At 40.1% G+C, this 71,796-nt stretch overlaps 5 protein-coding genes and 1 pseudogene across 8 annotated transcripts; 4 read left to right on the plus strand and 2 right to left on the minus strand.

Moving 5' to 3' along the window:
- The first annotated feature begins 25,106 nt into the window (after positions 1-25,106).
- On the plus strand, positions 25,107-28,341 carry LOC112184994. Of its 3 annotated transcripts, none has more exons than XM_040515533.1 (5): positions 25,107-25,369; positions 25,527-25,633; positions 25,793-26,006; positions 26,636-26,808; positions 27,733-28,341. In XM_040515533.1, the coding sequence occupies exons 1-4, from the start codon at positions 25,361-25,363 to the stop codon at positions 26,705-26,707; spliced, it is 402 nt and encodes a 133-aa protein (XP_040371467.1). In that variant the 5' UTR covers positions 25,107-25,360; the 3' UTR covers positions 26,708-26,808; positions 27,733-28,341. The 3 variants fall into 3 exon arrangements, with proteins under 3 accessions (XP_040371467.1, XP_040371466.1, XP_040371468.1); XM_040515532.1 differs by having other exon boundaries at positions 27,773-28,341; XM_040515534.1 differs by having other exon boundaries at positions 27,863-28,341.
- Positions 28,078-33,202, plus strand: LOC112184165. The gene is made up of 3 exons (XM_024322439.1): positions 28,078-28,179; positions 28,680-28,770; positions 32,643-33,202. The coding sequence occupies exons 1-3, from the start codon at positions 28,078-28,080 to the stop codon at positions 33,200-33,202; spliced, it is 753 nt and encodes a 250-aa protein (XP_024178207.1).
- A 2,834-nt stretch (positions 33,203-36,036) lies between these two features.
- On the plus strand, positions 36,037-36,780 carry LOC112184166 (cyclin-dependent kinase F-3). The gene has a single exon (XM_024322440.1). The coding sequence runs from the start codon at positions 36,037-36,039 to the stop codon at positions 36,778-36,780; it is 744 nt and encodes a 247-aa protein (XP_024178208.1).
- A 283-nt stretch (positions 36,781-37,063) lies between these two features.
- LOC112190205 lies at positions 37,064-42,448 on the minus strand. 2 transcript variants are annotated; one of them, XM_024329627.2, is made up of 9 exons: positions 42,219-42,444; positions 39,576-39,635; positions 39,420-39,459; positions 39,085-39,263; positions 38,924-38,962; positions 38,672-38,758; positions 38,436-38,496; positions 37,717-37,841; positions 37,064-37,301 (listed from the first exon to the last, which is right to left on the minus strand). In XM_024329627.2, the coding sequence occupies exons 1-9, from the start codon at positions 42,264-42,266 to the stop codon at positions 37,293-37,295; spliced, it is 648 nt and encodes a 215-aa protein (XP_024185395.1). In that variant the 5' UTR covers positions 42,267-42,444; the 3' UTR covers positions 37,064-37,292. The 2 variants fall into 2 exon arrangements, with proteins under 2 accessions (XP_024185395.1, XP_024185396.1); XM_024329628.2 differs by lacking the exon at positions 37,064-37,301 and adding an exon at positions 37,310-37,468 and having other exon boundaries at positions 37,710-37,841; positions 42,219-42,448.
- Positions 42,449-45,678: 3,230 nt separating this feature from the next.
- On the minus strand, positions 45,679-50,826 carry LOC112184167 (annotated as a pseudogene).
- Positions 50,827-54,338: 3,512 nt separating this feature from the next.
- LOC112184168 lies at positions 54,339-54,797 on the plus strand. Its single transcript, XM_024322441.1, has one exon. The coding sequence runs from the start codon at positions 54,339-54,341 to the stop codon at positions 54,795-54,797; it is 459 nt and encodes a 152-aa protein (XP_024178209.1).
- Positions 54,798-71,796: the final 16,999 nt, after the last annotated feature.

Raw genomic sequence — 71,796 nt, forward strand, 5'->3', positions numbered from 1 at the left:
GGTGCCCAAATCAATTTCTTTGTTTCATTTTTTTTTTGGGCAAGAGAGGTCTGTTGAAGGTGTATTAGGGGCTAATAGACGTCTTGAATTGATCAATCTCCTCTTTTTTTTTAATTAAAGTTTAATTTGTCTAATTTTAGCTAGATTAGTTCCCATTCAGGCTACCGAAAGTTTTAATTGGGGGGCAATAAACCTTTCCAGTGACCTATGAGATCTCCAACAACCTCTTTGGGGACCTCTAGCTAGATTTTCAGAGAAGTTCGGTAGACCGCTGCCAGTGATGGGACTCCGGCGAAGTTTCCTATAGCTTCTCTCTCTCTCTCTCTCTCTCTCTCTCTCTCTCTGTGTAATAAAGGATTGAGGATAAAATAGTCTCAAAAATAAAAACAAAAAAATTAATGGGGTATTAAGAAAGACCTCCTTAGAGTATTTTGGGTAAGAGGGAATTAAAAAAACTTAATGTGGGTAAGTGGAAAAAAAATCCCTAGAATTGAGGAAAATGGAAAAAAAACTTTATTATAAAATCTAGTTTTATTAAAACCAAGTGACATCGAAAAGGTTATTGAAGGGTGTTCTCTCAAGTGTATTTGAATCCAAACCAGTACCCTAGATAATTAAAGGCACTGTACATACATGTACATTTGCAAACATAATTAGCTATAATGGGCCACGCTCATTGTACCGCCGAAAGTACTAATTCCAACTAAAGGAATGACACGCAGACACACCGCCAGGCAGGCTACAGCCTCAGCGTCGGACCATCTCCAGATCACCGTCGACGCGCCGCCACGCGCCACGCCAAGATGGCATCAGAGGCTTCTGAAACTGGGAACTGAAGCATATCAGTCCCACATCGAAAACAAAGAGAAGATCAACCTCTTCCTCACCTATAAAAGGTTCTCTCCTCTCTCCTCATTGATTACGCATTCAATACTCATCTACTGTTATTCTGTCAACACAAGTACATTGACTAACTTAGGCATCGGAGAGCAGAAGACCGCCCGGCGCGGTCTCCCTCTGACGTCCGCTGTATTTCACTTGACAGGTAACGGGAGCTTCGAGAACAACACAAGTACCGATCCGCCCACCGGATCAACGTTAGCTAGGGTCCAGCTACCGTTGAACTTTCAGATATCAACATTGGCGCCGTCTGTGGGAACCCTTGAACGGAAGGTCATCCCGCTACAATCACCATGACTAACGATAGCGGGGGAAACGCTGAGAAGCAGGCAGAATAGCCCGCCATCCCCCAACCCTCCGACCCCGCGATCGGCGTTAACCGCGCACTATCCAGGCAGCAGCCGCCCATCAGGCCAAGATCTCGTCACCATGTACGAGCTGGCACTGGCGGATCTTCACAAGGCAAACAGAGAACGTGAGGAGGAGCGCAGGGAAAAGGCTGAAGCCCAAAGGCAGGTGGCTACGCTAATGACACGTTTTGAGGAACTAAAGAAGACGCTGGCGGCCGCCGACCGCCCAGCACAGAGCGAGCAGTCACATAGAACCAGGCGTAGTCGACCCAGCACCGGAACATTGGTACCAGGGCCGGTCGTACAGATGCAGGTACCGCTGAACCCACCTGAGTTGTTGGGAATGGGACCTCCGCCCATACCTCAGCTAATGTTAGAGCAGGTGGCGGAATCACTCCCGCACACCGACCGCCCAGAAACCAGGGTGAGGACAGAAGGTAATCCGCCTGTGACGAGGTGCAGGCCAACCCAGCGGATCATTCAGACCAATTCCGCCGACGAGGCAACCGCCCAGCTATTGGAAAGGATGCACCAACTGGAGCAGAGATTGATCCGGGCGGAGTCGGGCGTCCCAGCGCCAACTCGGAATCCGCTCTTCACTTCCAAACCCGGGCCCTTTTCCGCTGCAATTCTGCAGGCTGTCAGACCAGCATATGCAAAAACCCCAAAGATGCCGCACTACGGCGGAATGTCCGATCCCTTCGTCCACATGGACACCTTCAAGAAGGTCACCAACAACAAGGGTTTCGACGACGCCACCTTGTGCCATTTGTTCAACGAAACGTTGGATGGCGAGGCAATGAACTGGTTCTTTGAGTGTCCGCCAGGTTCTGTCGGTTCATTCCATGCACTATCACACGCTTTCCTCTCCCGTTTCATCTTATTGTCCGCCGAGCATCACAACACAAGTCAGCTGTTCAGCGTCAAGCAGGGGGAGGACGAATCACTGAAGGCCTTCGTCACAAGGTGGCGGGCGGCAGCGTCTCAGTACCGCGACCTAGACAAAACTATGGCATCAGCGGCCTTCAGGAAGGGACTTCTCAAAGGACCGTTCCTCTATCACCTCAACTACAATCATCCCAATGCGACGTATGACCACGTCATGAGTGAGGCGGTTATTCACGCCCAGGCGGAATTCATCACATATGGAGAAACCCCACCACCACCAGCAACGCCAACAAAGTCAACACAACCATCCTCCAGTCACCAGGAAACCGCTAACAAAACCCCCCCGGCACCGCCAACTGACAAGAAAAGGGAGTGGCAGCAGGGCCACCACCAGAACAAGCGGCAGAAGGACCAGCATTACAACAGGGGAAACCGCCCAACCCATGGAGATAACCGCAACAAGCAGGCGGAGTCCTCGCAGTGGTATGCAGTTTTCACGGTCTTAACGGCCTCGTATGAAGATATCTATAATCAGTGCAAGGATCAGATTCCACCGCCACCCCCTCCAAAGTACCCAAAAACGGGTAAACCCAGGAACACCGGCAAGTGGTGCAAGTACCACGAGGACAGCGGCCACAATACCAATAGCTGCAATGCTCTCAAAACAGCCGTTGAGACCTTGTACCGTGACGGCAAGATGGAACTATTCAGGGTGCGCCAACCACCACCAGTAATTGCCAACGTCGAGACCTTGGGCCGCATCAACACCATCGATGGCGGTGCTCCAATCACCAACATGTCCCACAGGGCAAGAAAGCGCTATGCACGCGCTAATCATCCGAAGGAAGTCTGCAACATCCGCTACGAAAGATCCGCCAAACTCCCAAGATCAGGTTGGGAACCTATTACCTTCTCAGAGGAGGAGGAACGCGGAGTGCATTTACCCCATGATGACCCATTCTTGGTCGATGCCATTCTTGGCAAATTCTCAGTGGGGAGAATCTTAGTGGATAGCTGATCCGCTGTCAACGTTATCTTCAGCGAAACAAAAAACTACTCCAGATCACGAGCCACTGCTCAGCTTTTCCGGTGACGTCACACAACCGCTAGGGTCGGATTACATGCGCTTGGTTATTGGCACTAGTCCGTGCATGGAGGAGGTGCATACGGAGTTCATTATCGTCGACTGTGTCAGTTCATACAACGCCATCATTGGTCGACCAGCGCTTAACAAGCTCAAGTGCATCATTGCCGGGTACATGCTTCTCATGAAGATCCCCACACCCAACGGCACGGGCTGTGTGAGGGGAAGCCAGCAGCTGGCACGAGAATGTTATTCAATGACTATAACGCGGTCAACGCGCCGCCATGAAATTCTGACAGTGGGTAATGAGGCACCGCCACCAAACATCTTTGAGGATCCTAGGGATGAGGAGGAGAAATATGTAAGGAAGGAGCCGGTCAACCCGGGCACGTCGTTAAAGGTTGTCTGCATCTCAGACGAACACCCTGAGCGGACAGTCCGCATAGGCGCCCAACTAGATCCAGAGGTGGAGGCAGAACTCACTCAATTCCTGCGTGACAACGCCGCCGTCTTTGCATGGTCCTACGCGGACATGCCAGGTATCTCCCCTGAAATTATCACTCATAAGCTGACCATCAAACCCTCCTTTTACCCTATCAAGCAGAAGCGGAGGGCCTTTGATGAGGAAAAGTACCGGGCAATCGGAGAGGAGGTCGCCAAACTACGGGACATTGGGTTCATCCGCCAAGTCATCTATCCCCAGTGGATCTCAAATTTGGTAATGGTAAAAAAGCCCAGCGGCAAGTGGCGGATGTGCGTCGACTTCAAAAATCTCAACAAGGCATGCCCAAAGGATAGTTTCCCGCTACCTCGTATCGATCAGTTAGTCGATTCAACTGCCGGACACGAGCTCCTCAGCATGATGGACGCTTTCTCCGGATACAATCAGATCAGGATGCACCCCAGTGACCAAGAATGCACCACCTTCACCACCGATAAAGGCCTCTACTGCTACAATGTCATGCCTTTCGGTCTGAAGAACGCCGGTGCAACTTACCAGCGGTTGATGAACGCCATGTTCGCTAAGCATCTGGGCAAAATCATCGAGGTCTACGTGGACGACATGCTAGTTAAAAGCATAAAGGCCAGTGGGCATGTGGCAAACCTCAGGATCATAGTAACCATCCTTCTGGCCTATGATATGCGCCTCAACCCAGAAAAATGTTTCTTTGCAGTCACCGCTAGCAAATTTCTCGGTTACATCGTCAGCGAGCGAGGTATTGAGGCTAACCCGGATAAGGTACATGCCATCCTTAACCTGGCAAACCCCGAGTATAAGGTGGACGTCCAGTGCCTCCAGGGCAAGTTAACCGCCCTTTCTCGATTCATCTCTCGACTCACTGATAGGTGTGCCCTATTCTTCAAACTACTCAAAACAACTCACAAGAAGATCATTGACTGGAACCCAGAGTGTCAGGCGGCGTTCCAAGGCCTAAAGGAATACCTGGCGGCAGTCCCTCTCCTTTCTGTCCCTGTGCAAGGAGAAACACTGTTCATCTATCTAGCGGTTTCGGCAACGGCGATAAGTTGCGCCATTGTCCGGCGGGAAGGCCAGGATGAGCTCCCAGTATTCTACGCCGGCAGAGGCATGAACGGAGCAAAAACAAGATATTCACCGTTGGAGCAGCTAGCCCTCGCACTTATCGTTGCCGCTAGACGCCTCCGGCAGTACTTCCAGGCTCACACGATCCATGTGTTAACCTATCAACCGCTGAGGCAAGTGATGCAGAACCATGAACACTCGGGGCGCCTCAGTAAGTGGGCCATTGAGCTCAGCGAATTCGACATAGAGTACAAGCCAAGAACCGCCATGAAGGGCCAGGCAGTGGAGGACTTCATCGCTGAACTTACTGAGCATCAGCCGGAACCCGGTACTCAAACAGAGCCCGGAACAGAAATAGTAAACGGTGAGGAGGCAACTCCCCTACAGTCAGATTGGAACCTGCACGTGGACGGCTCCGCTTGCGCCAAGGCCAGCGGCGCCGGAGTCATCTTAACAGGACCCGGGGGACTGAACGCGGAGTACGCGTTGAAATTCAACTTCAAAGCTTCAAACAATATGGCGGAATACGAGGCACTTGTCGCCGGTCTACTCCTCGCCATTGACTCAGGAGCTGACAGCGTCAACATATTCAGCGACTCGCAACTAGTCGTTAACCAAGTCAACGACAGCTTCCAGGCTAAGGACCAGCAGTTAGCGGCATATTTGGGGTACGTCAAATTTCACACCATCACACAAATCCCCAGGGAAAGGAAGGCTAAGGCTGATTCACTGGCGAGACTGGCAACTGCCCAACCACATCAGAGTCCAGCGGACACAAGGGTGGAGTACCTTGACAAGCCAAGTATCACAAAGACCCTGGCAGAGATTTTCAACATTCAGGTCAATCCCAGCTGGATGGACGAGATCATTGCGTATAAGCGCAGCGGCACATTGCCAGAAGATAAAGTCCACGCAAGACAGCTCAAGCGTAGGGCAACCCGCTACAACATCCAGGACGGCAAGCTTTACGGCCAGGGATTCACCCATCCCAACCTCCGCTGTCTAACCCTAGAGGAGGGAAAGGTCGTCCTAGCAGAAATCCATGGCGGGGAATGCGGAAACCACTCGGGCGCCAGATCCTTAGCCAACCGCACAATGCGACAAGGTTACTTCTGGCCCACGCTTGGTGATGACGCCCGGCGGATTTCGAGGTCTTGCCACAAATGCCAACAGTTTGCAGATCTCCCACACGCACCGGAAGAACCACTATCAGTCATCATCGGCCCATGGATTCATTCCACGTGGGGCCTTGATTTGATGGGAAAGTTCCAAACCGCCAAGGGCCAGTTCAAGTACATCATTGTCGCCATCGACTACAACAGTAAGTGGGTAGAAGCGGAGCCACTGACAGCAATAACTACCGCAAAGGTAATTCACTTCCTTTGGAGAAATATCTACTGCCGCTATGGTGTCCCACACACAATCATTACAGACAACGGCACACAGTTCAACAATAAGGAACTCATCTCATTTGCCGCCAACCTGGGCACCAAGTTAAGTTTTGCATCTGTCGCCCATCCCCAAACCAACAGCCAGGTCGAAGCAGCAAACAAGATAATCAAGAAGCTGCTAAAAAAGAAGCTCGACGACGCCAAGGGTTTGTGGGCGGAAAAACTTCCAGGGGTCCTATGGGCCATCCGGACAACTCCAACAACCGCCACCGGCGAAACTCCTTTTTGTATGATGTTCGGCACAGAAGCTGTCCTTCCTATTGAAGTAACTCAGCCTACCGCTAGGATCAACAGCTACTACCCAGAGACCAACAGCAACGGCGTCAACTTGGACAGGGACCTCCTAGAGGAAAAAAGACACAAGGCCCATTTACACAATTTACAAAACAAACAACGGGTATCACGTTTCTACAACGCCAGGGTCAAGGCCCGGAACCTCCAATTGGGGGACTCGGTCATGAAGGAAGTCATCCCGCCACCAACAAAACTCCGCCCAACATGGGAAGGCCCGTACAAAATTGTGGAAGTCGTTAGCCCAGGCACCTTCTACTTAATGGACAAAGACGGCGTCACATCGACCCACCCTTAGAATACTGAACACCTTCGGTATTACTACAAATAGTCAAACCGCTACCCAAGAGCATCTTGACTTAGCTAAATTTTTGTTCAAATATTTAGCTAAGGGAAGCTACCCAACGGGTACTACCCCACTTTTGTACACTGATCCGTCAGCTATCAATGAAACGAGGAATTATTCAAACCATTGTTACCAAGTCTAGCACTGAGGGCAACTGGCAACGCCAGCAATCGTCGGCGGACTTCGTCCGCTACGTGGTGCACTTGGACCAATCTTAATTCCTTTAATGTTTCATTAATTGACCGAAGAAATATATATAACTCAAAACACTAGCACTTGCAAACACATCATGGCAAACCAATTCAGAAATTTATTTCACTTTCAATATTCTTTACAAGCTGTCGTGACTCAGCGGCCACAAAACAAAAAAAAAAACAAGTAGGAAAGTCTCCAGCGGCCTCAGCCGGCTTCAGGGGTTGCCTTCGACATTTTCTGCTTCAGCGGGCGGCGGCACGATCGATCGACTCGCTTGGTCGGACCCTCGCGCTGTCGGACTGGGGGTCTCCATGGTACCATCCGCCCGGGTGTGCGCCTCCAGGAATCCAGCACGTGACACCTCCGACGGGGTGGGGTGGGGAGTCTGCTAGGACCCTTCCGCCGGATGAGCGCCACTTTCTCCGCTGCCCGAGCAGGCACCTCCAGCTGGGGCAGGCACGTCTGTCTCCGGCGGGATACTCTCAGCTGGCGGCACGTCGGGCTGTGACGCTTTGGCGAAGTCAATGGCGCCCTTCCGCTTCAGCATGTCTATATTTGCTTGGGCCCCAGCCTTCGCCGACTCGATCATTGCCTTCTTAAACTCCGCCGACTGCTTGAACGCCTCAACGGCGGCGGCCGCAGCGGTACTCCATTCAGCCCTCAGCCGGGTAACCTCACCCCCCAGCCGCTTCACTTCAGCCATTCTGTCGGCGGACTCCCGCTGCACAATAATGAGTTTTTTATCCTTGGCGGCTATCCGCTCCTGCAGCAGGACGATGTCTTGCTCCAACTTGGAGACATATTCATTCCTCTCCAAGTCCCGCTCAATGGCTACGTTGAGCTTACCGCGGACGTCGGCATAGTCACATTCCGCCTTGGCAAGCCCCCGCTCCGCCTCCGCCAGCTTCTCCTTCGCCTCCGCCAACTCCCTCTGGAGACCTTGGATTTCATCCCTGAGCTCCCCCTCAATCAGGGGCCGCTTCGACGCCGCCACGAACATGTCGTGCAATCCCGCCGATATTTGACCAAACGCCGAGCTGAAGGGCGATTGGTCAATTGCCGTGGGGTGCGAGATACCCGCTAGGCCGCCGAACCCTAGCCGTTCGCATAGATGGAAGAGGAACTCCCGCTCACCATCTGTCATGAACGCAGCGTACTCGGCAAACGAGTCCAGATCATTAACGGCGGGCGCCTCTCCCTCCACCGCAACAGTTTTCGAAGGAGCTTGGCGAGCCTTCTTCTGTAGGCGGGCCCCGATTACCTCAACCTCCTCTTCCTCTTCCTCGTCAGGAGAATCAACCTGCAGGCGTTTTCTCTCCAGCGCCCTTTGGTTCCCGGCGGCGGTCCTCTTCACCCTCACTGGCGGCTCCGCCGGTTGCACCACCTTCCCCTTTTGAGGGCCACGCCTCTGAGCAGGCATCCGCTCCTTCTGTTGCCCAGCCGCAACGCTTCCCCTCTCCCCGCCAGCCGCTTGGGTCCCCGTCTGCACCACCGGCAGACCATCCTCACCAAGATGGGAGTGGTGCGGCATAGGCAGCACCACAGGAACCTCGGACTGACTCAGTGCCAGTGTCTCGGGGTTCACCAGCGTCTGCTGAGCCGCTAGCCCCTCGGCATACATGGCCTCCAGAAAGTCGTCTATCTCCGCGCGGTCCATGGCCTTTTCGAAAGCGTCGCGACTTGATTTATTACCCGGCGGAGTTTCTAAAAAAAAATAAAAATTTTTAGTCAGTCCAGATCACACTTCCAAAAAAAAAAAAAAAAAAAAAAAGAGAAAACGGTCTGGCGGAGATTTCTCACCAATGGAACGCGTTAACCGCTGGTCGACCAGCAGCTCCCAACCGGTCAGAAGTCGGAAATCTAGCAAGTTGCGGTTCCGCCAGCAACCTCTGATTCTCGCTACGCGGCACTCTTCTTCGCGCGTTAGTGTGTACCACAGTCCCGCTGCACAAAAACGGTAATCGTTAGTGACAATACAAGTGCAAATACGTAAACCCGCCAACTACGTTCAGCGGAAACCGGTTACCAACCTCGAATGGGTTGGAACTCCGACTTAATCCTAAATGTCGGCCCTTCCTCGTTCGATCTGGCGTGATACTCCCAACCCTCTGTGGCGACGCAGAAGGTCCCCCGCCAGTAGGACATTGAGTCCCTTAGATTCTCGATCAGCTTGGGCGCTCCCTGCCGGCGGCTCAAGTTCACTTGCCCTTTGCAACCTCAGCGCTTCACGTACACCAGCTCGTAGAAGTGAAGCACTTCCGCCACAGTAGGCCCCTCGCACCCGGACAACCGCCAAAGTGAGTTCATGGCCAACATCAACCGCCACATGTTGGGGCAAATCTGACCAAACGCAAGGCCAAATTCGCACACCAGGATTTGGAGATTTGGCACCAGCGGGAATGTCACTCCTTGGCGGAATATCGCCTCGTGAACGGCAGCAAGTCCCGCCGGGAGAATCGAGGCCTTCTCATCCGCTGTAGGCGGGCGCAGCTTGAAAGAGCCCGGCAACCGAAACGTCTGCTTCATTCGGTTAACGGCGGCGGCGTCCATCCGCCCTCCTGCCTCGTCGACGGCGGTGCCATCCGAGAGGAACCACGCCGACTCAGCATTCTGCCCCGCTACTTCTCCTTCTTCAGCGGAGCCGCTAGCAGCACTGTTGCTTGCCAAACGCTCATCGCGCCTAGCTTTGGCAGCAGCGGCCTCACCCGCCATTGAGCTCTCTGGACGTGAACCACGACGCATAGCTACTTCCCAGGGGATAGTCTGGAGTGGCTCAACTTCTAGCGGTTCTGGCAGTGAGGTTCCTGCATGGGCAGACGGACGCAACGAATCAATAAAAATCCTATCCGCCGCGCTGAACGACACGTCAGACCCGGAATCCTCACTGCTCGAAATCTCTATGACTTTAGCCATCCCAAACCCTAAAACCCACATCAGTTAGCACAAACACAGATCTAGCCTATTCTCACATCAGTTATAGTCAAGGACATCAAGAACAAAACCCAGAAAATGCCAAAATACGAACAAACGCACTCAACCCAGATTCGGCCATCTAAATCCCTAAGCACTAACGCTTTGCCAACCACAATTCAACCTCCCCCCCCCCCCAAAAAAAAAAAAAAAAAAAAAACTCATTCTACACCTCAGAACACACCCAACAAAACCGGCAATCATCCCAGAAAGACAAAAACAAGACCCAGAAAATAGCAAACCCACTGAAACAAAAATAAAAGAGGGGGAATCCAGGTACCAACCTCGGTGATGAAGTCTACGACACGGTGGTGCACGGTAGTCTTAGGGGGCCGCGATCGTCGTCTCTTCGGGAACGGTATCCCCAAGCTTCGGAAAACTCCTTCTTCGGTCTCGGACAAACAGAGCTTGAAGACGATGACTAGGTTTTCAAATTTTCACAGAGTGATGAAATCTCCCAAGGTTCCCCCCCCTTTTATGTCAACATCAACGCGTCCTAAGCCGTCCGCTCCATAACGACATCACATACCAGCCGTACACGTGTCGTAACCCTCTACTCACTCTCCGGAGTACCCGAGGCGTCACCTCGGTTACGAAACCCACATTTACTGTCATTAAATGCAAGAAGACGGACAGGCTTAGGAGACAAGCCTACGCACGCTAACCCTCTATGGGTTCGACGCGTGTTAACCACCACCGGAACTTCTCACTGGTCATCTTCCGAGTGATGAGGTATCCGCTGAGCGAAACCCTGCCAGCAGAACTTCTCACTGGTTACCTTCGGAGTGATGAAGTCTCCGCTGAGCGAAACCCCGCCAGCGGAACTTCTCACTGGTTATCTTCCAAGTGATGAAGTCTCCGCTGAGAGAAACCCCGCCAGCGGAACTTCTCACTGGTTATCTTCCAAGTGATGAAGTCTCCGCTGAGCGAAACCCCCCAGCGGAACTTCTCACTGGTTATCTTCCAAGACACGAAGTCTCCGCTGAGCGAAACCCCGCCAGCGGAACTTCTCGCTATACCGTCCTACAAGTTGGGTATCTTCTGCTGTACACCTCTGGCGGAACCCACTTTCATCTTGCAAACTGCGTGCTTTGTTTAGACGCAGTATCGTTCAAACAAAATACCGCCAGGCACGTCAGCCGGACACTGCTTCCTGCTACATTTAGCGGGGGGATATCCGCCAAAATGCGTATCCCGAGGCTACGCCTCTCTGACAACGACCGCCACTCGGCGTTACCGTCAGACCGTCCCTACGGGACACGGGGACTAGTCAACAGTCTACGACGGCCCTGATCAGGCACGTTGACCCCCGTCATCTGGGTGCTAAACGTTGGGCTCGCTACCCAACACCCTCTGCTCAGTGCAGCTCCCCCTCAACAAACAACTTGCCGACCATCCGGAGGTCTATCTTCGCCGGGGAGTGGGGGACTCCCTGGGGGGCCCAGCAGGGGCCCACCCGAAAGGGTATAAAGCGTTTGCTGAGTAAAACCAACGGTTGACAACGCACTGACGCTAATTATGCTCTTGCAAGTCTAGCGGAAGAAAACGCTTCAAACCGCCGAACAACTCCCCAACCAAGATTGCCCTCCTTGACTGGGGACTTGGGGGACTTGTACATACATGTACATTTGCAAACATAATTAGCTATAATGGGCCACGCTCATTGTACCGCCGAAAGTACTAATTCCAACTAAAGGAATGACACGCAGACACACCGCCAGGCAGGCTACAGCCTCAGCGTCGGACCATCTCCAGATCACCGTCGACGCGCCGCCACGCGCCACGCCAAGATGGCATCAGAGGCTTCTGAAACTGGGAACTGAAGCATATCAGTCCCACATCGAAAACAAAGAGAAGATCAACCTCTTCCTCACCTATAAAAGGTTCTCTCCTCTCTCCTCATTGATTACGCATTCAATACTCATCTACTGTTATTCTGTCAACACAAGTACATTGACTAACTTAGGCATCGGAGAGCAGAAGACCGCCCGGCGCGGTCTCCCTCTGACGTCCGCTGTATTTCACTTGACAGGTAACGGGAGCTTCGAGAACAACACAAGTACCGATCCGCCCACCGGATCAACGTTAGCTAGGGTCCAGCTACCGCTGGACTTTCAGATATCAACAGGCACCCTCCCCATCAAAAGCATAAATTCGTTTTGATAAACAAATAGGGGAACGTACACATTTCAAGGCAGAGTGAATATGCAAAATCCATTTAAACAGAACAAATCAACGTCGTTCTGGTGTTATAATAAAAAATTTATATATTTCTGAGTGTTCGCTTTCTACTGACCCGTCTTTTGTGCCTTCATCGCCTAGTCACCTTGGCAGCAAAACACACTCAGTTTGATCAGCGCTTCACACCTTTTATGCCTCAAAGGGCGCCTAATTAAGGCACTCCTTTTAAGTCATTGATTTTGAGACACTCTTGTAGATATTATATTATTGGATTTAAGTTCCTTAAAGTTTTTTTTTTTTTTTTTTTTTTTTCTGACAAGATGAAACTCGAAATTCATTAAAGAACCAACCAAACAACAACAAGAGAAAATACAGAGCAGAGAAACTGCCTAGAAATAGTAAACAACCTAACTGAAAGCAGAAACAGCATCAAAGGCAAGGAACTGAGATAAGGTGGAAGGTGGATGATTTATCCCAGTGTTCTAAAACTCGGCCGCCCAAGCGCTGGGCACCAGCAGACCGAGGCGAGTTATGGCAAATTGGAAGCCTTACAGCAGCAAAACCCAAAACCCATTTGACTCGAAAACTGAAAAAATAGACCGCACCTTTATTCGCTCTCCCCACCAAGCCACCGTGCCTCCGCTCCACACGTCCACCGGAGCTCCCCACGGCCCCTCCAGCCACCGTAGCTCCACGCCTCTATTCTTGCCTTCTTGGTAATGATTAATGCATTCTGTTAATGAAAAAAAGGATGAAGAGAGAAGGTGGAGATGGTGGGTAACTGGCTACTGGTTTCGCAAAGGGGAGAGAGAGAGAAGGGAGTGAAGGTAGAGAAGGTGGCTGCTGGCTTCGCAAAGAAGAAAGAGAGAGAGAGAGAAGGGAGGGGGTAGTTAATTATGTCAGAGAGAGTATAATTGTGGCTATTTTTAGTTGCCAAAGAGGAGGATAAGATGGGCACGTGCAGGCCAACAAGAACATAATTGATTAATTGAATACCACTTCTTTTTTTTTGGATAATTGAATAACTTCAGTTTGCTCTCTACTCTAGTTAATTAAATAAATATTTAGTTTATTTTTTTGTTGAGTAGGATAAATATTTAGTTTATTATTCTTTATAAATTTATAAATTTTAGTTTATTACTCTTTAAGTCTTTATAAATTTATATATTTTTAATTACACATATAAAAGCTATAAAAATAAAATTAAAATTAAAAAAATACAAAACCGCCTTGGCGCCGCCTAAGCACCCGCCTAGGCGCTCCTCCCTAGCCCACCGCCCGCCTAGCGCCTAGCGATTTTTCGAACCTTGATTTATCCAATTATCCAGACACACACATCCCTCAGCGAGACAAACAAACAATATGGTCTGTAGCCTGGTTTGCCACTCTACTGATCCAAGACCAGCTTGAAGAGGGTAAAGCAACTGTCAAATCTCTAACATGACTATCAGAGGCAACACTAACCAATCAGATGATTGAGTGGAATGATTGATGAGATGGACAAGTTGGAGTGAATCAGATTAAAAAAAAAAAATCACCTGTAGGATATTGGGCAGTCAATTGGTGAGCTATAAACACAGTTAAACTGGTCGCCAAAGCTTCAACATAGAGAGGGGATGGAGCCGAAATAGAAATATGTGAACCCCTGATCACAATTCCATTAGTGTTTCGAGCAACCGAAGCAATTTCCACTGTCGAATTGGTCCAGGACGCATCACAATTAATTTTGATCTGAAAGGGAGGGGCAGGGACCATTTTGGCTTTGGAGGAGGTCTGACATTAGAATTTGATTGAACAATAGGCCGTGTGTTTGTAAGATCCAACATAATAAACTCCACAGCAGCATCAGAAGCTAAGGAAGCAACCAAAACAGAGTTGGGCTCAAAGTGATTAAACAGGCAACGACAGCGGTGCTTCCAAATATGGAATAGGATAAAACTGATATGTGTCATAACTTCGTTCCGAATATGTGTCCCAGTGGGGGGAGGAAAGGTGATGTGTTGGAACCAAACATCTAACTTTGAGAGCTGCTGCAGATTAGGACGATACCCAATCTGATGGGTTCCCTAGACTCTTTGAGCCCATGGGCAAGCAAATAGGATATGCTCAATTGTCTCTGGCAACTCATTACAGAGGTTACACAAAAGATCCGCAACCAACTTTCGGGAGAACATATATGCATTCGTAGCCAACGCATTGGATAAGGCCCTCTAAATGAAGGTTTTAATTTTAGGAAGGGATCGCAATGACCAGAGATGCTTCTACATGACTGAGCTCGGAATATGGGAGTTATGAGAATGAGGCAGCCCTGCAGACGAGGATATATGAGCAGCAAAATAACCCAATTTAACTGGATAAATCCCCGATTTAGTCATCATCCAAACAAGCTTATCAGAAACATGTGAGTTGATTAATGGGATTGCTCGGATAGCTTGAGTTTGAAGCTATGATAACTCTGGCTGAATAGGTAACAAGTTACATGATAGAGATGACCAATCAATTAAGGAAGAAACTTTGAGAGAAAGGTCTGAACTGACTGATGGAATTAGCGGAGAGTTCAACAGCCGAGGTATCCAATTTGAGTTCCAGACCGAAACATGAATACCATTGCCAATTCTCCAAAGAAACTGAGATTAATCACGGTCGTGAAGAAGACTAGCCTACCAGGAAGGGGAAGAGCCAATTGTAGCCTCCAAGAAAGAAGATTGGGAAAAATAGCGATCCTTGAGAATCTGGACCTAGAGGGCTGAAGGATTTGTGAGAATCGGCCATCCTCGTTTAGCTAATAATGCTTGGTTGAGCTCTTCTAAATTTCTAAACCCCATGCCTCCTTGGGATTTAGGAAGGGAGAGGGAATGCCTGCTTTTCCAATGAATTCCATTTGCAGAATTGTTGCCCTACCAAAAGCGAGCAATATCCAATGTAATCTGAGAACACAGCGATCTAGAAAGATGGAAACAATTCATTGGATAAGCTGGAATAGCAGTCGCCACTGACTTAGTCAAAACCTCTTTTCCACCCTGAGTCAAAATTTGTTGTTTCCAACCTTGAACAAGACACAGAGTCACGAACATAAGCTAAGGCCGCACCCCCAGAGAACCGGAATCCCCAAGTACTTGCCGGATTAACAACTGATCTAATCCCAAACTGAGTCAAGATAACAATGCCCAAGTCACGAGAAGTATTTGGACTGAAGAATAAAGAGGATTTAGGGTAGGTTATCTGTTGACCAGAAGCATCACTGTAGCTTCTCAGAAGGAAAGTAAGATTGAAGGCATTAGAAACAGTTGCCTCAAAGAAAAATAGAGGGTCATCCACAAAAAGAAGATGACTAATTGCAGGGCCGCCATTATGAGAGATGCAGACTGGAGCCAATCACTGAAGCAGACATGCCTTGCGAACTAAGGAAGATAAAACATCACTTACAAATAGAAATAGGTAAGAGGATAGAGAATCCACTTGCCTCAGACCCCGAGTGGGAAATAAGAAAATTAACCAGGATTGAAATTGGACACAATGCATGATAAGTCGAACCCAAGGAGCATGAAAAATGTTCCTCAAAGTTCTTAACCTAATATAGGTTGATGTGACTGAAAAAGTTTTTGAGTGCTTGTTGTTGTTGTTGTTGTTGTTTTTTTTTTTTTTTTTTAGGTGTGAAATTCACACTCTCCATTTTAGAGCATATTTAGCAGACTCTCTATTGTGGCTCCTTAGTTATTTTGAAGAGCATATTTAGCTTTTTATCTATTTTAGTAGCTGCACCAAGCTCCTAAGAGCATCTTTAACAAACTCTCTATTGTGGCTCTTTAGCTATTTTGGAGAGCATGTTTAGCTTTTTATCTATTTTAGCAGCTACACCAGACTCTTAAGTGGCTCTCTATTATAACTTTTAACTATCTCGCTCCTAAATATAGAGAGCGGGATGAAGTTCTCTATAATTTAAAATTTTCTTTTAAGTTATTTTATGTAATTTATAAATACATTTAAACTATTTAATATTCATTTAAAAAATAATATAAATTCAAAACTTGCTAAAATAGAGAGCATTGATGCAGACGTAATTCTAAAGTGGCTAGCTAAAATGACTTTTTATGCTAGCTATTTATAAATTACATAAAATAATAAATACTTTAAACGAATAATAAATAGTTTAAATGTATAAATTACATAAAATAACTTAGAAGGAATGTTTAAAATTATAGAGAGCTTCATCCCGCTCTTTATATTTAGGAGCGAGATAGGTAAAAGTTATCATAGAGCCACTTAGAGCATCATTAGCAATGATAGCCATTTTTGAGTCAAATTTTAGCTAAAGTAGCTAAAAAAATGCTAAAGATGCTCTTACAATCCACACTATGTCACTACTAAAAAAAATTGCTTTTGCGACGCCTATTTTGCGACGGCAATTTGGGCTTTTGCGACGGAAAAATGAGCCTTTTGCGACGGAAATATTGGCGTTGCAATAGGTGGCGTCACAAAATCCATTTGCGACGGTAAAATTCCGTCGCAAAAGATAATTGCGACGGTATTCTCTTGCCGTCGCATCAGTTATTGTTTTGCAACGGCTATTTGCTACGCAGGCTTCCGTCGCAAAATATCCATTAGGGTAGCCCAGGTGGAGGTATTTGCTACGGTTATGTTGCCGTCGCAAAGTGTAATATTTACAAAATAACCGCCAAACCTTGCCGCCAAAATTTAACCGCCAAACCTTGCCGCCAAAATTGATGCTACGGTTAGTTTGCCGTCGCAAATATATTTATAAATTTTTATTAAAATATTTTGATAAATAAATAAAACTATATAATTTTATACCAATTGCGATGCTGAAATGGCCGTCGCAAACGCTAATTTTGTTTTATTATTATTTTTTATTTTTTCCTATTTCCACAAAATTAAACAAATAAATAATAATAATAATAATTAAGCAATTAAATATCTTCAGAAATTAACATTAATTCATGAAAAATATAGTTAAACATATCTATTGAGTCATCATACCATATTCAAATACAAACACTAAAATGAAAATAAATGTGTTGTCATTTTCAAGTATTGAAAATTATAACCACACTTGAAATAAAACAACAATCACAAGTGCACCATTTTACTTTGTCATTTTGTGAGCTTTGCACTTGCTTTCATTTGCTTTGCTCTTTTTGCCATGAGAACCTGTAATATAAACATAGAAAAACCAATGTTACCTTAATGTCCACTTGTCCAGTAAGCAAGATAGACAACAAAATGCACATATTCTTTCGTGATGGTGTCTATACAAAAAAAAAAAAAAACATTAAGACATTGATGGACCTCAATCAATAGTAACAATACATACTAATTTCCAATAAAAATTTTGGAATTGTTAGTGTAATTAATGGCTGGAGCTCTATCTTTGTTTGAAAGCCATTAGTGCAATTGTCAAAACCTTACGACAAATACAAGTTCATCAATATCCTTCAATTAAAACTAGAACAAATCACAAAACGCAAAGTCACAAACAAATACATAATCAAACATTTGCAACACACAGATAACCAAATTCCATGTAAAAGAACATAAAAAGTCATACGTATAGACCTCGATAACTAGCCTTAAGGTTATAAATCAGTTCTTACGTGCGAACCGATATGGCTAGCTACTTTCACAATGACACAACTATCTGAAAATAAAGTCTGAAATATTGGTATACTTTTGTAGGGAAGTTAAGAATGTTTATGTTCAGTTCGTGAACAAGTCTGAATATGGGAAATTATTAAAATCAAATGAAACAAACAGAAACATAGTATCAACTGAAGAATTTCCTGATGTAGACCCTCAACTTCGAAAAATCATAACTTACTCTAGAAAACTCCTTTTCATGAGATTTCAATTTTGACATGATCTTCTAGATGGTTACTGAAAATTTCATGAAGACACCAAGTTCAAATACCCAGCCAAAATGTACAGTTTTTAGTAAGAAGGAAACTGGGTCAAAAACTACAAAATGCAGACTTCTGTCATTTAGCCTCGAAATTAACCACTAAATCTTAAATGAAACTGTATGAAACTATAAAGATATTAGGCCTAAAGTATAAGCTTTCAACACGAATATCTAAAGCAGAAAGTTTAACCAGTTTTCCATTTACAAATTCAACTGTTATTTACCAGCCAAAAGGCCTGGCAATTGAACAAGGTTCGACTAATTCATACAATAAACTTTTTGAAAGGCCTAGTCAATAAACACCTTACACAATATGCATCAATACATGAACAAAACATAGAAACACAAAGTCCCAACTTCCCTGGGTACAAACAGAAACATAGTATCAATTGAAGAATTTCCTGATGCAGACGCTCAACTTTGAAAATTCATAACTTACTCTAGAAAACTCATTTTCATGAGATTTCAATTTTGACATGATCTTCTAGATGGCTACTGAAAATTTCATGAAGACACCAAGTTCAAATACCCAGCCAAAATGTACAGTTTTTAGTAAGAAGGCAACTGGGTCAAAAACTACAAAATGCAAATGTTAAAACCTTACGGCAAATACAGGTTCATCAATATCCTTCAATTAAAACCAGAACAAATCACAAAGTGCAAAGTCACAAATACATCATCAATAATCAAACATTTGCAACACAAAGCGCAAAGTCACAAAAGTCTGGAGAATTACCCTTTGAGTTCCATTTTGTGAAGGGGATATTACTGGAGAATTCTGCTCCAATGAGGGCTGGTCATGATTTGCATTTGGAGTTACTTCATCTCCTATAGACTCCCTCAAAATTTCATGCCCACTAGTTGCATCAGCAATCTAGGAAATATATAATACATATATACACATAATAAACTTAAGTTAGTGTAAGTAATAATACATACAATTAGACATGAAACAAACCATAAACATAAAAGTAATATAAACTAGCTATAGAACATAAAGTAACACCTATCAGTCTGATAATGCACAAAAGATGTATAAATAGACCATGTTAATATTACTTAGTGGATATTCTACATGGACAGCTTATTAGTTCACTTTGATTCTTATTGGTGTATGCAAACTTCAAAAAGTCTTCATAACCATCAATAACCCTCTTTGACCATCTGTTGCCTAAGTTTATCCAACTCTTATCCATTGTGAGATGCAAGTTTTCTAGATCAATCAAACAAAACATTGAGTCAAGATTATGTATCGGAAAGGCTAAAGGTTTATCAAAGCTACATGTTTGTGTTAATTGAGTTTTCCATTAGTTAGAAGTTTGTCTTGGTTTCACTAAGCTACATCAGAATATGTATGTCTTGTGCAAGTTATATTTTACGTAAATTATATAATGTTATTTTATTTAAAATAAACTAGTGGAGACTCTAAAAGACTAATGTACATCAAAAATAAAAAATATAAAAAATCACAGCCATAACATTATAACATTACCACAGACAAACTTAGTACTTCTTCCATAATAAATGAAAACAATAGAAATATAAAAATGGGGAAGAAGTACTAACCCGGTAATATCAAGCTCTTGGCTTTGGATTTCCAAAATTAACTCCAAATCCGTCACTGCTGACTTGAAGATGAGCAGCCTTTTCAAATAATGGATGGTGTTCCCTGCAGCAGAAACTAAAATATGAGTGTTTCTTGTGATTAGAGAAGCACAATGAACAAAAAGCTACTGCCCATACCATTAAACTGGACCTATTGATTAAAATCCAATAATCTAAAAATTTATCTATGAGATTGTTGAGGCAAACATAACAAAGAAGAAGAGTCACAGTAGTATTACAATGATATAACCTACCGACTAGGAAACTTGAAAGAGTCCAAGTCTTGAAGTTAGAGATGGGAAGCGATTCCCAATAATGGAAAAAGAAACCGATTTCAAACTAGAAACGCTGCTGCTGCGTGCCTATCAACATTGAACCACAAGAACTGAATGTCAGGTACAACATAAGACTATTGAATAATAACTAATATATGAACAGAATATCAGAACGACAAAAATGCATCTTAGATTGAATGTATAAATGAAGTTGCGAATGCAATGAAATCTATGATCTCATCAACATATATCTAGTTTGGTCAGAGAAGGTATCTCTATAACAATTACATTCATATTTGCAATAAACAATTACATTCATATTAGCTTTCATCATGCACCCAAACTAAGATACAAGTCCAACCCCAACCTTGTCACCTTGTATAAAGGCTACTAGAGCTTCACAGAACAATACCCAGTAAGAGAAAAAATTCTGCCTGAATTAATAAACAAATACATGGAGAAAAATAACTATAGCTCAACACATTTTCCAATAGTACTTATGCTCATGCAGTGCTTCTATACTACGTTTTACTTAATTGAAGAAATTGGACCAAAATATCATCTTCCAATTCATTACACTCCCATCTCACCCATTCTCAAATGGCTTTATAACCCCCTATTTAGCTAGCTGGATTTGGGTCCCAGGAACAAAAGCACTGCATCAAATAAATGGAAAGAGAAAGACTACAATAGCATTACAGATGCCCACTTTGTGACCAAATTATATACCAAACATAACCAGACAATATAAAGCACTGAAGTAAACAAATCCCAACAATCAAATGCATAACTGTTAAGCACAATGGATATGAAAGCAGATAAAAGTTTTATAAATTTGTAATCTGCCTATAATTTCTAACAAACTATCCTTGTCCCAACAACTGACTTCCTAACATGGTAAAACAGAAGTTTTTTTTTTTTTTTTTTGAAGTATACAAGTTGCATCAAGAAGGGAAGATGTATAGACAAAACGAATAGGATCAAAAACACCAGATGTATATGATTTAAGACAAATTACCTTGGATTTCTTTGAAATCTCTTCCCATGTGGTCGAGGAGCCTTCCCCTCCTAAGTACCATCCTTGCACCTTTTGACCTTGAAATCAGTCCAGGCAGCTGAACCGCCAAGGCTGGAAAGTGGGCTGATGAGCAGCAAAGCAGTTTAATAATCAGAAACTGAGTTTATATATTTATATATTTATAATGATTTGATTGCCATTCATGATCACCATTTCCAACTTGATCTTAAACTTTTACTGTCTGTTGTGTTCAATCTAAAAGAGGTTCGAGGCTAAGTTACAAGATCTTGATTGCTTGAGTTGGTTCAAGTTAGTGATGTGTCTGGATCATATTGCTTGATGACTATTTTTGTTTTCAATATTTTTTGACTGGTGTGGCTGAAAGACTTGAGAAAAGGTATTATAGCCAGGTAGACAGGTTAACCTTGTCACTCTTTGCAGAGCTTGCGCCTATGTAGTCTCTGCAAATATACTACTCTTGTGTAGTATATTACATTAAATTATGTATGCAAAGCAGAGATCACATCTTTTATCTGTGATACTAAAAATATATGAGATTCTATGGCTACCTGAAAGAGTGAACATTTTTCTAGTTAGTGAGCAAGTGAAGTTTAGCTATCCTGAGGTAAAGGGGTACAATCTTCACTATGGTTTTATACTGAGTTTACTAATTAATTACAATGAGATCGGGATGAGATGAGATTTTGTAGGTACTTGAAAATGTCAGCAAAAATTCCATTGAAGTTTGAATTGTATATTTATTGTTTGGAGGAGGGAGTGGGCATTTCACTTGGAACTGTTGTATACTTTTCAAAAGAGATACCTGGCATATGTTTTTGCCACAGAGATCCAGCAGATCTAGATCTCTTATAACCCACACTGCGTCTCTAAGCTGGCACAGTGGCACCTCCTGCTATGCATATGTTTGTCACTCTACCTCTTTATGATGAAACTCTTCCAAGTAAATGGAATTGCACAGTCACGAGCTCAGAGATAGATTTATGAGCTTCATTTTATTAGTACTTTTCTTTTCTTTAATCATAAAAGTCCAGAGTTCATGTAAAAGCTTCTTGGTTTTAGGAAAGTTCTGAAACTTTAGGGAGTATATCGGGATTCTATAAGCATTTTACAATTTGCCATCCCTTGATCTATATAAAATTTATTTTTATTCTTGTCTAAGCTTAAATGGGTTGAAATTGTGGGAGGAGTTAGTGTTAGCATCTTAATTTTGGTTTTCTTAATGCAGGGCCTATCAAGCATTGTACATATTGAACTGGATTTACCGCTACTTTACTGAGGATCACTATGTCCACTGGATAAGTATGATTATCTTTCCCATGAATTCAAGTGCACAGAATATTTAGCTCTACGTTCATGCATTATTAAAACATCAGTTTTCATCATTTCTGTCGTACATCCTAAATATGCACATTTTTGTTAGTAATTTCTTTTGTGTGGGCTGAATATGAACCTCTCAATTATATCCATGTTCTTCATGTCTCCGATTAATGAATCAGAATATCAGAAATCTGCTTAGATGAAATTAGAATAATAAAAATATGAATGTACCAATAAAGAATATAATTTTGATCAAATCAAAGATAGGGAAAAAAATATCTAAAATGTAATTAATATCCTCTTCTTTCCTCCGGCTTTCCCAGTAACACAATGAAAACTAATGATAAGATTACCTTTAAAAAGGGAATCGTTAATTCAGGGTGCTGATGCCTGCCAAGAATCTCAAGCTCCAGAGAAACTGAGCGCATCTGCACAATCAGAGCCAGAGCATTAGCACCACAATTTCTCCAAATACCAAAACAAAATGAAGGAAACAGGAAGGGAAGGACTGAAATAAATTGCTGCAGAAACCTCTATGTGTAGCAATAAGGAACATTACTCTCTAAAATGAGCATGCTAAAAAAGCAATCTAAATTAAATGGAGAAGAATGTGATTTCAAGTTGCCGCTACCAAACCCCCCATCTTCACCAGCAACAAACAAATTTGCTCACTCCGCCAACTCCAACAGCCAAACATGTTTATGAACAGACAACAATTATCCCACACCCACTTCTCTATCTCCTCACCCCTTCCCTTCAACTATGACCCTCTTCTTTCCCAATTCTCTTCATCTTCAATTCCCTTCTCATCCACACTTGAACACCCAATTCTGATATTCCAAAAAAAAAAAAAACATTCGTTCGATCCCTTGGCTTTGATTAGTTCTTGGAAAGCTGAGCTCTCCGTTGTGGGTCTTGTTCAAATTCTGGTTTTGGATTCTAATTTATCGCTATATAAACCATTTGGGCTAGATAGATCATCAGACTAGGACAAACAACAGTAACAATTCGATATTAAAAGGATTTCTTAATTACCTGGACTGCAGACAGAGATTCGGCAGTTGATGCTGAAGGAGGCAGCGAGAGAGAGAGTGGTGAGGTACTGGGCGAGAGAGAGAGCGGTTGTGTTTGGGGGATTTCTTAATTACCTGGACTGCAGACAGAGATTCGTCAGTTGATGCTGAAGGAGGCAGCGAGAGAGAGTGTGGTGAGGTACTGGGCGAGAGAGAGTGGTGAGGTACTGGGCGAGAGAGAGAGCGGTTGTGTTTGGGACTTTGGGCAAAAAGAGGGAAAAAGAATTAGGGCTGTTTTGTTGGTAGGAAATTTTGCCCAAAAAATCAGAGGGAAAAATAGAGGGAAGATTATTTGGATTAGCGCCAAAAGTAAAACGGTGACGTTTATTTGTTGCCAAGTCTTCTTTCCTCTTTTTTTTTTTTTGTACAGTAATCATACAAATGTATTTTTACGACGGTAAGATAAAAATCCGTCGCAATTGATTACAAAGTTACTACGGTAAATATTTTCCGTCGCAAATAACAAGGCTTAATCGCGACGGAACAGTTTCCGTAGCAATAGGGCCTCTATTGCGACGGCAACTGTTGCCGAAGCAAAAAAGCGAAGCAATTGCAATTCTTTTTAGTAGTGTGTTTTCTTTTCTAGTAACTTAATTTTTTTTTTCTCTTTGATAACTTAGTTTTGTCTTTGTATAAATATTTTAATAAAAATAGAAAGAATGAGTGTAAATTATAAAATAGGGAGTATAGATTTGGGCTAAATACTGTTTAGTACCCTGTGGTATGAGCCAAACATCAATTCAGTCCCTCGACTTTCAATTTCATCAAAAACACCTCCACAATATCATATTCTCATCCAATAGGTCCCTCGACTCAATTTCGTTAATTTCAGACGTTAAATGCTAACATGGCATATCCAACTCATCAAAAGTGGGGCCCACACAGAAGTGAAATTCCCAAACTGACCCTAGCCAATAGAATATGAAAAAATCCAAAATAAATTCCAGATTTGTCAACTCATCAAAAGTGGGGCCCACACAGAAATGAAATTCCCAAACTGACTCTGGCCAATAGAATATGAAAAAATCCAAAATAAATACCAGATTTGTGGTTAGGGAGACTTGAACCTCTCCCAAAGCTTATGCAAATGAATGACCCAAACACCAGACCACTTGCATAGTTAGGGTATATTGCAAACAAAACAAAAATAGTATATATCTATATAATAGTGTTTTTTTTTTTTTTAATCTCCACCCACCTCTGTCCTGCTCTTCTCTAGTGAGTGAAATAAAGTCAATCTTCAAATTGATTTCTATCATGCTTATATAGTTGTATCAGGGTAGAGGAATATGTAAAATTCATATTTACTACATACTAATTCTCAACGTACTGTTCATCGGCTTATGAACAGTGACAGCTCGAGCCGAGCCGTTCTGTTAAAAGTTTATTTTGCCCCTGCATGCTGTTTCACACTTAGCGTACTGCTCCGTGCTATCATGTCTTTGCTTCTTCGCTCCACACAGGGGTGGAGAGAGAGAGAGAGAGAGAGAGAGAGAGAGAGAGAGAGAGAGAGAGAGAGTGAGAGAGAGAGATGGCGAAGGAAGTGCTCCTGTCTAGCGTCTCAAAACGTCGGTGTCTTTCTTCTTCGCTCCAGAGGTAGAGAGAGAGAGAGTGAAGGGAATTGAAATCGATGCTTGAGGTAGAGAGAGAGAGAGAGAGTGAAGGTGCCCAAGTGGGGAACAGCTGGATGTTCTGTCCCAGATTCAAATCGACGGCGGCCATGGCTGTTGGGATGAAGAGTCGATCTGTTTTTAGGTCCAACGCTCCACCACCAATTCATCAAGAAGGTATTAATTGTTGAAGTGGTCTAATTGGAAACATTGAAATTATATTCTTTTTTTTTTGTTTGATTCAGGATTTTGTGGGTGTTCAGAAAGCGGAGAGTTTAGTGAAAGAGCCTGGTTTCAATCCCAGTGGCAGCTCTTAACCTTGATAATGAAGAAGGTACAGACCATTTTGGGTTTTTTTTTTATTTCTTCCCTGTTTTGAAATTTAAATGCTCAATTCTTCCTTTCATTGTTCTTTTGTACTGAAATTTGAGTATTTTGATGGGCAGAGTGAGAACGAGAAGATAGACCTGAAATTGTTGTTGTGAATGTAGAAAAGAAAACAGGAGAAGATGAGAAGAAGGGTGAAAGGTCTGGTGCTTCGTGCTCAAGCTCGGATCTTCCTTGCATGGATAAACTCAGGGATCAGCTTTCTTGAGAGGTATGGGCTTGAACTTTATCAACAATTTTCTTCAAAATTAGTACAAATCTTCATATATGATTGATTTAGGATCTTTGATCATTGTTTATATGTCAATTATTATGGTTTTTCTTTGATAAATTCAGTATTTACTGGTGATTTTTTTCCCCCGGTTTTTAGTGATTGGATCGACCAGTTAAGGAATATGATGGCTGACGGCGGAGAGGGATCTGGTGGCGATATTCAAGGCGGTGAGGGAGAAGGAGAGGAAGAAGAGGTGGGCGCGCGGTGGAGGAGGAGAAGAAGAAGAAGGAGGTGGAGGTCAAGGCCAAGGAGGAGGCCAAGGTGGTGGAGGAGAAGAAGGACAAGGGGGAGGAGAAGAGTGGAAAGAGAGGTATGGATCATGAGCTTTTTGATTTCGAAGATATAAACTTTTTGTTGTGTTTAGTTATATGGTATGATGTTGTGATTTTGATTGATTGCTGGGGAATTAGGAATGAGGTGTGTAAATTGAAATGTTCATTTGGAATTTTACTGAAGAACAATGTGTTTGTATAGTGTGGAAGATAATGGGATGAAATGTATGAACTCTAGAATTGGTTGGAAATTTTGGTGAAGAACAATGTGTTTATATAGTGTGGAAAGTTTTGAACTTGGAATCTTTTAGCAGATGAGTTGTGGTTTTGCAATGTGATTGTTTCATATGTTTGGATTTTAGGAAATGTGTTAGGATGTAGAGACCGATATGTTCAAAATTCAATGTGTTAGGGTGATTTGTGTTGAAGATTTTGAAATTGTTGTTCGGTGGCATATTTGGGGGTTTGTAAGAAATTGGCGATTTTGAACCATATGCTTAGGGGGAGAAATTAATGTGACTGTTGTGGTATTGGAATGATGAAGCACAATATATTTGTTGGCATTTTATTCTGTTTCTCATACAAATGCTAATTGTGTTTGCTGCCCTAGGTACATAGAGTATAGTTATATATTCTTGACTTTATAACACTGATTATTTATGTGCAGTTCCAAACAGAGGGAATGGGCTTGATATGGAGAAATACTCATGGACCCAGAGTCTGTAGGAGGTTAATATAATCATTCCAGTGCCTGCTGGAACTAAATCAAGGGATATTGTTTATGAGGCCAAGAAGAACCGTCTGAAGTTTGGACTGAAGGGTCGGTCTCTTATAATTGATGTGAGTCTGCTGTTTTATTATTCATATTATTAGTCGGCCGTATATCACAAACAACTAGATATGATATGAATGCATAGAGTAGTTTACTATGGTAACATTTCAAGCAGAACTCTAGATATAGTTAGAGATCCTACACATAATAAAAAATAGTGGCAGATGAGAATGTGTGTGCATGAACTATACTAAAACAATGATGGTTCTGGTATATACCCCTTATTTCTTTAATTTTGATCCTTCTTAATGGTATAGATGCATAGACTGCATATAGCTGCATTATGCATTAATGAAAGTACTTGACACCATAAAAAACTGGCCTTTCTAATTTAAATGATATTTAGTAAACTTGGTGCAAATTTTATAACCTACTTTTCTTTGCTTCGCTCAATCATTGGTTTGTAGAGTTTGCTGCATGGTGGCTTGCAAGGAATATATTTATGCTTGAGTGATCACTCGCTTGGGATACTAACTAAAAGTTTTGGAGCCTTAGCAGTTAAATGTTTTGATTATACTTTGGCGTTAGCATGATATAAAAAGATTTTAAATGTTCTGTATGCAGAATGTGTTCAGTTAATCTGAAATGAAATTTTTATTTTCTGTTGTGTTTTCTTTGCACCTAAAGAGTTTATTGACATTTTATATTATGTTTTGGACTTTTGGGCAAGTAAAAGCTGCATCACTCAGGCTCTAAATTCCCAAATAATTTGAGGGTATCATACTGGCAATAAATGAGAGGAACATCTATTGGGATTGTGAAAACATCATATGAAAGAGTGATATAAAATTCATTTTTATTAGTGTAATAAGTAACAAAATAAATGCGAGATTGTTTCTATGCCTGCAATTTAACAAAGATATCATTTTCTATACGAATTTGGATAGGACAATTATAGTATGAATTGGTTTCAATTGTTTCTTTTCTTTCAGGTTCGTCAACGTCTTCATTCATTTTTTCTATACTATGCAGCAAAAGATATTCTATCAAGTGTAGGGAAGAAAACGGTGGAGTACACGGTGCCATTAGCAGAGAAAACTAAAGACATGGCCGTATTTGCAGGTAAGACCACTTTGGATTATGTTGGTCATGTTGCGGTGGATTTGAAAGACAAGGCCGCTGTGGCAGGTTGGACTGCAGCGCACGACGGAACTGAGGCACCAGTGGAGGGAACCAAAGCAGCTGCAAGATTAGTTGCCGGAGCAACAGGGTATGCTGGTCATGAGGCTGTGGATATTGTGTCCAAGCCTTTTGAGTGCTGCTAAAGATGCTCTGCTATGGTGACTGGTGAGAAAGCTGAGGAGTTCACTGCTTGGAAGAAGGTAGAGGCGAAGAGAGAATATGAGGCCAAGAAAGCAGCTGAAGCAAATAGGCCCAAGGTAGATATGTCATGTCGCCTATAATATGCTTACTGTTATTCATTCTGCAATTAAACTTTCTGAAAGAGATGGAGAGGAGTAAAATTCTCAAATATATTGAATAAAATGGTTATCTTCTCTTTTCAAAAAGAAAAAAGAAGAAAAGGTTATCTTCAGAGGCCACCAATTACTTATTTACTGATGATTAATTAGTATAAAACTAATTAGTTTATTGCTTGATGTGAACAAGGGTTCTGAGACTACTTATCAAGGAGGAGAATCCAAATGCTGGGGGTAAGAGGAGACATGGACGAAACCAGTTCAGAGGGAATCTCAGCATATGCAGAGTGGCAGACCAACTGAAAAAACCAACCAGAAACTGCACAGTTAGAGAGGGAGCACAAGAGGGAGGTACCTGGGTGCCGGGAACAATCGGCAGGACTTGAGGTGTGATGCCGAGAGCTGTTAGTGAGACATTGGTTGAGATAGTTGAGAATACGAAAAACTTTGTTATTGGGCAGGGTGAAAATGGAATGGTTGAGGAGAGCGAGGAAGGGTGGAGCTCAAATGCACAGCAAGGGAGGCAGGGGTGGAGGTCATCTGAGAAGCAAGGTAAGCAGGACGGGAGGTCATCTGTGTTGGTGGTGATGTTACTGGAACATGATCTACTTAATGTTGTAAAACAGGCTAAATCTTTTTTTAATACAATGATCATGTCAACTATATTTTCTATGCTTTTGAATTTAGTCCTTGAATAATGTTGTGTTAGCTCCAAAACCGCGGCAAAGCGTGGACATACTTTCTAGTTCATATGAATCACAACATGCTTATGAATATGTACAATTGTTATGAGTATTTTTTAAGTTTAATTGTTGCCTCACGACTATGACATCAATTATATGACGATTTCTTATATGTTCCTCTTCCGCCATGAAAGCCCCCGCAGCTTCCTTCTTTACTCATTATAAACAAACCCAGAAAAAAAAACTTCAATCTCTGTCTCTCTCTGTCTTTGTCTCTCTGTCTCTGTCTCTGTCTCTGTCTCTGTCTCTCTCTCTCTCTCTCTCTCTGTCTCTGTCTCTCTCTCTCTCTCTCTCATGGCATTCATGGCCACCGTTTTATCCCCGAGAACACCGTCTACGGCGGCCCAAAGTCCCAGAGCCCTGACCACTGAGTCACAGTCACCCAAATTAAGCAGAAGCACAACAAGGGTTAACCCATCACCATGGTCACCGCCTATGACTGCCCCTTCGAGGTTCACCTTGACTCCGCCAGAATTGACATTGCCTTGGCCGGCGACTCCGTTGCGATGGGCTTTCATGGCGGAAAAGGAAGAAGAAGAGGAGAGGAGGAGAGAGGTGGGTGGAAATGACAAAGTGTTTATTTATTTATTTTTAAAAAAAAAAACACTATTATACATATATATACTATTTTTGTTTGTAATATACTAGGGCTGTCACTCGGTCGGTTCGAATCGGTTATAGGTATTACCAACTTCAAAACCAAAGCTTTCGGTTTCAAAACAGAGCTACCAATTACCAACCAAAATTTTCAGTTTTTAATTATATCTACCAAATTCAGTATTTCGGTTTTCGGTATTACCAACTTTAGAATAACTAATTTTTTATAATATAAATTAGAATGAACAAAACTAGGTTTTTGAATTTTATAGTCATAAACTTTGTATCCATCTACTAATTATAGCTTTCTTTTGTATATATGACATCAAGTTCTAACAATTTTCAATAAAACTAGGTTATTTAACCATCTTTGACTAGGTTACTTAAAATACATGTACTATTAATTAGGGGTCATCATTTGGCCCGCGGGCCTAAAAGCCCATGGGCTCCCGCCCGGCCCAGTGGGCAAAAGCCCGGCCCGGCCCGCAGAAAAGCCCATTTCGGCCCTGCCCATTGGGCACGAGGCAGGGCTAGGGCGGAGGGTTCAAAGCCCAGGCCCGGCCCGCGGCCCGGCCCGTTATATGCCCATTAAAGCCCGCCCGGCCCGGCCTTATAGGCCCGCCCGAAAGCCCATTCAATTTTTGTATTAATATATTTTTATGTAGTTATATTGAACTAATTATTGCATTAGGCCATATGTTTTTTTAATTTTGTATTTTATTTTGTTCAATAATTAACATATCATCATTTTTTCATAGGTTTTTGTATTTTTTTAACAAAATAATATGACATATAAATATAATGGACTCGGCCCTGCCCATCCAAAAAAGCCCGGCCCGGCCAGGCCCTAAAAAGCCCGTAAGGCCCTGGGCCCATGGGCGGCCCTGGGCCTTGATTTTTAAGAGAAGCCCGGCCCTGCCCAGCCCGAAAAATTAAAAAAAAAATGTTTTGGCCCGGCCCGGCCCGGCCCAAGCCCATTAATTTTGGGCAGGGCTGCCCATTGACGACCCCTACTATTAATGTAGTATATGTAGTAATGTTCATACTATTATAAAAGTTTTTATGTTTATTTCTTAATATACATGTATGTGTATTGAAAATTATAGTATATAAATCTAATATTTAGATAATCGGTAGATTCGGTATTTACCAAAACCAAACCAACTTTTTCGGTAATTTTTTATTTCGGTTTTATCGGTCCGATTACTAAAAAGTCGGTTTACCAAACCTAAAACATCGGTTGGTATTCGGTCGATTTGGTAATTACCAAACCAAGTGGCAGCCCTACAATATACCATAACCATGCATGTGGTTTGGTGGTTGGGCCATTCATTTGCATAAGCTTTGGGAGGGGTTCAAGTCTCCCTAACCACAAATCTGGAATTTGAGTTGCTCGTCTCTCGACTACCTTAAAGTATTTACTTGGAAATGTTGAAATTTGTGATGCATGGTTCATCTACGGTACATTAATTTATAACAATACATTAAATCACTAATTTGATTCAAATCAATGACCAAAATATTGAGTTTCGAGGAAATATAGATGGTCCAGAAAAAAGAAATTTCGACGGAAATATCGATTTCGGTAAATAATCAAGAAAAATGACGGAAATTTGAAGAAAAATATGGAAATTTTGGATATGTTTGTTTTATCAATTGTCTACTATATATGAAAAAAAAAACCTTGAATAAACATTGTTATATAGTAATTTGTAATAATTTAAGATGAAACGGTAAATATTGAATCGCCGACAACTTTAAATTTTTTTGAAATAAACATCAAAATTTTTTTTTTTTTTTGATGGCTGGAAACCTAATGGGAGGCTAGGCCATCACACCTGATATACATTCTTTGTACATATCATACATTACACCTTGAATTACATGAGTAACTTAGAACTATATAGAAGACCTATGAGGTACAAAATTTTCACTATCTTCATCATCTCTATTTGTAGAGTCTTGACTATATTGTGAAGAATAGTCATTAAAAGTAGTAAATATCATTAATTAGAACAATAAAATGAACAATAAGAACTAAATGGTTAATAATATTAACTTATTACTTACCAAAATTTTAGAGTGAAGAAGTAGTAAGAGAAAGAAGTGAAGAAAGAAACTTGAAGTTTCCTTCAGTGTAACTAATATTTTCAGACTCAACAGTTCTCTCCTTCTAAAGCATGGTTGGGATGTCGCTACCAAGTCTTCTTTCTTTACATCATTCCTCCACTCTTGGTTCTTGTTTGATGGGTTATCCTTGGTGTCTACCTACAAGAGATCTTCTGTGTGGTTAGGCTTAAAAAATTTGTGGCCTACTATTTTACAGAATGCCCGTTGGTTAATTGGAGATGGTGGCTCTGTAAATTTTTGGAAAGATAATTGGCTTGGCAACCCTATTACTAATCTTCTCAATTTAGGAGCTGAGCACCTGAGGTGTCTGGACGACAAAGTAAGAGATTTTATTATTGATAAAAATTGGGTTCTGCCAGAAAGTTTTTGTTCTCTATGCCCAGATATTGCGCAGGCCATATTATAGATTCCTCTTTCTTTGGCTAATGAGGAAGATTAGCTTATCTGGGAAGGGACATCTTCTGGTAACCTTACGGCTAAAGCGGCTTATTCTTTTTTGGCTGGTAATCACCAAGCTCTAAGTTGGGGAAATAATATCTGGCATGTCGCTATTCAGCCTCGTAAGAGCCTAACCACTTGGAAAATTCTTCTTAACAAAATTCTAACGGAGGAGTTCTTCAACGCAGGGGTGTTTAGTTGTGTTTAAGGTGCTGTTTCTGTTTTAGTGCTATGGAGACTACTTGGCACTTGTTCTGGGATTGTCAGGTCATTTTGGAATTGTGGGAATGGCTTTCTTTCCTTTTCTAAAGAGCCTTTGATCCGGGTATGTCTCTCACCGATTATTTTGATGCTTCCCTCTTGCATGGCTTTAGCTCTTCAACTAAACTCCTTTGGTTTATTATGGGTTGTAATTTGCTTTGGTGTATTTGGTATGAGAGAAACTGATTGAGACACAATGTAGGGGTTTTTTCACAACATCACTTCAGGGTTTTTTTTTCTTTAATGCCCTTAAAGAATCGGCTAGCCTGACTTTCAAGCAAGCAAGCACATCTGCTAACAACCTTCCTATTTTCATGCTTCTGGGCTTATCACCTTTGAGAGCTGCTGCCCCTAGGTTTATTCGTGTCGCTTGGCAGCCTCCTGAGCCTCCATGGGTGAAGGTTAACATTGATGGGTCCTTCCGGAACCAGGATCAAGCGGGCTCAGGAGGGGTTTTTCGGGATCCCTCCACGGTTTTCTTAGGTGCTTTCTCTAACAAAGTCATTGCTCACAGCGCTATTGATGCTGAAATTCTGGCATTCTTGGAAGCCTTGAAGAGTGCATGGACTAAAGGGTGGAATTATATATGGCTAGAAACGGATTCTATGCTAATTGGCAGGTACCTCAGCAACCCAGGTTTGGTTCCTTGGAGATTACGGACTCTTTGGCAAAATGGATTGCACCTTGCTAGTCAACTGAACGTTCAAGTGTCTCATATTTACCGTGAGGGGAACGCTCCTGCATATGCTCTTGCTAATTACGGAGTAGACCATGTGGGGAGTTTTGGTGGGATGTGGCCTCTACCTTCTTATTGAGATATCTGAGTTTGGACGCTTCATCAAGAGTTTCCTACCGTGGCTCGTGATTTTGGCTTCAGTTTTTTTCCAATTGTACTTCCCCACGAGGCTTTGGTTCTTTTGTCCTCCCTGTTTTGTATTGGTTTTTTTTTTTTCCTTTAATAAAAATAAATAAGGAGACGGGCGGTGGGCTCCCAGAGTGTAGTAGACCCTTCACCTTCGGATTTGAGGGTGGGACTCGCTCCCTAAATTGCCTACTTTTGAGGAGCTGATATCGCTTCATCCCTTATTTATTATTATTTTTTTAAAATGTATCAATAAATTGATGTATTGTAAGACTTCCGGGTAACGCAAACATCGTTACGTACCTTTTGTTTTCTTGGAACTGCTTAGCGCTAACATAAAACTACGTCTCAACAATGTGCCATTGCTGGTTGAGGTATATCCTAGAGTATTGTGCTTCACCATATATTTCCCAGCTAGAGTTTCTCATGATGAATATCAAAGGTGGGGTTAGTATATATTATACAACTTTTTATCATCTGTGACTCTGTGTTGACCTTTCTGTACAGATTAGCATTCTGATTTGATGTATGTTCCTCCATACGAATGGCTCACCACACAAGGGCTTATTTCTTATAGATTTTCACAATACAACAAATCTAAAAATTGCTTAATCATTTCAATATTTTTAATGTGAATACGTGTTTGATCTTGCGAAGATAATTTTGAAGGGAGATTAAAAAGTAGTAGGTAGGTTCCGATCATGTAGTGAATTTAATTATTAGTTGAAATATCTACGATATTTCCGTAATATCTTTTGATATCTCTATTTTTGGAGGGACCAATATATTATAGAGAAAAATATCTTATCTTTTACCGTTTCTGCAAAAATTTTCTAATATCATCAAATATTCCTTATAGCCAAATTTTGTGCATTCCGAACCAGCCAACAAAACTTTTTGTAAAGACATCCATATGAAGTCAATCTAAATTCAAGGCCCATGGTGGCAACTAGTGAACTAAAAGTGAATTCAAGTTTCTTGAAATCTAGATAAGTATAGCTATATACTTAAGATCACTAAAAATTTAAGACAACCCTAAAACTAGTTTTGAAAACCCCAAAATCATACCAATCAACTCATACTCCCAGGACCCATATTTCAATTAGAAAAAAGTTAAGAAGGGAATAACTAAAACTAAATCGAACCAACCTTCATTGGTCTGGGGATTGGTGACCAAAAGGTCGAAATCAGTACCCCCTCCCTAAATGCTTGGATTCAAATATTTTTTCTTTGAGTATATACCAACTGAGATGAAAGGACCGTCCATAGCAATAGAATCATAATCTCTTGCACTCTTAAATTTATAGTACACCGCCATGGTAAATATTCTTTTTTTTTTTTTTTCCTTCCAAATAAGAAATTAGGCATACCACAACAAGAACAAACACCCAACGATAATCAAAGGCCTTTTAAAAAATATAAAGGCCTTATATTAAACTCCCAAGAAAAAATAATCAAACAGTACAAAAATTCAAGCTCTTATTTTTTTTTTCTCCGATTACTCTACTGAGGTCAAACAAATCAAACCGCCGCAGAAGGTCTCCAATCTCCCTTGAACGCCGAACCCTAACTCTTCACCGATCACCGATTCGATACCTCGCACTGATAAAGACTTATGCAACCCTCCGCCGATGAATTCGAATCGAATCTCAGAAATCTCAGAGAACAAAGCCTTCGATATTCTTGCAACGAACAAAGCCTTCGATATTCTTGAAGCAATCTGAAAGAATCAAAGAACTCTAGAGCTGCAGGGTGGATTCAATTGACAGCGAAATGACGTCGGATCGTGGAAGCGGAACCGCCGATCGGGTTGGGCCGCACGGATATCTCCGGGAACAATCGCGAACTGTGTTCGTCTCCGATGACCCCAAATCGAGAGAAATTGAAACCTTCCGAGAAATTTGTGATTGCGGGATAGAAAATCAAGCCTTCGGGGGTTTATATCGGTTAAGAATCTTGGCTGAAGGTAAATTTGGGGATGATAATCCCAAAAGAGAGAAGGTAAAATTATAGAAGGGGGTCAGATTTTCTCGTATTATAGACGCGAGTGAAGCGCGTTCTCGCCACTCGCTAGAAAGCGCGTTTTGGCAACTGGCGCCAGGTGTTGACGCGTAGATTCGGATAATCTTCGTGGGGCCCAAGTAAACAAAGCCATTAAGACATGAAGAGTTGAAGACATCCTGTTGAGTTCGGGAGAAACGGTGTCGCTTTGTTGGAACCTCTTGATCTCGATCTCTCAGATCCTCGTGAGATCAGGAAGCGTTGATTTCAAGCTTTGGGCTCACGCAAGTAAAGCAAATGACTGAAATGCCCTTGCCGAAACAAGTCCGCAGGTGAGTAGGAAAAGGGAGTGCTGGGACACTATAAATAGGATCCGAGGACCCCACGAATGAATCCACTGCTCTTCTTCCCAATTTCGGTGTTAAGTGTGCGCTAGGGTTTCCAATTCTTTGGGTTTCTAATTCTTCTGAGGATGAGTAGTGCTACGAAATCAACACTGATTTCGTAGACAATTGAGAGCTTTTCTTTGATTTGTGTCTGGGTTTTGTTCCATGGATAGATACGAGATAGTAAGGCTGGTTGGTGAGGGGAGTTTTGGGTGGGTGTATCAGGCCATCGACAACGACTCCCGTCAGTTTGTGGCAATCAAACATCTGAAGCCAGACAGCGATCCGTGGGCATATGTACCGGAAGTCCGTGCTCTCACTAGGTTGCAGCACCCCCAATATAGTGAGCTTCAAGGGTGTTGAATACCAAGACGACGACGTCTTCTTTATTTTTGAGTACATGGAGGGTAGCCTTGGTGATCTTATTGATGAGAGGCGGAGCAGGAGAATCCCTTTCTCGGAGGCCGAAATCCGATCATTGGGCCGTCAGGTGTTGCAAGGCCTTGAATTCATGCATCACCAACGCGGGTTCATGCACCGGGATCTGAAGCCGGAGAATCTTTTGGTGAACAAGGGCGACATCAAGATTTCGGATCTGGGTACTGCTACGGACATCGACTGCGGCGGCCAAGCCCATCATCATTACGTCACCACAAGGTGGTACAGAGCCCCCGAGATGCTGTTTCGGGCCTTTGTGAAAAACGAGAGCCTTCGACCTTTTGAGTACGATGAGAAGGTAGATATATGGGCGATGGGGACGATCATCGCAGAACTGTTTCTGATGCACCCTCTCTTCCAGGGTGACGATTCGCCGGACCAGCTCTACAGGATATGCGAAGTCATCGGCGCTCCAAGTAGGGATTCACGGACGATGCCTAAACTTGGGCCGGAGAATGGTGTGGGTCTTCGAGCATTGATGCCATATGCCAGTGAATCGGCCATCGATCTCATAGAGTCTCTTTGTTCTTGGGACCCTTTGAAAAGGCCTAGTGCTAAGGAAGCTCTCCAGCATCCCTTCTTCAAGAGAGGGCAGAATGTTGACGCTCCTCCTGGGTTCGGCTCATATTGCACTCATACAAGGAACAGTGTGGTTCCGAAGATGAGAGAGTTATCAACCATGCAGCCAATACTGGGAGCCTATTGAGGCAAGGAGACCGGAGTTGCAGTAGATGTCTAAGTTTCATTTAACAATTTATTTGCCAGTAATGAGGCACAAATAGATCTGATTTTGAATAGTAAGTAATGTAATTGTACAAACTTTGAACTGATCTGTTCTTTTAATGAAGATGGTGACATTCATCACCCTTATTGTTCCATCATTTCTTATGCAACTCTATTGTTAACTAGTCTCTTCTGCATTTCTTTCAAGTAATCTCTAATCTCATTTCTAGTCTGTTCTGCATTTCTTTCATGTATAATCTCGAACGAAAAAGAAACAAAAATGTTACCAAAATATCATCTTATGAGCAAGGAATGAACCAAGAAAAGGAAAAACAACCTGCATATAATTGCTCGAGTACATGTAAAACGCCCACTATCTAAATTTACAGTACATCCTTCCAAAAGAAAAAAGAAATTTACAAAGCATTTCCACCGCAGAAGAGATCCCTTGTTTCTATTGATCTGGTCATATTGAAAAGAACCGCTATGATACTGCTAGTTTTCCTGTAAATAGAAGTAATTTCATACATCGGTCAAGATTAAAGAAGATATAATCACAACATATGCCAAGAAAAAGAAAATGGCTATCTGCAGGACGAACTTTGGATTTTCCCTCATGTTTGGTGATGTAACCAGAAAGCATACATTTGTTAAAAAGCTACAAAGTATAACTACATGCAAGTAAAGAAAATACAGGAGAGATGAGGAAAAACATCCTTAAAGTTTATCGGCACTGTGGAGGACTTCATTTGGTCATCCACTGTATATGGGTTCAATCAAATCACCTAACAGGTGGTTCCCACTATAACCCCTCAGTCCTAGTAACCCAGCTCAGGAGTCGAGGGCATGCAACCACGTTATCAATATAGAAGCAATAACACAAGGAGACTGCAAAGTTCCAGAAAATGAAGCAACTTACACCAAACACTGCTCTTCTCATGGGCCCATTGTATTTGATTTGGATGTTGACTGTTGCAGTCACAGCTGCTATACAAGAAACATCAACAGATAGTACCTCGCCCGCATCAAGATTTTTCTGTACAACTAGCAAAAATGAAGAAAGCCTGAAAAATTCTAGGATTAGTCCAAGTCCAACTATGTGATAACTAGCTAGATTGGCCAAGAAGGAACATTATTCCAAGAGTTTTCAACAAAAGTAGCAGAACTTTGTCCCTTTTTTTAGCACTTCTTATAGAACATTTTATGAATAGCAAAGAATGATTGTGCAAAGAGCCTTTTGTATTTCCCACTTTTCTGAATGTCCTATGCATCTCCATTTTTACTATCACTGAAAAGTTCTATGGAGGAGTATTCTTGAAAAGAGAGGTTAAGATTTTGCTAGTTTTGTTCAAGAGACAATGTGAGAAGTTTACTTTTCATGCAACAAAAGAAACTTCAAATACTTTTGGTTTAGGATCTGAGGTAAAAATTAGACCAAAAAGGGAGAGAGGAAAGGAAGAAAACAAGAGAGGTGGTTAGATTTAGCAAATAAATAAAACCACACATTGAAATTGACATCTAACAACTAAGAACCAACTGAACAATGACATATCTGTAGAATCTGTGGCAGAACCAAACTCTTAGGAGTGCCCAATCTGAAATATGCATACAAGCCATAATGCCTCAAGAAAAGCTTACCAGATCCACCTGCAATTATAAATGCAAGCCCTTGGCCAGATAACTTCTGTCTTACAAAACCCTACAGTAACATTAACACTGCAATTAGATAAACAAAGAAAAAATCATGGAACATTGAAAAACAAATGAAGGAGACAAATTAAGGGGGAAAAAAGGAACAAAAAAAATTAATTAATGGTAGGAGCATGCTCAGAAAACAAAAATGAAAAAAAATCTGAAACTCCCCAGTATCTTACCTCTGCACCAGGAATAATATTACGAGCCCTTTGGTCAACGGTATTACTGACTTTAACATCATTAACGGAACAAAGGAATGCATCTGGCTGCAAAATTTAACAAGTCCCATAAAAATCCAGTTGATAAGACAAGAAAGGTGTATGTCAATTGTAACAAAAGAAAGTATGGACAATCAAAATTTATTCACTACAAACAGAGAGACTAATAGAAACTGAAAACAATTAGTCAAACAATGAATAAATTAGTTGTACCTGGCACAAAATCTCTCCGCCAAACATTGCCAAATCAATCTGTCAAACAGAAAAGGAAAAAAAAAATAACTACAATAAGTTACAGATGGTGATTGGGAACAATATCTATACAAAAGTAATAAAATAAATTCCTAAAATTTAGCGTGCCTAAGACAACGAACCGGGAGAATTCTGGCCAGAGAAGGTGCAACAATTCCAACAAACCCATCGCCTTGACCGTTATTGTGAAAAACTATGCTACTCACTGTCTTGCCAAAAAGCCACTGCCACACCCCTACTTCATTTTCAGGAACAAAAACATTTTCCATTTCGATCGACCCGGATATGAAGCACATTGAACCTAAATTTATTCATCCATCAGTTAAAATGTGACATTGACAACAACAATTTAAATGTTCTCTACGTTGGTTGGTGGAACTATACCAAAATCAGTCAAATGAATATGACAACTATAATGCACCTTATGAATTAAAAGTCCAGGCTTGTTGGAACTTACCAGGCTTTGCTATAACCTTTTCTTCCGGCTTCAACATTATCTGACATTGAAAGGCAGGAAGAAGTTTTAACTTCCAGTTAGAAAAGTGATTGGAAGATACAGGAGAAAAGACATGCATAAATAAAATGATATAGGTTGGGTTATTATAGAGTATACCTGCACCAATTGAGCTTCACCACCCAGAATTTGAAACGGTATCATAGCATCTTGTGGACTCTACAGGACATTACCAAACATAACTCCACATGTGAGATAACAGTACCATAGCATATATCGTCAAGTAGTTGCAAAGTCTAATGTTTATTGGCACAACCCAACTAAATATAAATATGGATGCCTTGATCAATGAGCATAAGCTAGAGATATCTACAATAACCACCATCAAGGAGAAATTTCAAGTCAAAGCATATGTTACTTTTATATGTAAAAAGTACAATGCTTGAGCAAAGAGATGGAAATAGGTAACCAAAATTCTCCAAGCCAAAAAAAAAAAAAAAAACCTTGTTTCTATTGGATAAGTATACATTCAGGATATCTCTATACACCAGATATTCAGTGGCAGCAATAGTATGAGACCTATGATAAATGCGTAAAAATCTGTACATAGTATTCAATCTATACTGTAGAGTTTATACTTCGTATGATACATGCCTCTCCTAATTGATAATATATTCAAAGTTTCAAACTTCTACATAAGTTCGTATACTATCAGTCACCATCAACTTTTTCCCAAATCCACTAAAGAACAGATGCATGTCTTATGGACGAGATAATGGGTAAGCATATCAGATATGCCTCACACTGTACTGTAATCTTCATCTTATACCATAAGCGACATACATAAAAGCAGTGTTTACACAGAAACTAGAGGTTTCCCAAAAAGAGAGAGGCTGGGGATTTCAATAAAAGTTATAGCAGGAGAACGTATCAACCCAAGTTTGCATATTTTCCATGAACCCAACAGCACCATACTCATCAGGCATCCTAAAAGAAATTTTGGAAATTAGGACTCCATTACATATATATATTGACTATTAGAAGTGAGATGAGTAAAATATCGTGTATGAATACAACGAACTATATATCCCAATGCCATGGCTTTTAAGTATTGTGACAAGATTAGAAGTTCTATTGGTTTGCAAACTCAGCATGCATCTCCATACCAAGAGTTTCTGTCAATAACTGTTTTTATTGATAAACTGAGAAATGCAACTTTATCTTATGCAATAAAATAAATTACTGATCCTGATGGATTATCCAAATGATGCCACTGTCAATCAATATTTGATAGATGGAGATCTACCTAACATAACTAAAACATATATGATTTTTTTCATCTTCTTGATATAAGTATCATTTTCCTAAATTTGTTCACCATGTGTAATAAAAACTGAATGTATCCATATTCACACGTAAGCTTGGTAACTTATCATAAGTAGTCAGGTGTTGATATCCATGACACAAACGACAGTTTATGCCGACTGACTTATGCCAATAATCAAAGTCGTGTTAGCAAGTGATTACAGATCAAGACAGCAAGTAATTACTAGCATAGGCACTCTCTCAGAGAGACATGACATGACTATGAATGTGAAGCATGTGCCATGTTCGTACACAACTATTTTATCCAGTCCGTAATCCTTCAGAATTTCAAATCTGTGTCTGAAGTCTTGATAAAACAATTTCTGAATGGGGTGCCTTGATCATGCAGCCTGATATGATCAAGAATTATCCACGCGATCCTAATGCGACACATGGGCAATCTTTTTATGGAAAAAGGACAGCCAGCAGGACCGATATCCAAACCAATCAGAAATATGATCTCATGCCTAACATCAGTTTCCATCATCTTTCAACCTCAGTTTCTGAATGGGGTGCCTTGATCATGCAGCCTGATATGATCAAGAATTATCCACGCGATCCTAATGCAACACATGGGCAATCTTTTTATGGACAAAGGACAGCCAGCAGGACCGATATCCAAACCAATCAGAAATATGATCTCATGCCTAACATCAGTTTCCATCATCTTTCAACCTCACCATTCCCAAACCCGTAGACATCAAGATTCATTAACGAGAGCCTAAGACTACACTGCACGCCTTTCCCAGACTACAGATGAGTGCAAAAAGGTCGCCCCCAAAGCCAATGCATTAGTTCCACAGAAAGAAAGCCACTAGCTGTTGAGGCTGATGATCTTGGTTCCAATGATGAATATATAGACTAGTGGTGACCCAATCATAGCATGAATGCAGCACCTATCATCCCTAACTGACTTGACTTCAGACAGGCAAAGCATGCCCATGCACCAAAGCATCACCCATATTGAATTAGCGGTTAAATCACCACTGTTTTCAACCACATTCAGTGCAGTGTTAAACCTCTTAGCCACCACATTCTGGCCCTAAAGTTGGAACTTGGAATTCAAGAATCAACCAAGTACCGTACAGCCGAAAATCAGAACTATTATATCATCAACATTTCCATGAAACGTATGCCAATTACCAATCTACCTTATCTAGCTTTCGACTAATCGCCTACCTAATATGGTTCTCACTCGACTCCATTTTCATCTCAATTCTATCATTCCAACACTATCTAACCAAATCTTAAGCATCCAATTCTTCAATCAACATTGACACTCAAAATCCCAAGCAGATGCAAAGATCGCTACACCTTCCACATTACAGTCGACAAACACAGATCAATTTCAGCTAATCAAAACACTACTCCCACCGGAACCAAAATTAACAGATCAAAAACCCTAAATTTCAAAGAAAAACCCCGAACAGCGAGTACCTGGTACACGTAGGGCTGAAACGGCGTTGAGAAAAACGGTGCAGCCATGGCGAAGAACGACGATTCAGCTCAGAATTCACCAAGATCAAGCAGGAACGATGAATCAAATCTCACCAACTCCTCAGTTCTTCCGTCCCATTTTGCTTTTGCTTCGTCTTCGATTTTCTTCCCTGTTTAATTTTGTCTACCTGGGTTTTAAGGGCACAGTAAATAAGTCTGATCGCACCAGAAGAAAAGAGAGACGACACTGTAACTCCGTAACGTAGTGCTCTGATGAGACGAGATATAATGACTGAAATAACCTTCTTGGGAAATGATTTTCGGCTTCGAGTGGAGGAACTTAGAGGTTTGGTTTAGGGCAGTTTTGTCAGTTCGAGTGGGTTGGACGTTATGTGCGTGGACTTATTGAAGTGGCGGGGCGTGATTGGTTGGGTAAATTCCTCCTATGGTACCTGAGGTATTGCTACTTGGACAGTTTGATACCCGATGTATTAAAGGGGACAGTTTGGTACCTGAAGTTAGACTCTGTTTGACACTTTGGTACTTATGTTAATTTTTCTGTTAAATGTAAGGATAAAATTGACATTTAGAATATATGTATAAAAACATAATAAAAAAACATGAGTTTGTGGGTTGATTGCCGTTCTTCATAATTTTATAGGTATGAATTAATGTTTATGAGTTATGTTGAAGGTGAAATATTCAAATTTTATGTTAAAAAAATATAATAATCAGATATTTTTTTTGTACTATTCTCTATGAATCCACTAATTTTTCCTCCAAAACTTGGATTTTTCCTTCTCTTCATAAACGCAATGCGATGATATTATTTGGTATTATTTTAGGTCTTCATCATTTTTTGGGTCATTTAGGAGAAAATGAAAATGAATTAATGCTTTCGGGTTATGTTAAAGTTGACATAATTGAATTTTATGTTTAAAAAAATTTAGTTGTACGAGACCAGTTTCAATGGAGTACTCTCATGGGTGTTCACTATATGTTTACTATATTTCTTAAACATAAAATTCGAATATATCACATTCAATATAACCCATAAGCATTAATTCATACCTATAAAATTATGAAGAAAATCAACCCACAAACTCATGTTTTTATATTATGTTTTTATACATATATTCTAAATGTCAATTTTATCCTTACATTTAACAGAAAAATTAACAAAAGTACTAAAGTGTCAAACGGAGTCTAACTTCAAGTACCAAACTGTCCCCTTTAATACATCAGGTATCAAACTGTCCAAGTAGCAATACCTCAGGTACCATAGGAGGAATTTGTGAGTCTCACAAGCAGGTGAAATGATTCTAAAGCGGAATACACCGGACGACGTCGTTGTGGTGCGTGGGGCAGCTGCACGTGGCGGTGCGGCTGACCAATCAGTGCCCAATAGGAAGGTATTTTGGATATTGCACTTTTAAAAAGCATAGGCAGTTTCTGAATAAGGAGAAAATTTTCTGATATTTGATTGGTCAGACGTACCAGACACGTGGTACGTCTAACATACGCAAAGAACTTTCTTACCATTGTCTTCCATATGAGTAATTTTCTCTCATACACACACACACACACACATAATGCCCCACCACTAAGAGATCCTTTTTTTTGGACATTTTAAGGGATCCATTGTAGGACCCACTTTTCTATCATATTTTGACTGTTCGACCATTCAATTTTTTTGGTTTATGCAAATTTTCAGCTAAAATAATAACCGTTAAAGTATCAAACTAGATTAAATCATTGAATGAACTAAATCTGTCCAACTTGAACCGTTCACGTTTATAATTGTAAATCACAGATTTGAATGTCTTAACGATTATCAATTTGGCTGAAAATTTGCTGAGGCTATCTACTCATATAAACTTAAAAACTAAATGGTTGAGATGTGAATATGTGATCGAAAAGTGGGTCTAATAAGATATCCCTTAAAATGGCCAAAAAAATGGACCTTAGTGGGGTGTGTGTGTATATAGTCTTACACGTGCAATTCGAGGCACGTAAGAGCAAGAAATGACTTCAATATTGTTAAAATTTTCGTCAATCTCTTCAAATCTTAAAAAGGTGTGTCTTGAAAAATACACATTTAACCAACCTATTCATAAAATAGTCGAAACAATCCCCATTGAGAAATATTTATTCAACTTAGATCTAGGAAATATCAAACCCAAATTGTAATTAAGCGCTACAAAAGAGAAGACACTGATAAGTTCATAACTTGTAACAATACTATCCCTAGGAAGACTTGCTGTCTTTTCCGGCAAGGGGGAATCGATTTGGGGGCAGCATTAGTATGCAAAGCTTTATGGTGTGGCTAAGTATTTGACAGTGTGGGTTCTTGCTAATACAATTGGTGACGGGATCATGTATGTACTGACATTATGGTGCATGGTGGGACAAGGCGGCATGCTAGCGGTTGGAGATGTTGCAGTTGATGCTGTCTTGGTTTATAACAAGCGGACCACTGTGACGTTGCTAATGGTATTATTGCCATCGTTGATGGCAGGATTCATGGTGCAATGGCACTAGTGATGGGAAGGTTGCTAGGGCTGGTGATAGTGGTACTCAGCGTGGAGGCAGAGTATTGGCTGCTAGGTATTTGGCTAATAGGCTTGGGCTTGCAATTGTTCTCGGGCTTAGGGCTTTGTCCTTGGTTTATTTACTCTGGGGCTAATTTGCTACTAGTTTATATTGAGGACCCCAGGTGGATGGCATGAAAGTTATTGCTATTGATAGTCTTGAGATAGCCTCCTTGTGTAGAGTCTTCTCTAGGTACCATGAATAAATTGGGGAAGGCTCTTAACTGGGTTTAGAGGCTTCCCTAACAATGTAAGATTAATCTAGGGTTTTTGCTTTATGTTTTTCATTCATGACTTATTATTGTCATAACATGATTGAGTGAGTCATCTTGTCATATTTTCTTCTTTACTATTAATGAATTGACACCTCCTATTGGGAAAAAAAAAACATCCGATGTGATTTTATGAGGGAAAAAATAACAGCAACTTGGTAGATAAGTACTTAATATTGCTTAAGAGCATCTCAAACAGTTTCTCTATCTTATTTCTTAATTTCACGTTTCCACCACCTATTTTTGGACCAAAAAGAGAGAATATAAGAAATGACGATAACCATATAAAGGGGTCAGATTTTCTCGTATTATAGACGCGAGTGAAGCGCGTTCTCGCCACTCGCTGGCAAGCGCGTTTTGGCAACTGGCGGGGGCTTAACCGCCTATCTGGTGTTGACGCGTAGATTCGGATAATCTTCGTGGGGCCCAAGTAAACTAAGCCATTAAGACATGAAGAGTTGAAGACAACCTGTTTAGAGTTCGAGAAACGGCGCCGCTTTGTTGGAACCTCTCGATCTCGATCTCTCAGATCGTCGTGAGATCAGGAAGCGTTGATTTCAAGCTTTGGGCTCACGCAAGTAAAGCAAATGACTGAAATGCCCTTGCCGAAACTTAACGACCTGCTGCAGCAGTATACAAATGATAAGAAGAGAGGGAAATTGGCACAAATAAAGACGGCGCTGATTTGGACTTCATTGGAGGCACATCGCCATCACCACTCGCATCCCTTCCATATTCCCGATCTTTGGAGAACTCCCTGTTGAAAAATAAATCATGTACATACATCGAGCTCCACAGTCCCCAAGTCCAAAACAAAACAAATTTTTCAAACTTACCTTTGGCCCCGTCTCTCATTTTCACGCTTCCTCCTCAAATCAGCTTTCCGAGCCTCAAATTCCTCTCTGCTCATGATAGGAGGAGGTCCAACATTCATTCCTTTCATTCCCATACCCATACCAAAGTCCGCGAGATCCCTGTAATACATTAAAAGATTAGACGCACATTAGCCTGCAGGTTTGAAAGGACACCATGGAAAATGAAAAAGTATAATAATAATAATAATAATAATAATAATAATAATAATAATAAAATAATAATAATAATAAATAAAAAGGAATTTAATTGCTACTTGCAATCTCTATTTTATTTGGTCAATGTAAAACGGCATTTTTAGGGCATTGGCTCCACCAATAACCCACAATGTTATACACACACCCTCCTATCCAGGAAACGTTCGAAGCACAATCTTGTAGACCAAAAGAATGGGAAAAAAAAAAAAGACGAAGGCAAAAAAAGAGAAGAGCAGACAATTCTCAACACAAACCCACGAACACCATTATCATATCCAGAGTGAAAGTGGAAGACAGAATAGAAACGGTTACATACCTCTGAGGTGGAACCATAGGCATCATATAACCTTGACCACCAAATGAGTCCTGTGGGAAAGGACCCCCAAATGGCATGTCCATAGGACCTAGTCCATACCCTATTTACGGCATAGGAGCACCATATGGTGGCATATATCCATCCATGCCCATGCCAGGTTGCATGCCATTCCAGTATGGATTATAAGCAGCAGAGGGCCCCATATGCAGCATGTAGTTTTCAGCTGCAAGGTCTTGAGGTGTCTTCCATTGCATTTCTGTAATGAAAAAAGCACAAGGATGAAAATGCTTAATTCCCAATTTATACAGTAAGAGAGATTCAATAGGACACAAAACCAAGATGTTTACAAAAAAGAGAGAAGAAGTCAATACCATTTGCAGGCATGCGAACTTTCTTCTTTTTCCTTTTCTTTCCTGAAATATACAAACAAAAAACCATTAAATAACCAAAACAGCTCTCTATTTGAAAAACAATATACATCCATCCAACTCCTATAAGTCAAGCACACAGAACAGACAGGGAATTGGATACACACAAATAACACCCGACATATACATTACCTGCCTCCACAGAGGCCAGCCTCTACTGCACTTCTTCATCAACCAGGGGAGCACTCCCTTGGGATGCAGGTTCCTTTGCACTCATTGACTCATGGGTAGCTTCAGATGCATCGGCTACTTTTGTATTCCTCACATTCTCTAACATCTGCTGTGGGTCAGGAATAGGTTTTACCTCATCTACGGTCTCCTGTGTCTTCAGAGCTTCTTCATGCAAAGGTAAAGGCTTATTTTCTCCCTTTGATGCAGCAGATAAAGTAGGGGAAGGAATCTTGGGTTGTGGGCAGCGTGCAGACTCCATATCTAAATATTACAAAACAAAATTGTAACAATGACGGTATATGACTAGTTTGAATGGAAACATAAATAAAAAGCACATCATTGAGGAACAAACCTTGAACTTGGAAAGCACTCCCAGCGTTATCAGTACTACTGTTACCAGACTCCAAGATTCGATTGATGGTATCCCTGAGAGTCTTATTTGGCAGTAGATCATCTGCAAGTGTATTTGTAGCCCCACAGACACACACTGACTTTGAGGTAATGTAATTCCTGATACCTGATTATAAATGTAAGCTAGAGTAAATCCAAACGAAACTGATATGATAAATAAAGAAGCATAAAACAATTAGATGCTTTAAATGCTAAAATGAGCCAGATGAGGGTAACGAAAAATATTTTTTTTGTGAGAAAAGTTGAAGTTCTTCCATTAAAAAGGGAAAACCTAACCTGAAGAGAGGCAATGAAAGTTGCACTATAACTTACACTTATCACAAAAGCTCTTAAAGCGACACTTGCTCGTTAAAACAGCATCTTTCATCACTTCCTTGCACAAGGGGCAGTGTAGCTCAGGTGGTAAATCACCAACAGAACGAGTAGACGGTAAACCTTCGATCTCTTTCTCAAAAGCAGCCCTGTGATCATATATCAATTATTATAGTAAGTTTTCATATCAGCAACTGATTACACAAGCAGTCAAGCATAAAAAGTATGAACTCGAGACCACAAAATAAGCTTCCGCCTCAATACAGCTACTGCACCACTCGGCAGTGCATATGAGCCATCTGGGGTTGCTATCAACATGGACTTGGGAATGCCAGTGGGTGGCTTCACTCTTTTGATGTCATAGTTTGGATCACCATTTGTAGGGCATGCAGTGCTGAATATAATGACCTGAATACAAAAGTGCCAAATATAAGCACCGTCCTGAAATAACCATTGATCAACAAAACAAGCTATTCTCTTTTAAAAAGGAGGTCAGATGAACATACCAGGAACCTTACACCTGTGACATATATAGCCCTGTGGAGGTGGTTTTTTTCTCAAACACTCCTCTTCAACCTCAATCAAGCATAAAACAAAAAAAAAATCAATTCCAACATTTAAAATTGGGAGTGCGAGAGAGAGAGATTTTTATAAATGAAAGTATATATAACCATAAAAGACTCACCAAAACCACGTCCACCCATTCTTCCATTCATACCACGGCCAAAACCTCTACCAGGACCATAGCCGTCAGCGCCTTGACTGCAAATACAGCACAGAAATCATTCAATACGAGTGACAAAAACCCCCAACCATTATGATATCACACAGCACGGTAATAAGACTGAAAATGACATATTGTTGCCAGTCTAATACTGGAGTGTCGATTAAAGCCTTAAGCTTGGTATCTTCATCAGCTTTATTTGATGGTGGAATATCCGGAACCGATAACTAGGCTGCACTGGCAAAACTTCAGGAATTTCGTACAAATCACCCCCAAGGTTTTAAATATCGGTATTTTCATATCTATCAGTACTTTGAAAAAAGGAGATATCCGATATATCGGGGATACAGTGTACGAAAATATCGTTTTTGAAAAAAGTAAATTTATTAGAAATTTAGAACTACATATAAATACATATGAATGTAAACTTCATCTACATTCAAAAAAACACTCTAGGCGGTTGAAAAGCCACTCGCTGGTCTACGAAAATGCAATAATCAGACCAAGACATATGACCCATATAGTGCGAATTGTAGTGATGAACATGATAGTTATAGATCTCTTTAGAGCTGCCGACTGTTTCCCCTATAAGGGGAAAATAAGGATGGACCCAACTAGATGACTGATCATATACTTCTCCATATTGATTATATTCATAAGCATCATAACCAAATTGATTGTTGCCTTCATGAGATTCATTTGAGATCCTACTACGCTCTGTGCCTAAACTGATAGAGTCAAAACTTAAGGCAATTGAAGAAACATCAGATGGGGTACTTTGATCATCAATTGCACCTCTAGTCCTTCTCCCATATCGGGTCTTCTCTTGAGCACCATGCCATGACCAGCTGTTCTCACTCCGTGGTCTTCATCTTGGGTGGCATGATCAAAATTACCTTCAAAACTACATATCATATGTAGTTTGCTACATATCATATATCACTTCCTATTTTTAATTATGTTGATCCACTAAAACAAGAGACAACTTCCAAAAAAAATTTCAGGTTTAAGACACAGACTGCACAGTAGATTCGTTATTCCTCACTTTTTCAATATGCATAGCCAAAATTTAATACTCCGTACTTTGCACTCTCTTCTCATCATGTCATCCATATATGGTTCCTTGACTTCCTTCTGCAATGTCATTTGGCCTCATTTGAATAATTGAACCTTTATGGCTTTATCTTCTTTCTATTATTCAACTACAGAGTTACAAACTATATACAGCGTTACAGAAATAGTCACAAACTACACAGTACCAAATCCCTCCTCACACAGATTTGTATTTAGACTTTTAGAGAATTACTTCTCACCCAAAATCGCCTTGAGGGTATTTATCCAATTCTCCTCACCTAGATTAGCCTTGAGGGGATTTTTTTCCTCACCTAGATTCGCCTTGAGGGGATTTTCTACTCACCTAGATTCACATTGAGGGGATTTCTCCTCACTCAAATTTGCTTTTAGGAAATCTCTCTTCACACAGATTTTCATTTAGACAATTACTGAGTTTTTTTTTTATTTTTACCTAAAATTTTACAGATATTTCTTCACTTTATCGGGATATATCGCAAATATCTAATATATCGGGGATATTTGACGATGTCAGAGAAATTTCGCAGAAACGGTGACAGATAAGATATTTACCCCCCTAGATATATCGGTCCGTCGAAAAAAGGAGATATCGGGGGATATATCAGAAATATCGCAGAGATTTAGAACCTTGATCACCCCTAAGATCATCCCAGTCTGGCTCAGGCTGTAATGTCAAAATAAACAATCACTAAAATTTCCCTCTGATTGCAAAAAGCAAACTCAAAGGCTCTAATATACTAAAGCTTACATTCACAGAGGAACCAACTCCCAGAAAGCTAGTCCTTTCGGGTTCAATGTTCTCCACCATATCTTCTACTTTATGCCTACAATGAAATAGATATAAATGGCCAACTCAACCAACGCTAAAAATAGGTTCTAATGGTCATAAGAAACACCCAAACCCTATAAGAGGTACTACTTGGGCACACTCCAAAGGGATTACCCATAACACAGGTTTTTGAAACCCAATGACTATCCTGCCAACTTGAAAATTCAAAATGAACCTTACAGCAACATAAGTAAAGTCGAGTATTAAAAGGACTAAAAGGATCTGAGATAGTACTCTGAATTAGTAACAATGGGCATGCGAGGGCGTCCAGGTACACGACGAATTAAAACTGAGGTATTTTTTGGAATCAACGTTGCTTCATCAAGATACTCTGAAATTCCACAACATAGAACAGGAAGTCTATAAAAACACTGCATTTACATTAATCTATGAAAACAAAAGCTACCAAAATGCGTTTCCCAAAGGCGTAATCCATTGTTCCTAGAAGTTAAAGTCAGATTAAAAATTTCAGCATAACCAAGATTTCAATCTCACAGAACCTGTCCCTCAATGATCCAACTCACCACAAAAGTTATCGATATTAGATATTTGGAATATATCCCCGATAAAATAAAGAAATATTTGTAAAATCTTATGAAAGAACAAATAAAAAAATAGAAAGAAAAAAAACTCAATTATTCACAGAGAAACATACATTATGGAATATAGAGGTTATATCAGGGTGTAGAATTTTAATAACGGTTTCTAGTCAAGATATGGTCTAATAAAGAGGCAATTTAACTTGTTTCGGAAAAATACCTCGAGTGAAACCTTTGAAGGCAAATTTGGGTGAAGCGAAATCTTTTCAAGGAAAATCTGGGAGAGGAGAAATCCCCTCAACGAGATTCTGGGTGAGAAGTAATCCTCTAAATGCAAATATGTGGGAGGAGAGATCTCCTCAAGGCGAATATGAGTAATGAGAAATTTCTTCAAAGCAAATCTAGGTGAAGAGTATTCCCTTTGAGGAAAATCCAAGTGAGGATTGGAATCCAGGTAAGGAGAAATTCCTTGAAGATGAATCTGGGTGAGGAGAATTCATGATGAAGCAATTCGTACTATATGGGTCATATGTATTGGTCTTATCTAGGGAGGCGACTTGTCAACCACCTAGAATATGCAGATAAAGTTTACATTCATATGTATTTAATTAGGGTTTTTGTCAATTTACCCTAATTTTAAAGTCAATGCTCCCACTTACCCCATGAAGTTTTTTTAATTGCCACTTACACAAAACACTCTAAAGACTTATTTCCTTTTACACAAAAGTTCCATTTTTACATCTTTTTGTTGACATTTTTTCCCTTTTCTTAACAACCACCCAATTAAAACCCGTGTGTTTCAAAATTTCGAGCGAACGAAGAGAGAGAACCGCGATAGAGAGAGAACAAAGAGAGAGAAGCTTGCATGAAGAGAGAAAGATGCAATGTGGCTCTATATTTCAACTCTACTTCATCTCGGTTTGAACTGTTTATTTGATTTCAATTCCGTTTCTTCGATTTTTTTTTGGATCCATGTTTTGCTATTCACCTGCATTGAATCTGAGTTTGTTTTCCTGTGTGGTTTGCTATTTCCAAATGATTGTGCTAAGATTTGTCTGTGTTTCGTTAATTCCATTTTTTTCTTTTTCGAAAAGCATGAATTTCATCTTTGATTTGGTTCAATTTGCTATTTTCATGCTTATAAATTTGTTGTGCTAAGTTTGTGTGGTTCTGTTTTAGAACAATTCGATCCATTTCGGTATTTGTGAAGTGTCTATTGGCCCCCAATAGACCCATATTGGGGGACAATAGATGGTTTACAGAGCTGCTTTTCTTCTTTTTGATACGCTTAGTTTTTAATGAAGCTCAGAAATAGTTGTTTATAGTAACTTTTTTCTGTTATGTGAAGTTATTTTGGTGTTCTAGACTCCTCTATTGGGGGGCAATATGTCTCTATTGGGGCCCAATAGTGGTTTGATTTTGTTTTGTTTTTTTTTTTTTTTATACAGGAATATGGATGGTTCTTTGGCTATTAAGTGCACTCATTTTGCACAAAGTTTCATGTTTTGTATTAATCAATATATGAGCTATGCTGATTTGTTTGAATACATTTGTGAACGGTTCATTTTTTCTGCAACTGATGGTATTGAGCTTCATTATTCTCTTCCTGGATGTTCTATTTTTTTTCTTCGCAATGAGGACGATTTCTAGATGCTGTTTAGTGGTGCCAAGATATACAAGTTGGATTGTGTTGATATTATGGCGTTGAAGAACAGTGGAAGTTGCAGCAAAAATGCTTATGTTTTATTTGAAGATAGCTGCTCCGGTATTGTGGATGAAGATGATTACCTCACTGAGGCATTTAGGACTGAAGTTCAAAAGTCTTACTTGTCAAATGAGTGGGCTAGTTACATTCAATGTGTAGGGCAGAAATTTCGTGGCGGTTCCCCCGAGTTTCAAGAGAAGCTCAGAAAACATGCTGTTGAAGTTGGATTCAGCTTTGTGTTTATTAGAAATGATTGGCATAGAATTCATGTGGTTTCCAATTGGGGAACCAAAGGATGTGATTGGAATGTCTGTGGTTATGTATCCCCTGCAAATGGATGATTTATAATTGGTGATTTGAACAATATGCACTCTTGCAAAAGTGTTCTTCGGAAGCAAAAACATGAGTATTTGGGATCGAAAATTGTCAAGACATGTATTGAAGAGGACATTAACTATAACTTATCATTAAAGCCAAGGGAAATTATCAGCAAGTTCAAGTCAGCTTATGGGTTTGATATATCGTACAAGGTTGCTTGCAAAGCAAAGTAGAAGGCTAGGGAAATGATTTATGATTCTGAGGCTGATTCATTTAACAAGTTAACATGGTATAGGGATGCTGTATTTGAGACTAACCCGGGAACTTTGTTTGTTTTGGAAGTTGATCCATCAAGCAATCGGTTTCAGAGGCTTTTCCTAGCTTATGCAGGCTGTGTTAAAGGCTTAGAATTCTGTCTTCCCGTCTTGTTTGTCGATGAGACTTTTGGGAAGAGTGTCTACAAGGGGCAGATACTTTGTGCAACTGGAAAGAATGGAAATCATGGTACTTTTCTCATTTCTATGATCTTTTATTTGTATTTTTGTTGAAAATGTGGAGCGGCACGCTCCCGTTGGCGGTGCAGCGACACGTTGCAATCATGTATTAACCCCCAATAGACATATATTGCCCCCCAATACATTTTTATTTTCTTATGATTTCTTTCCCCTTTCTATTTTTTTTTTTTTTATGTTTATTATTGTTTTTTGTTGAAAATGTGGAGAGGTACGCTCCCGTTGGCAGTGCAGCGGCAAGCTGCTATCATGTATTGGCCCCCAATAGACTTAGTCTCTTTTTTTTTTTTTATCTGTTTGCAGGTTTCTTTCCTCTTGCAATGTGTGTCTGTGATTCTGAGACTGATGCTAATTGGTCATTTTTCTTCCAACACTTGAAGAGCTTGCGGGAACCTCAAGGTAGATTAATTAAGTTTATTAGTGATCGTGGTGTTGGACTGTTGAGTGCTTCCGACAAGATATTTCGTGGTAATCCTAAACTTTTCTGTTACAAGCACTTGGTGCATAACCTTATGACTGAATACAACGGTAAATGGTCTTCTATTTTGAAAGATGATGTTAAAAAGAAGTTTTGAGTTGGCATAATTGTGCACTGAAAAGGAATATTGTTTTCATTTAAGAGAGTTGAGAGGAGTTGGTGGTGCTGATATTATAGATTCATTTCTTTCTGATTTGCCTCTTCAAAATTGGTGCCGACATTTTTCCCTGGATGCCGTTATGGAATTATGGCTAATAGTGTAGCTGAATATTTTAATGCTTGGTTTACTGTTGAGAGTGAGATGCCAGTGTACACTATGCTTGATTAGACTTGGATTAAGGTGATGCAGATAATGGGTGAGAGGAGAGACGAGGCTCAGCTTTGGACCTCGCAATGTATGGAGAAAGCTTGTCGTTTCAATGTGCATTACTCCCATACAAATGTTTATGAAGTGAGATCAAAGTATTCTTATGTTGTGGACCTTGGAACTCTTTCTTGCTCGTGTAAAAAATGGGAGATTAACTGCTTCCCTTGCTGCCATGGTCTTGCTGCAATTCAAGCTACCTCATTGGATGTTTATGCTTTTATAGATAAGCATTTTCATGTTGATTATTGCCAGAAGTGCTATGATTTTCCAATTTATCCAATTTCCAATGTTGATATGGCTTCTTCGGAATCTGCTAGCAGTGGCTTTATACTTCCTCCAAATCCAAAGAGGCCTCCTGGGAGGCCTAGGCTCAAAAGGTTCAAGTCTAGAGGAAAGTGTGAAAAGAATCTCATTCGTTACAGCCGATGTGGCAAAATGGGATAGCATAACAAGAAGACCTGCACTGAACCTATTTGAATGTAAATTTGTCAATTTTTTTAGCATTCTGACTGGTTGTATTGGGGGGCAGTAATAGGCTACCGGGGGGCAATAGATGATTTTATCTAGTCTACAACATATTTTTTTCCGCTTTCTCTAAAATTTCGAACCCTAGCTAATAACGATCGACTCTCACAGTTAGACTCCAGCAACTTATTCACCTTGTCGGCAAACCTCCTTCTCCAAGTTGACCTGCGTCGAGTCCCGACCTCCTTCTCCAACCTAAGCCGACTGGAGCGGCCTCCAACCTGACCCCAAGTCCCGACCTCTCACTCTGACCCCGAGTTCCCCTGCCTCGCTCTCTGACTCCGAGTCCCTCGATCTCGTTCTCCAGACCTTGAGCTTGAGATCCGATCTGACCTTGAGCTTATTAGCCGACCTAAGCTTGTCATTCTCTAACGTCTAGTCTCATAGGTCCTCTCTCTCTCTCTCTCTCTCTCTTCTTGGTGACCACCAATACTGATTTCCTGTCCGGTTTTGATCTAAAGTTCAGTCTTTTTTGTTTAATTCTTGTGTATTTGAGTTGGGTTTGTCTTTGAATGGCTTAAAGTTGTGGTATTTTGAGCTGTGCATGTTGATTGTGTTTGATTTTAGTTCTTGCACATGTTGGCTGTCAATCTACAGAGGAAGATCCTAGATTGAAGGTTTTCAAGAAGGAGTGGTTTGAAGGCTGTATTGACATTGCCTTCAATTCTGGGATCATCACTATACAAATCGGTAGTTATTCTTGCTTATAATGATCGTCATTGTGTGTTATGAGTTTCTTAGCTATGGTTTATTGTACTTTTCCTCTTCTTCTAGTCAAATGGAAATAAGAGCATCAATTTGGGTATTTGATTGTCGATTCTGTTTTTTTTTCCTTCTGAATTCTCATGCATTGGTTTGTTGCTTTTGTTATAGTGGTTTGATGTTGTTCTGCATCTACCTGGGAGGAGTACTGCTGTCGTCTTTGAGTTTTGGATAATAGAATTTTGAATAGAGACAAGTAGAGAGGATATTTAGTTTTTGGTTTAAGTTGAGGATTTTGGTGTTGTTTATTTTGATGTTTACGCTATCTCATCACATGCACACACCTTGATGGAAGTAAACATAAAGGGTAATTACTAATTTGATTGTTGGTTTCTGCTCTATTCATTGTTCTTTTAGTGGTCAATAACAATCAGTTAGGAACATTTGATTTTGTTATGAACCTTGATGTTGGATATGAACATAAAGAAAGAAAGAACAAAAGCTGTGTCTGGAAAATAGATACATTTCAGTTTTCAAACATTGCCTTTCCATGACTTGATAAGCATGGTAGAAATGGTGTCAACATGGGATTTGTTGTTGTCATCTATGATTGTGATTGCTGACCTTGAAGTAGTCTGTTCTGCTAAGTCCTGTAGTCTCTATTGCTTTCATTCTGGTGTTCTGCATTTCTATTTTTCCTTTTCAGCCACAATTTATTATCTGCTTATTATTGGTTGGGCATGAACAAAATATAGTCAAATACCAAAGTTTCACAAGTCTTGCTGTGCAAAACCTTCTCTTTTCGTACATCGAAAAGGTTTTGGGAAAAAGATTCACAGTTCTATATTACAAGTAACAGATTGAGGGAACCAAAAGAAACTTGGAACTTGGAATTCAGCTGTTGTGCTTTATGAGTTCCTTGCAGCTTTGTATTTTAATTCTTGGTGCCTTTTTCTCTTCCGTTGAAACTTAATGACCTCATGAACTTACATTTTTCAAATATTTATGGGGTTGCATAACTCAATTTGGTAGTTGGCAACTCCATTTGAGTAGAAGAATAGCAATCCCAGTAAAGTAAAGATTATTATTTCAGTATGGAACTATGGATAAGTGAATTTTGAAGTTAATTGTTCAACTATTTGTTTGTTTTACTTTACTATGAAAAATGTGAATAGTGTCCTCACTGTCCTGCTTCTGCTTCCTTTTCTCTCTAATCAATACAAGGTAACAAATGCATTCTCTTCGTTCTTATTTGACTGTCTGAGAATATATATGTAAGTTATTTCATTTTAGAATAGTAATGCTTACTGTTAGATTACATGTACATACATTTATTAATATCAAATCAGATTACAGGTCTATATATGTTTCCTTCATCCATTATGGTATGAATTCAACATTTTTTCCTGGAGATTAACCTCATTTATTAATTCTTGTGTAGAGCTCTATGCTGTTTGTAGGATTCTGTGCCTTTTGGAATTGGAAAACCGTAATGAAGCAAATTTTACCAACAGTAATGTATGGCTGTCTGGTTTATTTTTAAGTACCCATCTTATGTTTGTTAAATGTACCTGTTCTAAATTTTGGAAGAAGACTTATGCTTTTGATATCATTCAGTTTGATAATATTTTAATTTTATCTATGCAGTAAAGGTTTCAGTTATGATCCTCCATTAGCCCTTAAACAGGGCTTACTAAAGGTAACATGAAATTATGTTTTCTCTATTTTTGCTTTCTTTTTGAGGAAAGGATTGAGATCAATTTTAGTTCTCACCACTTCTCACTTAGTTCTTAATTTTAGTATCGTCGTGTATATTTCACTTTGTGTTGGGGCAGCTGGTGATAGGAGCATTTTTATGCGACGTTTTAATAGTTAACTCCACATATTTTACTTAGTTATTTCCTTAAATAAATCAATTTTTAATTTAGTTTCTATTTTCTAGGTACATCGAATAAATGGAGAAGAAATGAGCTTAAAGGCAGAAGGGATGCAGAAATGAAGAAATTGAGTTTTCCTGGTCCGACTAGGAATCCCAGTCAACACAGGAATCCTGATGAGGCTAGGAAACTTGAAGGCATTAGGAGACCACATGGCTTGAAGATATTATTGAAGATATTATGGGAGATTAAATCTGATTTTTGCATGGGAAATGATGGAGATAATGTGAAAATAAGGAGGAAATCAAGGAGTTTTCATTCACATAAATTCTTCTTATTTCGTGGAGATAAAAAGGGAGTTTTATTTCAATATTTATTCTAATTATCTTATTTCCTATTGATTATAATTCTAATTAATTTCTGATTTTTCTTGATTTTAGGAGTTTATTGTGAGCACAAATCTTGCAAGATATTAGTGCAATTCAAAGGAGAGGAATAAGGGATGTATCTTGTCACTATTCAAGCAATATACCATGAGTCATTAAGGGGGAAAGAGATCAGAAAATTCAAGACTCTGTCAAGAGAAGGTCAAGGAAATTTGGAGGAGAAATCACCTCTAGATGATTGGCCATGATTGCATCACAAGAGAGGAGAATTCCACTATAAATAGCAGCAATCCTTGACCAACAACAACACAACACTCAACACACCTCTTCATTCAGAAAATTATCTCCATAACGTCAAGCTTTCTCTCCATCCTCTAGTTTCAAGTCTCTGCGTCTTCAAGCAAAGAGAAGAAGAGAAGAAGAAGCCATGAAGCCTGCTAGTCGCCATCATCCACCTTGTGTCATGAAGCTTTGGAGCCTTGCTTTCAAGATCCAAGACCAACGTCTCAAGCTTTCCACCATTCATCATTCACGGTGTAATTCTATCTTTTTCCTTGTAACCTTTTTGGTTTTATTTGTTTTGACTTCGTATGAACTTGATTTCTAGTTGACATAAACGTTAAGGGCAAAGTTTAAAGCCCGTTTATATGTTTTGAAATAAAGTTGTGATTTCTTTATGTTGATTGATATGTTGCTTATGTGAGATTGCTTGATTGATTTTGTTTTACAGAAAACTTTTGCATGTTTGTGTTCTTTGGTGGCCAACTTAGGATATATGCATGTAATTGGAGCTAATTTAAGTAGTGAAGGCTTTGGACAAAAGTCGAAATCAATTAAGGAGGATTGCAAATAGGTGAATTTATTCATAACTAGGTTGTGCACTTTGGTTGACATCATTTCTTTGTTCTTCATGTGTTGAATGTGTTCTTGATTAGCTAGCTTTCTAGACTATGATTGCATGTTCAATATGATTGATTTATGTGTTTTCACTTAGATTAATTGTTGAAGGAAAGTAAAAAATGGGAAATCGTTTGCTTTCTAACGTTTCACATGGTCAACTTCTTTCTCATGACATAGAATATCAACTATAGAAATTGTGATTGGATTTCATTCATATGATTGTGGATTTGATCTTTGTTCCTTGCGTTCCACCGTTGTAAATATGTTTTTACATTTTCTTTATTTTATTTATTTTAGTTTTTAATTTAATAATCCTAAAACCCCCTAATTGTGTTTAATTGTATATATTTCTTTCTTTGTTTTATTTTTGTAAATAATTTTTACTTATTTTAATTCTTTAGTTGTTTTTGCAATTACATGTGTACCCTCAATCCCCGGTTAGAACGATCCCTATTTATTCTATACTAACGATGACATTTCAGGGTTAAATTGCGCGCTTGCTTTTTAGCGTATCAGCTGGAAAGTTGGGTTAGTTATAATATCTGTGGTTTTTGAAAACCTCTTTTTTGGTTTATAGCAATCGCATGCTTTACCTCATGAAAACCAAAAAATATACTCATGAGCATTGTTTTCCTTTGTTGGTTTCAATGAGACTGGATTATAGTGTTCATAATAGACTTCATGAGAATGTAATTTTTTGGTCAAATTCAACCAAACTGAAATAAGTAGTAAATATCGAGCTATCATGATAATGTAAATTTCATAGGAGACAGCAAGTTACCCAAATAAAGTCCGTTTTTCCTGCAAGGGGTCAAACTGATATATACCACCCTCTTTGGCCTGGATTTATGTATACTCAGATTTATACCTTTAAAAACTTTCACTTAAATTTTCAGTTCTATGCACCATAAGTTTAGTTGAGAAAGAAGCATGTTCTCCTTCCTTTTTGGTCGTAAAAACCCACGTTCAAATGACTTGCTGTAATTGCAAAAGAAGTCGTTCATTATTTTTTTTTCAATGCAAATCCATTATTTTTGGTGACAGACTTAGAATTTGCTCAACTAACTTTTCTCTTTGTTCTGGAGAATTTGGTCCTGTAGATGATTATAGATTTATAGGACCATGATGAGTGCCTAAACATGTTGGGTAAATATGCTTTGAATAGGAATTATGCATTCTGTACATTTTGGCATTTAGGCTTAGCAACTATTCAATGGCTCTGATCCATTGTGTCCATTATTTAATTGTAAAATAATCATCAGTTGTATTTTGCATCTTTGAATTCAAAAGACGTAATAGTCGCTTTGATTGTAAAATTATACATAGGTCCCTGTTTTCCACCATTTTCTTAACAATGTGAGTTGGAATCAGATTCCATTTCCTGTATTGCACATGAGTATTATTAGTCACTAATTAACAATAGACTCCAATGTATCTGAAATTAGAAGTTTGATGATTAATGGGGCCATCAACTATATATAGAAATAGAAAGTACTGGTGAAACTTTATGTTGTGTTCTTTTAGCAAGGATAGTATCTTGCTTTATATTATAATTTTTTCTTTCCAGAATGTATTGGATAAATCTAGGTTTTGCACTATTTCAACTACTGTGCAGTAGAGTTACAATTGCCCTTGTTAAAATTTCAGACTTTAAGGTTTAAGGGAGTTGAACCCAGAATGACTTCTTTTCTGTTAAGGAGTTAACCACCTCTTTGTAATAAGCATGTCCAATATATTTAATTATATAATAAGTAATAATAGAACTGGAGTTGGGTTCTTCTGTGAACTCCATGTATTATGAGTGAGTAATTAATGAAAGAAGATGATTCCATGTCATTTGATTGTGTTTTATTATCTCATTATATAAGATGATACACTATAGTTAATAATTTATATTGTACCAGCTCATTTCAGCAGTTTGTTAACTCTTGTTGTAACAATTACGTAGGCATATGATAAAATACCTGAGTAAAGAAGCTTTAAGTGGATTTAAAGAAGCCGAAGGCGACCGCTAGGATAGAAATCACAGTACGTTAAGAAGGTATACCAAGTGATTTTCTAATTTTTTTTTACCTTACACTAATATCATTAAACTTTGACAATGCAAGAAACTTTGTTTTAAATATTAGCGTTTCATTATGACTTACATTGTTATATGTAGTTGTAGTGGGCGGTAAAGGATCGGAAATGGTATACCCAACAACAACTTGACGAGGTCCGCATTGAAGTAGCCGATTACTTACAGACTCTGCTGTAGGTTCTGACCAGTTTGTTGATTTTGAGTTAGGCTAGCTTTTAATTGAACTTTTTTGTAGCAATTATGAACAAACATGAATACTAATTGCTAGGCTAGCCTTGTAGTAGGTGAATTGGGGTTTTATTTTGCCCATTTTGTAAACTGTTAAGGATGATGATTTCAGATATAATACCCCAATATTCAAATCACTCTTGTCAACTGTCGAAATTGCAATTTATAACAGCAGCTACATATTTTGTGGACATCATCCTCTTTATAGAATGTGATGTCTAGATATAAAGTTGAAATTAGTTTTAACCATAAAAACTGATGTCCAGTAATACAGATACATCAGTTCCAAAATGAAAATCGATGTTACTAAAATATACAGACATCGATTTTTTGTCAAAAATGATATATTACTGAGCACCAGACACCAGTTCCAAAATGAAATCGATGTTACTAAAATATACATACATCGATTTTTTGTCAAAAATGATATATTACTGAGTACCAGACATCGATTTTTTGTCAATAACGATATATTACTGAGTACTAGACATTAGTTCCAAAACTAAAATCGATGTTACTAAGATTTATTAACATCGTTTTTTCCTTACACACTGATATTAATGTAAGTAATATATATCAGTTCCTACAATACTAGACTTTGTATATTGAATCTAAAATCGTGGTATATGTGGCAAATTAAGCTTCAAAATCATGAAGAACAAGAAATGTTTATGGGAACTGATGTCTGTAGCAGTATCAGTCATCGGTTTTTAAATCAATAACGATGTTAAAACGCAAACTTGTGTTGTATAATCTATATTTCTTTAAGCATTAAATACAATAAAATGTGGGTTTAACAATAATAAAACATGCAAGTTTGTTATCATTTAAACTTATTTACATCGATTTATAATGAGGAACCGATGTCTAAACGAATACTAGACATCGGCTAAAAACCGATGTCTGGATTTTTCAGATCTTTCTCATCACCCACAAAGACATCGGTCCGGTTTTTGTTTCTCATCGGTTTTTGGCCGATGTCTGGGCCATAATTCTAGTATTGTTCCTTCCCTCTTTCTTTGGCTTTTTCTCTTTTGTCCTTGACTTTTCTCGTTTAATCTTCTTTTTCGTTGGCTATTCGGCTTTGTCCTCATCAGACTCTTGTCTTTTTTTGCTCCTTTGACTTCTTGTCTGCACATAAAACTTTTGTGTTGTTTCTCTGTCGTCATCCTCTTCTTCTTCTTCTTCCTCTGTTTCTTCTCCTTCTTCTTCTACTTCTTCGTCACTACTAGAAGTTTCTTCTTTTCTTCGTGACGACTTCCTAGACTTTATCTCTTCCAACCTTTGCCGAAGTGTTTATCCTTGTGAGCTTTGTGTTTCGCCCATATTTTCTTCAGAGATGCAGCTGACTTGTGGTCGTTTGGTTCTTGCCATTTTGCTCATAAAGGAAAAAAGAAAAAATCATTATTGCACATCCACAGTTCAACTACTGAACCCCATTAAACATCTATTGCCCCAAATCAAAAGCCTCTATTGGCTACTAATAGACATGTATTGGTCCCCAATAGACATATATGATCCCAAAATAGAAGCTTCTATTGGGGCAGTAGACGTCTATTGGCCCCCAATAAAGGCTTCTGTTTTGGGATAAAAGACATCTATTGCCCCAATAGACACATATTGCCCCAAAGCAGAAGCTTCTGTTGGGGCAATAGACATCTATTTGCCCACAACAGAAGTCTCTATTGGGGGCAAACAGACATCTATTGGCCCCCAAAACAGAAGCTTCTGTTGTGGACCCATAGACGTCTACTTCCCTAATAGAAGCTTCTGTTTTGGGGCAAAAGACGTCTATTGGCCCCCAATAGAGGCTTCTGCTTTGGGGCAATAGGTGTCTATTGGCCCCCAATAGAGGCTTCTACTTTGGGACAAAAGAGGTCTATTGGGGCAGAAAGACACATCTGTGCTTAATGACCCCCAATAGACAGCTATTGGGGCAGTAAGGGTATATTAACCTGCAATTAGCTCACAATACATGTCCATTTTCATATTTTGCAATTTTTGTTTCCCAGTTAACATAAAATATTCAATAAACATGAATTTGTAACAGATTTGAAACCGAAACCATTGATTTTTCATATTTTGAAACATGAAAATCCTATTCTTCTCATTTACCCACTCGATTAACCAAACCTAGGCTATGAACAAGTTAAATCTCACAGAAAGGTAAAGAATATTTCATGGAAAATAGATCGACTTTCATTCACTTTCTACAATACCGACGCCGGAGAATGTTCAATCGCTGCCGGAGTTGGTCTAGATAGCATAGTTGGTGGAGGAACTGAGAATTGAGAGCGAGATTCGGAGACCTAGCGTCTCAACCCAGAATCGAGAGCGAGAGTGAGAGCAAAATGACGAGAGGAAGTTTTTTTTAAAACTGAAAAATGGTGGAAAGTGAACCGCCTTAATGGGTTTGGTGGGTTAGTGGGTAAAATGGTCTTTTTCAGGCATGTTTGGGTTAGTAGGAACAGTTTTTTCTTTATGGTGTAAGTGGGCTAAAATTGCCCAATATTAGGGCTGATGGTCACGGACCCATTTAATTATTTATATTGTTAAAGTAAAATCACAATAGAAATTGGTCTCCTCATTTCATTTCATAACCCCTTTATATAGTGAGAGAATTACAATGGAAATATTAATCACGATGATAACATTAACTACTGATTGGTCCTTGATCCATGCTGATTGATGGTGATTGCTAATTACTTGATTTCCTCTCCGTCAATCTCTTTGACGAAGGCACATAATATGTTTTTCCTTTAACACTCCCCTTGTGCCAAGTCAAAGACGAAATGGTGCATGAGTTGTTGCCTCACTAAAAACCTTGCCAAGTAACAATTAAAACCCTGTGGTACAAAAAATACACCTTGATCAAAGGTAAAGACCACAACGCACGCACCTTCTACATTTGAGGATGACACATGTGTGTTAGACTCCCCCTGACGTCTACACCTCCCCCTGATACTTGCATTAATCAAGGAAGTTTGGAAAGACTTCGCATTCCTATGTTTTTCACATGTTTCTCAAATGTGGCCTTGGGCAATGAATTGGTGAACAAATCTGCTACATTCTCCTCAGACCTTACTTGATTCACTTGAATCTTGAAGAGAGCTTGTTGTTGCTGATTGTAGAACAACTTTGGCGATATGTGTTTTGTGTTATCACCCTTAATAAACCTAGCTTCATCTGTTCGATGCAAGCTGCATTGTCTTCATAAATGCAAGTAGGCTCTTCAGTGGTAGAAGTCAAACCACTAGTCCCTCGAATATGTGTAATGATAGTTCTTAACCATACACACTCACGAACCGCCTCATATAGAGCAATGATCTCTAAGTGGTTCGAGGAGGTAGCCACAAGGCTTTGCTTGGTTGATCTTCAAGATATCGCTGTGTTCCCATTGGTAAATACATAACCAATTTGAGAACGATCTTTATGTGGGTCAGACACGTATCCAGCATCAGCAAAACTGACCAAAACGTCATTTGGCGTTTCCGTGTAGTGAGTGGCGTTTTCGCCATCAACATTTCCTTTAGGGATTGCAGTTCCATCTGCAGTCCCTCTTGTCTCTCTGTAGGGAAAGAACTGTCCCAAGTCAATGGTTCCTTTTAGGTATCGAAAAATGTTCTTGATACCATTCCAATGACGCTGCGTTGGCGCTGAGCTAAATCTAGCTAACAAGTTCACTGAGAATTCAATGTCTGGTCGAGTACATTGGGCTAGCAATGGGTCTGAAACGAATAAGTAAAGCTGCGTGCAATATTGCATAACCCCAGACAGATATAGGCAGGTTGGTGCGCATAACCAATGCTCTAGCCACCATCTGTAGCCTTTTGATGGTGGCTTCTACGAGACCGTTTTGTGTATGCACATGGGGTACATGATGCTCTACATCGATCCCAATAGGCATGCAATATTCATCAAATGTCTTTGATGTAAACTCTCCAGTGTTATCAAGCCTTATAAACTTGATAGGGTGATCAAGGTGGTGAGCCCTTAAACGTATAATCTGTGCTAGGAGTTTTGCAGCATTTCTTGTGGACAATAAAACGACATGTGACCATTGTGTCGAAGCATCCACCAAAACCATAAAGTACTTGAATGGTTCGCATTCTGGATGGATAGGTCCACAGATATGTCCTTGTATCCTTTGTAAGAATGGAATGTTTTATGTTATATCTTTAGCATAGGGAGGTCTCGATCCTGTTTTTGCTAGAGAGAAGGCTTTGCAAAATGAGTGATGTGCCTTTGAGATATTCAATGAGGCATAATGGGAGGGAGGTAGTGCTTCTGGTACTTCAGAAGGCAATGACTGCATTTGAGCAATACTAGAAATGACACCTCGCAATGTGACTGATTTTTGTCCCATTTTATGTTTCACTCGAAAGAAGGGATGTCCATATGAGTTTGTTAAAATACGGATTATCATGTCACAACCAGGGTGCCCTAGGCGGTTATGCCAAAGCCTGTATTAGTCAGTGTACCACATTTCATTATGGGTGACAATCTAGGATTCAATGATCCGAATCGTAGTGAGGTACAGTCCACTAGATTGACTCATGAGTTTCTCTAAAATGCGTTTCCTTCCACATTCATTAGAGGTAATATAAAAATATTCAGTTCCATTCTCACAGTGTATTTTTACATGATAACCGTTGGCACGAAAATCTTTGATACTTAACAAGGTTCGATTAGCTCTTGGTGCATATAGAGCATATCTCATATACTTTAGAGTATTTGTATTTGGGTAGAATGATAATCTTTTCATTCTAATAATTTTTTCTCTAGATGTATTGCTTTACATCTTTATAGTGCAATTTCAAACCATGTAAATACGTGTAGTAAATAAATTTGAATAAATTCAGTACTTCAGAATAAAATTCAAAATTTATTAATAAGCCAACGATAATCAAATCAAGATCTTTGGTCATAAATCTAATTCATCAAACCAGTATTGAAATAAACTTTAAGACCAAGTAATAGTCTAATTAAAAATGAGGCATTATGCCTTCACATCTGTCTTTGGAAAATAAATAGATAAAGCAGGTCAGGCAAAATCTAGTGCATCCATTGACTGAGCAAGTTCCTTGTTGCCATTGAGGTCTGCAATTGTGAGGTTGACATCTAGGTCATGGCCTCCTTCTTCCATATAGTGAGTTTCTTGTTCTTTAGACTCCCTATATCTCTTGTAAGTGGCTGCAACTATGTTGCTTGCTTGGCAGTTCTTGTACCAATGCCCAATGATTCCACACCTACAGCATGGTCCATCCCCTCCACGTCCCTTTCCACGGGGTGCATTGTTGCCATGTGGGTAGGGATCAGCATGTCCAAACAATGGAGTTCTTTCCACCTTTTATTTTTCCATAATTAGCCTCGGGAATTTTCTTTGTCCCAGTGGGCCTAGCATTATTGTTCAAGAGATCCTCATTTTGCCTCTCAGCCACTTGCAGTAGGCTGATCAACTTATTGAAGGTTGTGATTCTTTTGTTGTCATACTCCAGCCTATACTTGTCCGCTAGCATAAACGCTGAAGTAGAAAGGTGGAAAGAGTCTTGTAGATCATATTATCTTCTGTGATTTCCCTTCCACAGAAATTGAGACGTGCCTTTAAGCGCAACATGTCCTTGTTGAAGTCATTGGCCCTTTTATAGTCAAGAAAGTGGATTCCATTCCACTGAACAGCTAGTCCTAGGAGCAAAGTATCGTGAATGTTCCCAAAACGTCCCTTAAGGTCATCCCACAATTCTTTGGGTGTCTTCAACTGAAGGTACTCCCAGCGTAGGCTAGGATCAATATGTCGCCTCAGAAACATTAAGGCATATGCTTTCACCTTATTAGATAGTTCATCATCTCTGGGGTTGGTAATGGTGGCAGTGTAGTCTTTTGCCACAAAGGCAATTTCTACATCGGAAACCCAACGGTGGTACTCAAGTCCTTCTGAGTCCAAAATGTCAAACTCAGGTCGAGTTGGATTAGCCATCTACATAAAACAAGAGGGAAGATATAAATTACACAGTCATAAAGACATCCACGTGAATTATTTTCCAAAAATATGAATTAGATTTCAAGACCAAGATTCGTAATGGTCACATTTTTTTTCGATGCTATGTGAAAATACTTTATCACAGTAAGTTTGTGTGTATAATGTGCATGAATTTTCATTATCATGGCAAAACGCAATTTTTGTATATTGCATTCTAAAAATAAGCATAGCACATTTAAACATAGCATATATAAGAACTAAAATACATGGCATGCTCAAATTTCATAAATATACAACAAATTATATACTACACATAATCATAGCAAATTATATAATAATAGCAAGAATATATCATGCATAAAATAAAATGTAAACAATAGTATAATACAAGGTATGCGTAGACATAATTTATATAAGCGTAAAATAAAATAAAAACATGCTCAAAATTTCATAAATAATATATAACAATATATATAGATATATATGGCATGCTTAAAAATAAAATATATAATCATGCTTAAAGATAATCATATAAAGCATAAATGACAAAGCATGCTTAAAATGATTAATATAATCTAACTAAACATGCTCGAAAATTTTATAATAAAAGCATATATAATAAAATCTAAAGCATGCTTAAAAATAGAAAAGATAAATCAAATTCACATGCTTGGTTAAAAAAAAAAATAAATAAAGAAAACATATTTGATTTCGAGAAAATAAAACAATCCTAGCGCATGCATATGTTGATGCAGGCATGTGTAGCGATGTTTTTGTACTTGAGAAAAAAAATGGGCCGCTTCCTTTATTTTTTCAGCAGTGAGCCTTATTTTTTTTCGTTTGTTTTGCTTTTTTTTTTTTCTCTTTCTGGGCCGAGTCTCTTTGGGCCATTTTTTTTCTTCTTTTCTCGGCCACAGGGCCTTTTTTTTTTTTTTTTTCTTTTTCTTTTTCTGGGCCGTAGAGGCCTTCTTCTTTTTTTTTGGTTGTTGGGCCGGGTCAGACCTTTCTCTCTCTCTCTCTCTCTCTCTCTGCATTTTCTTCTTCAGGGCAAGGCTGTTGCTTTGGTGTAGGAGACTGCAGAGCAAGCTAGGCGAGCGAAGGGCCTGGGCGGGCCGGTGACTGGGCTAGGCGGAGTGAGGCATACAGGCTGCTGCAGGCGGGGGCGGGGTTGCAGCAGGCATGTGCTGAGGTCGTGCTTGCTGCTGTTATCTGCGCAGGTAGAGCCGCGTTGGGCTGTGGTTGAGGCCGGATGCGGGGCTGGCAGATGGGCAGTGCTGATGCTGGGCAGTGCTGATGCAGGGCTTTCTGCTATTATTTATCTGCTCAAGGGAGGCGGTGCTGCAGGTCCATGTGGGCTTTGGGGATGAAGGACGAGGCCAGTCTAGACTGGGTCTGGCCGGCTGTGGGCTTCGCGGCTGTCGAAGGAGCGACGCTGGTGGCTAGAGGCTACGCAAGGCTAGGCCCGTGTAGGCTATGCTACAGGTGGGGAGAAGGCTGATCTGGATTGAGCAGGGGAGGCTGGTCTGTAGTCTAGACCGGAATATATATATATATATATATATTTTTTTTGTATTGGGTGGCGGCAGAAAAGAAATTTTTTTTTCTTTTAGGGTTTTTTTTTTTTTTTTTTCGAAGCGAGGACTTTTTTTTTCTTAGCTATTCTCTCTGAGCGTGCTAATAACATGTTAAAGTAAAATGACAATAGAAATTGGTCTCCTCATTTCATTTCATAGCCCCTTTATATAGGGAGAGAATTGCAACGGAAATATCAATTACAATGATGACATTAACTACTGATTGGTCCTTGATCCATGCTGATTGATGGTGACTGCTAATTACTTGATTCCCTCTCCGTCAATCTCTTTGACGAAGGCACATAATATTTTTTTCCTTCAACATATATGTAATTATAATAAATTGACACTTTTCAAAAAAGATATATTTTCTCGCATATCCCTAATATTTCTAATATCTCTCTTTTTCAAAGTTCTAATAGATATGTAGATACATATATTTTAATCATTAAAATCCTTTCGCTCTTCCCAGATCTATCATACAAGTGCTCTTGATTACAACCCCCGGTCGAAAGAGTGACTTAATTGTCCGTGAGATTAAGTTGTTGGCTCAAGCCTTTAGTCAATCACTCAAGCCTACGTTGCGGTATAATGTTTACAAATTGTAATATTGCGTTTTTTTTTTTTTTGGCAAAGAGCAAACAACTAACATTAAAATGAAGAAAGGTTACAGAGACCAGAAACTGGGTTAGAACAAACAAATAGGAACAAGAAAGAACAAAGCAACATAAACCAAACCCAGACTACAACACAAACACATAAACAGAGACAAAGACAACAACAACAATGACTCAAACCAGGCGAGCCCAATCCATCCAAACCCCAGTCTAGCTAAGCAACGGACACTGCCACAGCGATAGCACCACTGCGAATAGAAGTCGCACCAATTTTGAAGATCATCATCGGGCCAAAGGTGAAAAGCTTGGAAAGAGCCAACCACAAACTCGAACGAGAGCACCAGAACATCCCAATTCCAAACACACAAAGAGCCACAAATCTTAGATCATCTCGGAACGAAGATCTTCCATCACTAAAGTAGAAACCAATATCACATCTCCTTTCATTAGCTGGTAGGGGTGGGCAAAAAAACATATGCAAACCGAAAAACTGGCCTAGACCGATCCGAACCGACCAGTTCGGTTTGGATTCTAGAGAAATTTTTGAAGAAAAAGCCTAGTCCGATCCCAAACCCAGTTAGCTAGATTTGGATTCGATTTTGAATTTTAAAAGAATAAAAGGCCAGATGGGCCCGAATATTATTAATTAGTAGGGAAAATTTTGCAAACAGTACACCAAGTAAAGGTCACTAATAATTTCCATACATAAAGTTCCAAACTGAACATTTTGGTACATGGACTTTTGAGCCCGACCCACTATGTAGACATGACGTCAATGACGCCGTTAAATATTACTTTGCAGAAAAGGGTAATTTGGTACTCTCACACTCTAATTCATTTTTTTTTGGTAAAAAAAATAAAATAAAAAAACAGAAAAAAAAAATAGAAGAAAGATAACTGAGGGCATAATAGACATTTTGGTGTCAAATTAACGGCGTCAATGACGTCGTGTACTGATAGTGGGTCGAGCTTCAGATTTCGTGTTCCGAAATGATTGGTTTGGAACTTTATGTATAAGAATTATTAGTGGCATTTACTTTGTGTACTGTTTGTGAAATTTTCCCTAATTAGTAATATATTTTTTTGGGATCTTGACCCATAGCACCAAAATAGGCTAAAATTAGCCCACTTACACCACCAAGAGAATTTTGTTCCCACTAACCCAATTTAACAGTTAAATGACGATTTTGGGCTCCAAAAATTTAAAAATTACATACTGCCATTCTCTCTCCTCTCCCTTTCCCTATACCGGCTATCTCTTCTCCCTCTCTCTCCGCCGGTGACTTCCTCTCTCTCTCTCTCCCCCCTTATTCTCTCTTTGCCTGGTACGACGCCTACCTATTCACCGACCACATCGCCACCGGTCTCCGATGCCGTTACTCCTTCGCCGGGAAGAATCGACTCGAACCGCGAAGCAGCCAGACGACTCCGATTCATCCAATTTCGCCTGAACAGACGCCCCGTTCAACTCAATCAACTCCGAGCCTGTTCGATTCGATCAACTCCGAGGCTCGAGAACGTGAATTGCTGGCGGTGCTACTCTGAGCCAAGTTCGATTTCGGCGAGGCTCGAAAACGTTAACTGCTGGCTATGCTCGGCGGCGTTAGGGGTTTCGGCAATTCGATGCAAAGCCTCGCCTGAAGACGGCGAAGCACTTAGTAACGGGACAGAAGGAAAGAAAAAAAAAGTTTTAAATGTCTATTGAGGGGCAATAGGCGTTTATTGGAGTGTATTAGACGTTTTAAAATTGATATAATCTCTTCGTTTTTTCTTGAATCAAAGTTTTATTTGTCTAATTTTAGGAAGATTAGTTCCCATTCCAATTACCAAAAGTTATATTGGAAGGCAGTAGAAAAGAATACTTCAATTGAGGGTTAATTTGATAATTCTATTCATCCCACAATGAGGGTATATATACAAGTACAAAGGAGTAGTCTAACTCTAATAGGAAACAAACTTTCCATAATTACAGGATATCCTAATTAAATAAAATCCTATACAGATTTACAGCGATTCTACACTCCCCCTCAAGTTGGCGCATAGATGTCTATCATGCCCAACTTGTCAACCGAGCTGTCAAATACCTTCCTGGACACTCCTTTAGTAAGAACATCAGCTAATTGCTCCTCTGAGTTTACAAATGGAAAGCGAATAACCTTTCTGTCAAGATTTTCTTTAATAAAATGACAGTCAACCTCCACATGCTTTGTTCTATCATGCTGAACTGGATTATGTGCAATCTCAATGGCAGCTGTATTATCACAATGCAAATCCATAGGCTTTTTAAGCTTGTAACCCAGGTCTTTTAAGACATTACAAATCCACAACATTTCACAGACTCCATGTGCCATACCTCGGAACTCAGCTTCTGCACTTGATCTGGCAACGACTTTCTGCTTTTTGCTACGCCAAGTGACAAGGTTCTCTATAACAAAAGTGAAATACCCAGATGTAGAACGTCTATCAGTTTTATCACCAGCCCAATCTGCATCTGTGTACCCAACAACTTCCAATTTATCTTTTTTTTTTTTTTTTTAAAACAATAACCTTTTATCTGGCGACATCTTCAAGTAC

This window comes from Rosa chinensis, chromosome 2, assembly GCF_002994745.2.
Source record: "Rosa chinensis cultivar Old Blush chromosome 2, RchiOBHm-V2, whole genome shotgun sequence".
NCBI lineage: Eukaryota > Viridiplantae > Streptophyta > Magnoliopsida > Rosales > Rosaceae > Rosa > Rosa chinensis.

What these genes read in the sequence shown, in the direction of transcription:
- LOC112184994 (XM_040515533.1), top strand. An exon ending in GGGATCAGCTTTCTTGAGAG is followed by an intron (nt 25,634 to 25,792) that starts GTATGGGCTTGA and finishes CCCGGTTTTTAG; the next exon opens with TGATTGGATCGACCAGTTAA. An exon ending in GGAGAAGAGTGGAAAGAGAG is followed by an intron (nt 26,007 to 26,635) that starts GTATGGATCATG and finishes ATTTATGTGCAG; the next exon opens with TTCCAAACAGAGGGAATGGG.
- LOC112190205 (XM_024329628.2), bottom strand. Translation starts at nt 42,266, where the DNA reads ATGGCTGCACCGTTTTTCTCAACGCCGTTTCAGCCCTACGTGTACCAG. An exon ending in TTCAGCCCTACGTGTACCAG is followed by an intron (nt 39,636 to 42,218) that starts GTACTCGCTGTT and finishes AATGTCCTGTAG; the next exon opens with AGTCCACAAGATGCTATGAT. An exon ending in AAAGGTTATAGCAAAGCCTG is followed by an intron (nt 39,264 to 39,419) that starts GTAAGTTCCAAC and finishes GAATAAATTTAG; the next exon opens with GTTCAATGTGCTTCATATCC.
- LOC112184165 (XM_024322439.1), top strand. Translation starts at nt 28,078, where the DNA reads ATGGTGACTGGTGAGAAAGCTGAGGAGTTCACTGCTTGGAAGAAGGTA. An exon ending in CTGAAGCAAATAGGCCCAAG is followed by an intron (nt 28,180 to 28,679) that starts GTAGATATGTCA and finishes GTTATTGGGCAG; the next exon opens with GGTGAAAATGGAATGGTTGA. An exon ending in GAGGTCATCTGAGAAGCAAG is followed by an intron (nt 28,771 to 32,642) that starts GTAAGCAGGACG and finishes ATGCCCTTAAAG; the next exon opens with AATCGGCTAGCCTGACTTTC.
- LOC112184166 (XM_024322440.1), top strand. Translation starts at nt 36,037, where the DNA reads ATGGAGGGTAGCCTTGGTGATCTTATTGATGAGAGGCGGAGCAGGAGA.
- LOC112184168 (XM_024322441.1), top strand. Translation starts at nt 54,339, where the DNA reads ATGGGTGAGAGGAGAGACGAGGCTCAGCTTTGGACCTCGCAATGTATG.